Source organism: Teleopsis dalmanni, chromosome 1 (assembly GCF_002237135.1).
Source record: "Teleopsis dalmanni isolate 2A chromosome 1, ASM223713v2, whole genome shotgun sequence".
Classification (NCBI taxonomy): Eukaryota; Metazoa; Arthropoda; class Insecta; order Diptera; family Diopsidae; genus Teleopsis; species Teleopsis dalmanni.
In genome coordinates, this window is record NC_051846.1 from 214,852,301 (window position 1) to 214,924,389 (window position 72,089).

At 30.0% G+C, this 72,089-nt stretch overlaps 3 protein-coding genes across 16 annotated transcripts in view; 2 read left to right on the forward strand and 1 right to left on the reverse strand.

Moving 5' to 3' along the window:
- LOC119671940 overlaps window positions 1-367 on the forward strand; it is a 9,488-nt gene extending 9,121 nt beyond the window's left edge. For all 3 annotated transcript variants that reach the window (XM_038082834.1, XM_038082833.1, XM_038082832.1), the window contains one exon: window positions 227-367. In XM_038082834.1, coding sequence (XP_037938762.1) covers window positions 229-351 — 123 coding nt within the window. In that variant the 5' untranslated portion in view covers window positions 227-228 and the 3' untranslated portion in view covers window positions 352-367. The remainder of the gene's footprint in view (window positions 1-226) is intronic.
- Window positions 368-10,090: 9,723 nt separating this feature from the next.
- On the forward strand, window positions 10,091-27,305 carry LOC119671939 (protein-tyrosine sulfotransferase). Of its 3 annotated transcripts, none has more exons than XM_038082829.1 (7): window positions 10,091-10,679; window positions 12,096-12,226; window positions 21,170-21,410; window positions 21,474-21,653; window positions 23,140-23,276; window positions 25,393-25,591; window positions 26,848-27,305. In XM_038082829.1, the coding sequence occupies exons 1-7, from the start codon at window positions 10,527-10,529 to the stop codon at window positions 27,190-27,192; spliced, it is 1,386 nt and encodes a 461-aa protein (XP_037938757.1). In that variant the 5' UTR covers window positions 10,091-10,526; the 3' UTR covers window positions 27,193-27,305. The 3 variants fall into 3 exon arrangements, with proteins under 3 accessions (XP_037938757.1, XP_037938759.1, XP_037938758.1); XM_038082831.1 differs by having other exon boundaries at window positions 25,393-25,553; window positions 26,848-27,041; XM_038082830.1 differs by lacking the exon at window positions 26,848-27,305 and adding an exon at window positions 25,795-26,103.
- A 35,933-nt stretch (window positions 27,306-63,238) lies between these two features.
- The window catches only part of LOC119671941 (troponin T, skeletal muscle), a 9,558-nt gene continuing 707 nt past the window's right edge, over window positions 63,239-72,089 (reverse strand). The window contains exons 2-10 of one of the 10 annotated variants that reach the window (XM_038082838.1): window positions 69,826-69,872; window positions 69,251-69,298; window positions 67,539-67,562; window positions 65,692-66,061; window positions 65,094-65,312; window positions 64,937-65,029; window positions 64,776-64,856; window positions 63,859-63,937; window positions 63,239-63,689 (exon numbers count right to left, since the gene is read on the reverse strand). In XM_038082838.1, the coding sequence (XP_037938766.1) occupies window positions 63,448-63,689; window positions 63,859-63,937; window positions 64,776-64,856; window positions 64,937-65,029; window positions 65,094-65,312; window positions 65,692-66,061; window positions 67,539-67,562; window positions 69,251-69,298; window positions 69,826-69,848 (1,179 nt within the window). In that variant the 5' untranslated portion in view covers window positions 69,849-69,872 and the 3' untranslated portion in view covers window positions 63,239-63,447. Of the gene's footprint in view, window positions 63,690-63,858; window positions 63,938-64,589; window positions 64,669-64,775; window positions 64,857-64,936; window positions 65,030-65,093; window positions 65,313-65,688; window positions 66,062-67,538; window positions 67,563-69,246; window positions 69,299-69,825; window positions 69,873-72,089 lie in introns of all 10 variants that reach the window. The other 9 variants (XM_038082839.1, XM_038082836.1, XM_038082840.1 and 6 more) reach the window with 9 other exon arrangements.

The following is a 72,089-nucleotide window of genomic DNA, read 5'->3' on the forward strand; positions in this document are numbered from 1 at the left end:
TAAATAAAATAGGTAAACCTATTTACAATTCATAAACAATTTGAAAATAAAATAAAATCTAGCGTTATAACGTTCTAGTAATTGTCATTCTGTGATCAAATAATACGCATTCGAATTCATTAAAGATTTCTACAAAAAGTTAAAATGTTCATATGTTTAAGTTCCAACTATAATGAGATAATACATCCTTTCAGTTTTAAAACCTACTTTTTAATTTTATTTTTAGTGATGACGGATAATATAACAGAAAGTTGGCTCCATTACATGATCGTGATCATAACTTTAATTCCGGTTTATCTGGCATTTCAATTACTGAAATTTTTTGGCTGGGAGCTATTTGTTAACAATTAAAGGCAGAAGAAAACAACTATTTGTAAGTAAAATTTTTTATTACTATATTATAAATTAATCTACATATAAGACACTAAAAAATTGCTTTTAAAATAGAGGAATGGAGAATAATTAATATTTAAAGTATTTAATGAATATGAATATTCGGATTCGAATCAAAAATCTCGAATAGATCGAATTATTTGAATATTTGGTTCGCATCAAGTAAAAAGTTCAAATAGTGAAAAATTATAAATCAGTCGAACTAATTGAATATTTGAAATGATCATATATATCTTTAAAGATTTTTGTTATAAAAGATCATCATTTAAGTGCTACAAAATGTAAATTTTTTTTTTTCATGTTTTATTTCATAACATTCAAAAAAACTCAACAATTTTAATAATTTATCAACTTGTGAAAACTTAAAGGAAGAAAAAGTGGAAAATTACAAACTTTTGCTACAATTAATCAGTTCTGCTTCAACTTTTTTGTTTAAAATTTTAGCTTCTTGTATATTAAAATAGCAGTACATTTGCTGCAAACACCCCTCTCGTCTTCGTACACAATGAAATTGTTTAATTTCTTAATGTAGTGAAGGTTCTGTGCAGAGCGCAGGAATGTTAAATTTCAGACTTCTACTAACTTCACAGACTTCAGTTTTGTAATCACTTTTACGAATTCTGCACTTGCTCCAAAGCTTGTTTCAGTAGGCAAATTTCATATTACACAACACAGAAAAATTCATTTGTTTCCGATCTTTTCGCATATTTGCTCTGAAACACACATCTGTACAGGTAGGTGTTTTGTAATATTTCAAGAAATATGTGATTTATTGCAAGAAGAAGAATTCCAAATGTTCCAAACTTTTTCCAAACTTTGTTATCGAGTTGGTTGCTTCATGCGAAAATGATTGAACGTATGTTCACAGAGTAAAGTTTCCACATACTGCGCTCATTATTATTAGTCTTACAGAATGTAAGGATTTCTCTAGAAAGTGAAATAATTTCTTTTCTTATCCTTTTTTCCTGCATTGCTTAAACTGTATTAAAAGGCATTTAAAATTAACAAAAAAAATTAAATTAGTCAAAAACCACAAAACTGCAACTCAAGTAATTTTTAATCCCATCAAAGTACTTACATACGTACACATATATACATACATACCATACCTACATATGCAGTAATCATAATTTTATGTGGTCTCTGTTGTGGAGCAATTTTCATCGCAAATTTATGTTTAATAACAAAAGTTTGGAAACGTTCTGAAACGGTTCTGTTTGAGTTCGGTTCCGTTTAATGTTGTTTAGGTTTTTCATGAGGTTTCCCACAGCCAACAATACTCAATTCAAATTTATATTTATTACGGTAATTTAATTGTACGCTTAGAAAAGTTTTTTAGTTTATTTTTTTGTTTTAACGACTCGTTTGGATATGTGTCGACAATGTTCTTAGGAATACAGGGAATAGAAAATGTTGTCATAAAATTATATTAGATAAATACAGAAATCAGGAAAAAGACGGTGGTAGCAAAAGTTTCTATAACTTTTATTTATAAAAAAACTTTTAGCATAAATTTGGTGGACTGGTGGCTTGGTATTTTAACTTCGACTAAGATTCCACGTGTTAACGTTCTGAATATTTTAAAATAGTAAATATTATAATTTATTTTAAAAATAAGAGTAATATTAATATAGGATTGCCACACGAGTAGAGATAATAATAGGAGACACGGGAGACATGGTTTAAATACAAGAAAGTCGTCGTTTATGGTGGCCAAGACTCTACACCCAACCGTAGAATGAATTATAACCCGAATATTAAGTTTATTAAAATATAGGTATTTTCGTACACTCAAAATGTCTAAGGATATTTAAAACCGATCAATCATTAAATTCTGCCACAGTTTTGCATTTATTCAAGGATATTCTTTTTAACATATTAGCTAATAATTATGATTATTAGCTTTTGATATTGAAACTTCGATAGCATTGGAATCGAGTTATTTAAATTATTCAAACGAGTGCAAGCTTGTCGTGGAAGTAAATTCGGTGCGTAGAGGTGATATCGGTTCTATGATATCATAGACTAAATGATATCGGTTCGCAATCGATGGATTCGATTACTAGTTATGGTCCACGTAAAGTGTCATAATGTATATAGAAATGAATAAAATAAGCACATTTTTCAATTTAAATATTTAAAGTCTTATTTATTTAACTAGGATACCGTATCAAAAGTTACTAATTATCATACATGGATACATTTGATCACTTTTTAGAGATCACTGATGCGTTAATTTAAGCAACTGAATAATATTACCTTGTATTGGATTTTATAAATTTTTCTTTGAATAATTTATATGAATCTTTTCTCTTTCAATGTATTAATTTCCTGATTGGTTGTAGTAACAGGACAGCGAATAACAATATCATTCCACTTCCCATAATTAATGAATTTTTATCTTTTTACTAGAGAATTCTTCTCAATTCTCTACTCAAACCCTGAAGTGATTAAAACTAAAATTATTCTAATGAACTAAAGTAATTTAACAGATTTTTCGTCCTTGCCGATGAACAGTCCGACAAACTATCAAAAAATCACTTCCTTATAACACCGTTACTTCTGAAATCGAAAGCTGGGGAAACTTAGCAGAAATGCTTGATTGTTTCTATTTTTTCAAAGTTCCAACAACTTCTATTATGAGTATAAAAGGAATAGGCTAGCGGCTAAGGATAGCTTTATAGTGGACCCTGTTAACAACTTCCCAGAATATGGTGTTTCTTTACATCGGCTAGGTTGACCGAGAAGTGTCTTTCACTTGCTAATACAAAATGTAGTAGTGTTTTTTTTAAATTTTACTACGTACGTTTTTAATAGAATCATTATAAAATATGATAAAAATATTTAAGTATTCCTTTTATATATTCTTATATAATTAATTTTTTAGCTTAGGATAGATGAAATGCTATAAATCGATTTAAAACTTAAAAATGTAAAATATTTACAAGTAAATTTGCATTAATTTTAAATAATACTGTATGTTATGGAATATATCGAAAATGTTAGTTATTTTAATTATAATTTCATTCTTGTTTGATAAAGTAGACTGAGCAATGCATAATTCCCAGTGCTTCCAATTCTATTTGATATGCAATCATGCAATCAAGCAATCCACCTGCTTTGAATTTATAACAGAGAAAAGTCGTAATACAAAATTACGTTTAGCATATCGCAAAACATATCCTCGTACATATTTAGGTTCCTTATATGTATCTTTTGCAGCAAGCTTCTACAATTCCGAACGACAAGTTTGCTGCACTTCTGAGTGTTAAGATGCCTCGGCAACTGGTTTATTTTCAGTAAAACGATTGAGTTATATTTTCAATGCGAAATAAAATTGATTGAAACTTATATTTAAATAAAATAAATTTAAACTTTTCTAAAAATTTGCCTCCGATCCCTTGTTCTTTACGTGATAACTTTGAAAAGTAATAAATTCCATTAACACAACAACTGAGTGCGGATATCAGTTATGATGATGTGATGATGTGATGATATGATGATATGATGATGTGGTATTAATTTGAAGTGAAGTTTAAATATTGTATTTTATTTATCATGAAATTTTATTAAATTTAAACGAAAGTAAACACATGGGCAAAAGTCAACAGATAATCAAACTGTTCAAAATGACGACGAAATTTGAGCTTTTTCCCTTGTCAGTCCACGAGTATTTCATTTGGAAATACATATTTTCAACTTTTCAACTTGTCAGCTTATCTGAAATGTTATGCAAAATTTTCCCATAAATTAAACTAACAAAATAAATTTTGCTATTGCATGCTGCAAATATGTTTGAACGGGAATAAATATGTTAATCATCGGTATCTGTTGTTTAAAATGGTCTCAATGGCTTTTAAATCTGCTAAATATCTGTTTTTTTCATTTGCGGATTTCAATAATGGAAGTCATAAACGCCACTTGTGTATTTAATGGCTTTCATTCAGCCGTAACCAGCATTCCTACGATTCATTCATGTTTTTAATATAATTTTAACTGCACATTACGGTTGGTTCATCCAGTGGGTCTCTGCTGCTCGTCGATCCAATACGGCTCGAGCAGTGAAGGGCTTTTATAATTGCATCAATTCTGCCCTAGTCCAAGCTCCTTTCGCTCGTTTTCGTTCCTTTTGCCCTTTTGTACCACAGTCTGTTTGCTTTGCAGCAAATCAAAATATTTGTACGATTTTTGCGCTTCATTGAGTGCTGTAAGTTGGTTGGTTTTTCTTTCTTTTTTTGTCACTTTTGCCTTGCTTCCCACTTATTTCTTTCGTGCCATTACTATTATTATTTTTTTAATAGAGAGATCAAAATGTCAAACCATGTGGAAATGAGTTGTGCTATGACGGCACTACGGCACGACACTATTGACCTCACATTGAACGCCGGCACTGCCCAAATGAGGGCTTTGAATTTCCTCTTTTTTCCATCACCAATTTTGCCACCACATGCCTAGAGAGATCCAAAAATCAATACATTCACCTAAATTTATCAAAATGTGAACGAATTTTCATTATATTTTTTTTTTCTTCAAACGAAAAATAACATTCAACTTTGGGTAAAAGTGGGCAGAAGTCGCACCCAAATTACATTTGCCTCCCTTCTATAGCGACGTTCCGAACAAAAAAGTTTTACATTAAGGAACAGCGATTAATTTGTTTAAAAGATTAAAAACGAGAATGAATTTTTTATGAGTAACCTTTGAAGTGCTAATATTGTTCTTAAAGTTCAATTTACGTTGTGCTTAGCCCATTAATTTGGCCAATTTATTAGCGAACTTGCCAAAGAGCCTTATTGTGCATCAGTTTACTCTGAATTTGTTGGGTTTCCAGAAATTTAGAGCTGAATACGTAATGACTTTGAAATGCTACTCAAATTAGCCGCGCGTTTCGTCTGTCTGTTGCGGATTATGTTTTTGTAACAGATTTTAAACTTGCAGAGAAAAGATATTTCAAATATTTGTTATTTACTAGTATGCAGTAAAAAATACCTAAATAAACAACGTACAATATTCTCAGTTTAGATTTATTCACAGAGATAAATTTCCATTAACAAAATTTTTAGTTTGATATTTCATCAACGTTACCAAGTTACCGAGCAAAATATTAAATATTATATTAAAGGTCAGAACATTCGTAAACGTAAATATGGTTAAAGGTTTAGTAACATCAATATAGTAATATTCATATGTGAAGTGTAGGTGAATATCTAGAGTGTTGCATTCAAAATTTTTACTCCAAATAAATAAGTATATTAACTATAATAAAAGAAGCTGTTATGCATCTCATTAAGTAAAAATAAATTACTTTATATTAATTATACTTATTAGTAATTCAAAAATTAATATATAGATATAGATTCAAGTGTTTATAATTTTTATTAATAGTTATTCTATTTTTTGAGGGTTTTTTGATTTGACTTGCTTTATCTTGCAATTACTAAAATATTTTAAAGGTTGGCTAAATATTTTAAAAGCTAGTGCACTGTGATGTAACTTAAAATCAATTTATTAAGAGAGATTAGTAACTATTGTTAATTGAACAAAAAATAAAAAAATATGTAAAAAACGTATCAACGTTCTACGTTCTATTGAAGTTCATCTTCACTTAACAAATTTTGAAGGATTTATGTTTAAAAGACTGACTCAAAATAACAAACCAATAAAACCAATAAAAATACCTATTCAATTATTCAATTATTGAAGTACGAAAATTAGCTATATGCAAAGGGAAATTATTTGAGCCTTCCTGCTTATTTATAGCTTAATCAAACTTAAAAATTAAAAATGATATACATTTAATTACAATTTTTAATTTAAAATGGATAAGAACATGATTAAAGCAATAACAGTGAAATGAAAATTAGATGAAACAAACTATAATTGTATAGAAAGTATGACCCAATCCTGTGTTTTATTCTATCGATTTGCTTAAATAACTTAATCAATTTGACACAAATATTTTATCCGCTGTCATAATCTTCTTTCTAATATTATGTATATTTAACTTTCCAAAGAGGTTGTCCGTGTTCTTTCTCATAAAACTTCTCTAGGATTTCTGTTTTGACAAAACTTCTAAATGTGGTATTCTCTTAATGACTTCCATTCATATCCAACTATCCGACATCTCATATTATTGACGTAGCTTACGATGCTTCCTGTTTCGACCTCCTAGACAACAGGAGACTGAACTTATAAGTAAATTATGATATGTTATCCATACAATAGATCTTTCAAATCGCAGTGCCTGGTGGCTTTTCATGTTAATTCTCTGAATATTGTAATATTTTTTTAATACTATCAACTAGTTCATTTCAAAAGATTTTAATTAGTCCTGTCATGTTGCATTTAAAAAAATTTGCTTATTTCCATAATGAGAGATTTATATATAGTAGACTTTAATTTAAGCAACATATTAAATATATAATCCTATTTATACCGAAATAATTCATCTGCTGACACATGCGAGCAAAATAAGTTTCAAACACACTCGGTCGTAGATATTTGCTTTTAACTCATCCAAAATATATTTTATTGGCAATAACTTTTGCTCTTATCAACTTTGACTGCTATTTTAATTTTCCGTAATAATTTTTGGAATTATCTGCTTTCATTGCACATGAATCGATCGAACTTTGCATATGAACGGGGCGTAATTTAAAAATATAAATCAAGACCGCCCGTCGCATGCAGATGAGCTCTGGTATCGAAATATACGAGCAGGAAGCACTCCAAGTGGTGACAGGAGAGCAAAATAAATTTTCGTTAAATATGCACATTCTATTTTAACTTTAAGTTCCATTTAAGCATAAAACTTTATAAAAATAATGTCTATATGTTACAATTTTCCACATTCGATGCTTCTAATTTTCATATTTCATGGCAGTACAGCATTAGAAAATTGTTTGATTAAAATTAAAATTTCAAACTAATAAAATTTTTAAAGCTACCAGAAATGGCATTCCATTTATTTGTTCTAATTTTATTGTTTAATAAAGAATTAAGTGCCTAAACGAAAGTTAAACAAACTACCCTCTTTCGCAGTTCCTCAGTTGTTTCATTACTGTTAAATTCCTCATGGCAAAATATCCTGACAAGTATTATATCAGTCGCACTATTCAACTCAGATATAGGTTAGGTTAGTTTAGAGTGACAGTCTTTTGCCAAAAGTCCATTTGTGCTTAAATAAAAAAGATTCCCAAAGGGATCGCTGAAAGGCACGACTCTTCCATTCAACTAAAAGTGAACCAATTTGACAACTCTATAAACTTGATCAAATCCCTTATTTTGCAGGACGACTGCTCTATTAGTTTGGGAAGAAAAGATGCCTCAAAGACATCAAATCTTTTTTTACCCAGTGGTGGACACTGACACAAAGTCATAAGTCCTAGACAAAAGTCATACAGTAAACCCAATTTCATTTCATATTTTACTAGTATGCAGTAATCTGTCAATACCGATATAGTACTGTTGAGTAGGTAACACTTTAGTTGAAGCAACTAATTGTTGAGTTTCTTGTCCAGTTTGGACTAGGTCGATCTAGTAATCTGATTGGAGCTATACTGAAATATTTTTATTTGATTGCCAGTTTGGTCTTTACAAGTAGGATATCAATATGCGATAAATGAATGTCTATGACCAAAGTGCCTGTTTTGGCTAGCTCGTCTGCTCTGCACTTGCCTAAAATATCTCTGTATCTATATACACTTGTAAGCTGATACGTGTACCTGACTAGTTAATAGAAGCCGGCAATCTGGAACTGTTACGGATGTAGCTGTAGCGTTTACCAGAAATTTGATAGCATCTTGGCTGTCTGAGAAGATTACGATATTCAAATCGAGGATATTTTTGCTTCGGTTGTTGTTGCCCAATTTGTTGCATAGTGAATCGCCGTTTCTTTTGCCTGAAAGACACTCGGTAATCAAAAAACCTTATTTAGGGGAAAATATGCCACTGCCGACTCTTTTATATATTTTGGAGCCATAAGTGTAAACTTCTACTGTGTTAACAGAAGCTATTCTATTTAGAGTACAATCATCCCTACTAGATATGAGAAGAACCCTTAATCGAAGTTTGAGTTAGAGCAAATGTAATCAATCGAAATGGGGACTGATACATCCTAATTTGTTGTGATGACGTATCGTATGTCAATTCCAGACCAGCGGAAGAGAGCATTGAGTCTGGCTGTCATTAATCAATCCAATGAAGCTAAGCGAAAGTGCTTTTATGGGAGTGGAACGTAAAATTCTAGCGATTTGCAAAGCGGTCATTCTTCTAATTTTTATTTTATGTACGTCGAGTTTTTAGTGGCACGCCACCAAAAGATAGTCCGGTTAAAAATGATTGATTTAATGATAGCTATTAAGAGTCAGAGCATAATTTAATGTTGAAGATCATAACTGTGGCCTACAGTTCTTCTACAGCAGTAAGTAGCACATGTTGCTTCACTGACTTTTTCAGTTAGGTTAGCCTTCTAACGGGAGATAACCTCAGATACAATATGGAATTTAGTATTCCAAAATTGATGAGTTAACTGTTTGACTATCCAAATATGTGACTGCTACAGTATAACAGAGACTTTAATGTTACGAAAAAATTTAAATATCTCTTTAAAAAATATTTTTATCTGGATGGCTGAAGTTATTTTAACTCCTTGAATCTCATTGACACTTTGTCTACGTCTAAGTTTCGTTTCATCAAAGAACTAAACAAATTTAATTTAATTATATTTCTTTCTATTTGCTAATAAGTTATGAGAAATGACTTAGTTGAGTTTTATTAAATGTAAAAATACATCATTAAAGATTTTCAATAGAGCATAATAATAATTAACCTTAAATTATAAATTATGATTTTTAAATTTTAGAAATAAAAATTTAATTTTTAATTACAACTATTAATTCTATGAAAAAATTTGAAAATGGCAATGAAATAATCTTTTTCCATTTATTGAAATTGTTTCTGTTTTGTGTCATTAACAATTGGAAATTTGTTTTGATCGGAATAAAAACTGTGTTAATATTTTATCTACATATATTCATATTTTTATTATATGATATCAAAAAATTAAGTATAAATTGACTTTAGATTTTGTTTTTCATCAACAGGAAATTATTATGTTCGAAAGATTTTATAAGATTACCAATGATTTCTAAAATGAGCTATACTCGTATATGTTTTGAAATAGAAATAGAAGTTTTGATGTTCTAGTATACCAACAACTGAAACTCCAATATACATCTCATATTCACCTGATCTCATTATTGATTTTCATGTAAAAAAAGAACAAGTAATACAACGCATTACAATCTTTTTTCAAAACGTATATTAATAGCACAAGACAAACAAGAAATTTAAAATAACTAATTAATTCTAATCTTTATCAATATTTTTGTTTCTAATGGCTTTATCACCGCTACTACAAAAAGCTGTTTTCATTTTTTTCTTCAAAGAACTAAACTAAGTGAAGGAAAAGTTCACTCAAAGTTCAATTAGTTATGTAAAATGTATTCATGATAAATTCAAATTTCTATTTCCAGTTGAATAGCCAGACGATACTCAGAGGACGACACCCACAACAACTCAAAAAGTGAATTCTAAACAAAGAACAAAGACAATTAAGGAAAAGGTGTAGAAGCGACAATTGCAAAAAATCAAAGTGATAAAACAAAAGACGACAAAAAGGACATCACAATTACCGCAAAACACAGAGCAGAATTAGTAACAAAGCATACAAAACCACCAAAGAACCCACAAAGCAAAAGCCAACAATTTCCACAAGGGAAACTTCATTATAAATAGGAAAAAATTATGAACATTATCCTTTATCTAAAATGTTAACACAAAACTGTACACAGCGTGCGCAACTTAAAGATACAAGGACGAAAGTGTTCATAATTAAAGCCAGAAAACCAGACTTGAACACAAAGTGTTGAAGCATATAAAGGACCGGACCAGTTGTCAATTGTTTTCACAACAGCAAAAACACGAAAAGACCTAAACCGGAAATAAATTTCAAACACACCTAAACCAAACACACTTAGGAATAGAAACTAAACCACCTGACGACGTAAATTAGTTTTAATAAATTTAATTAGTATTGTTCCGCTGCTGCGTTTATCAAAACCATAATCAAAATGCGTTTGCCTTATCGTAATAAGAAGATTACCCTATGGGTGATGTTGGCCATTGTTGTTGTCACAATGTTCGTGTTCAAGTTCACTGAGCTGCGTCCTACATGCTTCTTCAGGGATGAAACACAGGACAATTCACTCATGGCAAGAGAAGAGGTAAGCAAATAACTTGATAACTAATGAAAAGTAGCAACATATTTGCTTAGTTTCAATGATTTTATTTCTCACATTTAAATGAGTTATGAACACTCAAATTGCCGCTATAATATTTCATTTTAATATTAAACAATTTGTGCAGGATATACAAAACAAAAAAAGAATATAATAGAATAAACGTTATCCGATAATAAGCAAAAACTTCAGTTACAAATCCCACTCAGCAGATGTCAAATTCATTTGACCAAAAAAACATTGCGACTACAGAAAAGACTAAGAAGAAGAAAAGTGAAGACATTCTACCTGCTCGAAGGTAGTTTAAGCTTTTTATGGAGTCAGCATTCAAGAATTTCCTCAGCGGAAAACTTTTACCATGGAGACGCATTTTCTTTTTATGTTGTTTTATGGTTCTATGCACTTTTCTTCAGAACTGAAACGCAACAAGAAGATAAATAATAAAATGAGTACTTCAGAAAATAGTAAAAATATACTCGAAAACATTAATTTTATTTTCTGCTACTGCATTTGTTGCTTTATAAATTGGATATTATTATTTATCCTTGGTCTGTGCTGCCTTAAGCAGCTGACGCACACGTAAATTTACCCCAACGTGAAGGAGCAGCATTTGCTGGCACAACTACATCACTGCACTGGCAGTTCAGTTCTAGTCTAATATTTCAAGTGCACTTGAAGAGCTTAAAGTATCTGTGGTAACATAGGGTAGAAGCGAGATCCTTCTACCTTCTACCTTCTTTATTGCTGAGCAACGACGGGTTTGGGGTTGGGGTTAAACTTTGTAAATCTTAGTCGTGCTTGCAATACACAAAACATACTTTTCATTATAAAAATTATGCACTACTAACGAATAAACAAACTTTATTATTTAAATTAATTCTAATAAAAATACTTTTATTTTCTGGCTATACGCAAGATTTTCTTCTCTATAGCGCTCTTTGCGTTTCGTATGATGTATATCAAAGAACATCAGTGGAAATAAATTTTCTGAGTTCATTAAATGGTTTAGGTGTCATTTAGTATTGGCAACAAACAGCCACTCAACCAATAATAATTTCCATACAGTTTACTACAGTATGCATCCGTATGGCATAATTAAATTTAACAAATTTAAATGATTTGCATACTAGAAAAATCTGTAATACCTAAATGAATGATGTCCACATCAATACATACAATTTAATTTTATATTTTATTTCACTATCTAAAATACATGGAATTTTGAGCGAAAAGTAAAAAATCACACAAAACTCTGGACCGAAGTTTTTGTATTAAGAGGTCATAAATCCGCCAAAAACACTTCGAATCTAAACGATATGAGAAGCTACCATTAGTTAAATTTTTTAAATATAATATTTAGTTATCCTGTTAATACTTTTTAATTTTTCTTTATTTTTGTAGAAATATGTTATTGGCGAAAATCAAAAAATGTATTCATACAACCGAGATATGCCGTTAATATTTATTGGTGGCGTACCAAGGTCAGGAACAACGTTAATGCGTGCCATGTTAGATGCGCATCCGGATGTAAGGTAAGATCATTAATTTATTAATTAATTTGCTTTACAATTTTAAATCTTCCAAAAACGTATTTCTTATATGGATTGAGATAATCTATTGCTGTTAGCTGGTAATGTATTGTCTATACATTGATTGTATGAAATAGCTATTCTGATTACTCCGGACCATATCAGATGTGTAGTTTGACATATATGTTGTTCGGGGCATCTTTTGACCTCATTTTTGAGGTGTTTTGCATAATTCTATTGAATTCTATTGTTGGTATGGATTGTTGGTACTTTATTCCTATACATACTTTGATGTTCTGACAACACCAGTAAAAGACATAAAGGCTGCTTGACTGCTGCTATAATGGAAATATTCGTGCCAACTATTTCATTGTATCGAAAGTATTTAATAGCTAGATATATCCTAGCAACCTGCTGCTGGAAAATCTGCAATAATTACATTGGTGTAGGTTGAGCTCGTCAAAAAAAATATCCGCGCCCACTTTAGTTTCAAGTTTAAAATAATCTGTGTAAATTTTTTTTTTGTTTTGAGGTATTCACTTGGATTGCATTTCTTCTTTCTCCACATTCCACACTTTTTTGTAGTGATGTGGGTATAGAAATTACAATCAAGTGGAAGAAATGTAACACCGCCATCGATATTGGGAAGAATATTTTAACTATAAGTATATGTGGCACTAATAGAATTTAAAGAAACCTTGCGAAAAGTGATATTCCAGTGGGAGTGATTAGCGGCAATAAGTTATCTAGAAACTTATATATTGTGATTAATGAACAAAGTTGAATATAAACAAATATTATATAAAGTTGATTGCAAATATATAAAACGACGCCATATGTAATTAAGAGTTTGCAGATATAGTACTGCCGATAAAGTATTTTCAACAAATGAACCCATAAACAATTGGAATATGTTGAACGCTCTATATTCTTATAAATAGAAACTCAATTTGATAAATCTTTATTAGATATTGTCTGTCTTATTCTAAAATATTTTTTAATTTAAATTTGAATATGTAAATTTGAAAATTATATTATATGTTATAGGAAAAAACTTTTATATGAATTTTATTTAATCTCCTTCTTCCATATGTGGCACCCAATAAGTAAATAGGATTCCATATGTATTTTATTATGCCATGATTATTTTAGCGTTATATATATGTATCTTTCATTTAACATTACGGAATGCTCAAGCCTTAATATATGAGTTCTGTAATTACAAATTACAAATGCAAAATTAAGAATTTGTGGCAACATTCCGCATTGCTATCTTCGTATGATATCAATATTTAAATGATTAGCTGTACCTCATAGTTGTACGCCTTAAGTGCAAATTAATTTTAGTATTACTTATAAATTGACTTCGTCTTTTATACTTACCTGTGGTTTAGATCTAAAAACCAAGTACATTTATTTAGTTCTGATAGTGAGCTATAGTTACTGTATTATTATGTGAATTTTGCATGTGTACCATAAGTACTTCCCATTTTCATTTTTTTTAAATGTGCTTGTTCCAAATTGGATTGTAATTACCTTTCCTTCTAAATGCTTTACTGGATGGTTTTGTTACAAGAGTTAAAGAGGTGATCGCCAAGTCAACTTTATTTGACTTTGAAATGTGTGATGTAAAATATAGTAAACAGCACTGGTCCTAGCCCACGGCCTTAATATGCTCAGCTCTTTTATCTTAGATATTAGAGGTACTATTTGTGCACTTAACATAGTAATTTTTGTCATACATATATATACTTTTACTTGTGTACAAGCATAAAGGTGTATGCATGTATATGTTTTGTTATATAAATCAAGTGCTACATGCTTCGATTCTGAAAGAAGTTTTTTTTGTTCTATATAACAGTCCTGCTTGGTAAACACGCTGCAATATAAAAAAATTATGCAAAATAAATCGAAAAAATTTTATTGCAAATATATAAAAAAAAGTCCAGTATTCTTTCCGCTGCAAAATATACAAAAACTAATTTTATTTCAAATAAATTTTAAATACGGATTTTACCTTTTCCGCGAACCAAAGTCCTTAGCTACCAGTAAATTGTTAAATTTAGTGGCCATGGGTTGTGGGTCGTTGCATATCACATAAAGTCTCGTTTTGCATAAATGTTTTATTTCATTATAAACAAATTCAATTCATAAAAAAATCATAATTTAAAATTGTGAAAAAATAAAATAATAAAAATATTAGTGTTTCGAATGTAAATTTTAAATATTTAGCTTCCTAAAACAATCTAAACGAAAAATTTGTTAGAGATTGGCTTACATACGTTTGAACGCAGAATGCAGAATGTTGAATGCTGTGTAAACAAACTTTATATTTAAAAATATTTTATTTTTATATGCCATGCATCATATATTGTGCAATTTAAAAATGAAAAATTTTTATAATTTTAAAAAACAAATAATTTTAATTGAAAGGTGTACATAATCTCCGTTTTGGAACTGTTTTACAATGTATTTTTTGGGTTGAAAAGTAAATATTATTTTAAGATTGAAAACGTTTTTATCTGTGAATAAATATTTTTTCACTTGATTACAAAATATTTAATAAACAAAATTTAAAAAATTTATAAATTCTGAGATTGTATCTCAAAGAATTCAGAGAAATTGGCAATGGAAACGAATTTTATAAGGCACAAAATTGATATATTTAAGTTAAAATATGTCACAGCTTTTTTACTGCGCCAAGTGTAAAGTGTACACATTTATTTATGTCTTCCAATATAAGCAGTACGACTTTTAATCTAAATTTTGAATATTTGAGACAATATTTCAATATTTGACTACTTTATTTATTTGATAACTTTTACTAAATTCAATTGATTAAATACATTTTCGACAATTTGTCATTTGTTTGAATTGCACAACAATGCATCAGTTTTTCAGTATATTTTGGAGTACGTGGAGTGGTGGCACGTGGTGTGGAGTACATGATGTGGAGTACATGGCGTGGCATAGCGTGGCGTGGCGTGGCGTAGCATGCCAACAAAAGAAAAGTCAATTTATCAAAAATATCTTGAAAGACCAATTGTTGCACACAACTTGCTTGAGTGCTGCACAAATGTGATCCACTTGTGCATTTCGATTCAATGTATCGTTCCTGATAAATATTTATTTAAATGTTCTGAATAATTTATAACGTATTTGATGACAGTTTAAGTTTTTTATTTCAGTCTATAAACAAATATAGAACTTTTTATTTTTGATTAAATTTTTCACAAATATAACAATTGGGTAAATATTTGAGCACGTCTTAATGTACTACTTATAACATTTTTCTTTTTGATCTGTTTCAGATATTTAATTACGTTATTTACACATGATAGGAACACATTTACACTTTTAGACTTTTGGACTTTTGAAATTTATATTCAAACATTATTAAAAATTTATAAATTAGGTCTTTTAATTTGGGATTATTGACATCATTGTGGCTTAAATTGTTATTATATTATATTTATGCTGCTATAAATACTCAACATATTCTACACTGACATATTTTAACTAAATCAATACATGCATGTGTTTTCCTGCAGACTCATTCAATATTAAAACAATGCGTTTCTCATTAATTAAATTCCTTTTAAGCAAAAACCAATTTCAGTTTAAGCCTGACAATGTACATACAAAGCTAGCAGATCCCTGCATTTCGATGCTGATAGAAAATTTATTAAATTTGTTATAAATATTAATGTGTCAACACAAGGCTCAATGTTTATGCTTAACAAATAAATTCCACTTTTAATGAGTTTTTAATTTTATATCCACAAATTGATTATTTATATGAAACGATACGATTTCATTCTATAATATAACGCGATAAATTTAAGTGAACATTTTTTTCTGAAAAATTTCTAATAATATTTTACTTTTTATCAACAAAATGCGAACAAGCTTATCTTCTAAAACGATACAATATATATATTTCGTATACTATCTCTTTGATCTAGAATAAATAAACCAAAACTAAAACATTGACGGCCATGATATTTTTAAGGATGCGTATGTAAAATCCAAAATATTGCTTTGGTTGTATAATCTATGTTACGAAATATACTCGTGACTTGTGGGCGTTCTATATATTAACACAAATTATGTGCTATCTAGTCATTCACAGTCAATTGTATTTTTGAGATAAATTTATATAATATTCATTTTGAGAACAACTTCCACTATAATTCTTTTTAACTGGGATATTTATAATAATTACATATATTCAATCAAGCTAACAGCTTAACGAAGAGATAAGATACCGTGCACAATGAACAATTCAAATGGTTTTACTTATATCTGATCTATTCTATATGTAACAAACTTTATCCATAGTATTTATTTACTTCATCAATTTTTTAATTAATGTAATATGTTAATGGATATTTTTTTGTTCAAGCTGAAATCAATGAGTTTATTGTGTATTTTATTTAACTAATTCAGTTTTGTTTCTGAACATACCTAGTTTTTGTTTACCTCGATAACATGTTTTTGATGAGCTTTATCAATCAATTCAAATAATATGATTTATTAATATGTCTCTTTATTATTTAATAGCCATTCTCTCTCAAATAGTAAACTTCTACATTTCAAATTGTCTTCGTGTTTTTAAAACAGCAAATAACCGATGCGGGTTACATCTATTAAATATGATGGATTTATTATGAAGTTTACTCTAGTTTATTCCACAATAATATACTGATAAACATCTATACCGTCTGTTATAGCGAAGGATTGTTTGTACATGGACGAGTGTTTACATGATTAAATCCGAATTCTTTTATATAACAAATAAGTAAACCATTGATTACTGTACAAATATCTGTCGTAATGCAATTTGTACACTTTAATCATCTACAGCAATAAAATTCCGCGGTGGATGTTACATAAGATTTGACATTAAACAATTAAAAGATACTTTTTGTCGAAAATTATTAGACAATCGTCTCTGGTGCATTTATTACCAACTTATTGAGCTACTTTCATCAGTTTTATAGAAGTTTCCTAGAACTTCAACAAAAATAATATTCTTTACTGTTCCTATGACAATAGACATATTGGATTTCAATATTAAAATCACTTTAAAAGCATTTTACTTTTCACTTATGAACTTTACTTATAATTTGAAAATATACGTTGGTGTTTTTATTTTCAAAAGAAATGCTTTAATTACTGCTTTATTGTTTTTTTAAAGACGACATTAAGAGCACTATCCCACTTCATTAACATGTATTAAGCAATACATATGAATAATAGTGAAAATATTTATTGTGATAGACAATCTTCGAATAAAATAATCCAACTATATTACCAGTACTAAGACCAGAAGTGTCCGTAAGCTGAGAATCTTTACCACCATACTGTAATAACCATTATTAATAATGTTCAAATGCAATATTAAAACTAATATTTATAATTATTTCTAGAAATATTTCCATGTCTGTCAATAATTGTATAAGAACAATTTAGTTATATCAAGTTAACAGTTTTTCTTCCAAACAGTATGCAGTGTCCACCCGTTGTTCTGGGTTTCCTGTTTAAATAAATTCCTGAAAAGTAATCTAGATTTAAATGCCATTGGGGTTGACTTGCATATTCCTTGAGCTGCCGCAATGCGCTGAGAATAATAATTTTTAATATTTTATCCCAAAAGTAACTCGTATTTACTTGGTCGGCTCAAAGCAGTCATTTGTGTTGCTTGATTAATTCAAAGTGTTACGTTGCACATTTTTTTGTAAATGTTTGCATTTAGAAATAAACTTCAGGCGCAGTGCTTTGCTTCTTCTAAGTTAAGAGCAAGTATAGAATTTCTCAATGTTTCGCCTGCTTAAAGCAGCTAAGCAAAAGTAACATAAGCCATGCGGCTGGGCTACACAGAAAACAGATTCCGAATTTCAGTATATTTATTACTCAAATAGCAAAAGGAAAAGGACACATGCCGGAACATGCACACAACACAGTCGAAATTATATGTTGTATTAAAGTTGTAGATCAAACAAGTCATGTTCAAAGAGCTAACATACTAACATACCAACAGCAACACCAACAACTCACCTACCATATTTCCAGTTCATCCTTAAGGGAATAGGAGCAGATGGAAGCTAAATACAAAACATAAAACAAGAAAATTTTCTAACGGAAGCAAAAAATGCAAACAACAACAAGAAGCTATAATAGAACCAACAATAGCGCCAAATAAAGACCATGAAGGACATACATTACTACAGATAACTAGAGTCTTATGCATAGGCATTCTTGCTGTCGCTCCCATTGGTTCTGCATTGCTCTACTACTTTGCTTTTTCAGTTAGGCTAAGCACAAAATGAAGGGAAATGGCTTACTTCCGCTTGGTGCGCACAGTGTGCACCAAACTATGTCAATTCCACTGGGTGATATGTTTATTATATTTGTGCTTTCAATTTTTCCTATTTTATAAAAGTTTTTAAGGATTTATTAAATTTTTGTAGCTAAGAATTTTAGAGAATTTATTATACTTTGCTCAAAATACGTCTAACGGGCTTAAGAGGTTTAAAGCTTTTTAGACGCATAAGCCCATAAATATGAAATCCTAAAACCACTCAAATTGTATTAAAAAGGTTAATTTGACCCACTGTGCTGTTGAGCGTTTTTAAAATACCAACCAATGATTCAGCTCCAGCAATGTTTTTTGCCTTGTATCGTTTATGCATTGTGCTCGATGTAATGCAAAATCCTGGAAGTGCTCGTACAGATGAATCCGTGTAAAAGGTCTGTTTTTGTGAATTCCACAATGAATGCTTGTTTATGGTTCATTGTTCGCTTGCTAGTTGGGTTTGGTATATCCTTGTTTTGTAGTTGTGATTTTCTCTATTCTGTATTTGCCAATAACTTGGCTGATACTTCTGCAATCCTGTGTCGTTAAGAAAGCTTTTGCTTCTTCTTTTTCTATACTATTTTTCAGACTTTTCAACGACGATTTTTGTCAATTGAATTGTGGCTTTGGAATCTTTCAACAATTTATTGCATGAAATTATGTGAGATTTTGCAATTGTTTTGTATGTGCTGTGTGTGCAGCACATATAGAGAATCTTCTTCTAGTCTTTACCCAGAAAATCCTTAATATCGATTTCGTTTTTACTGCTAGTAACATAAGGATTAACAATATTTTGCACAGTTGAACGATTTTTATGCCCATTTGCAGGCGATGTTTCTTTTGATCAACTTCTTAATTGGCAAATTTTGTTTTACTTTAACGTTTTCCCAATGCTCAAAATATTGGCTTTAATAAAAACAAAAATAGAAAGAAATATTAGTCTAAGAAGAATTCAACAGAAATGAAATAAAACCATCAAATATATAAAAGGGAGCAACAAAAAAATTCATAATTTCTAATATATATATAAAATTGCATTTATTTCAAAGAGTTTTGGTGGAACTGGAACCTTATTTATTATTAATTTACTATGTGGTACATATAATCAAAAATACTTTTTAACATTATTTAAGAAAACTTTCCAGGCTTGTGATCAAGTCTGTCTTTCATTGAGTCAAAATAATAAAACTTCCCTTATCGATTAATTCAGAAATTTTACAATTCAAATTGTTAAGTAGTACTCGTTCAGATTCAGCAATCTTTAAGAAGAATTGAGATATAAAGGTTTTTGAACTGATAATCTACATTGCCAAAATAAATTCGAATAAATTCAAAAATAGCTCACTATCATTAAATCTTAAATTACGATACTTAGGCATTTTATTTTGGCTTGAATAATTGCATCCTAATTAACGACCGGTATTCAATCTGAAATCAGACTAACAAAAGCTATGTCAAATTTTGGAACTTCTATCAACGGCGCATGATAAAATAAAAAGCACACTTTTGATTCGCTCTTCACTGCTCAATTTACGCCAAAAATATTGATAATCATGTTGCTTTACCGATCAAAATAGATAGTTCGTATTACTCCTACGTCAATTTAGAACACAGGGTTGGTTCAAAACACATCCTGTAGAAATGCCATACCATATAGTAACTTTTTGGGACGTAAGGGTCTTTAATAGTTATTTGTGGATTTCTAAATAACTATGTACTTCATAGATATGAAGTACATACTCGTAGAATAAATCGGTTAAAATTGAAAGTATATTTTGATTGGTATCTGTTTAAACTTGATTATTTGAAGAACTATCAAAGTTTGAGTTAGAATAAATAAACTATTATAATCATTGAAGTTATAAATATTAATAAACTTATAATTAATTGCTTTAAAACTTTTCCGTTCTCAGAAATTTAGTATTTTCTAGTTTTTACACAGCGGATATTACCTTTTCAAAATATGCAACAACAAAAAGTGCAATTTTATCTAATGCACATTGTGCAGTGGCACTGAAATCGCAACGTTTTCGCGTTCATCTTGCTTACCAGGTTTTTCATTAAACTCGTTGTTTCGGCTTCAGTTTGAAAAATATTAATAAGCAAAAATAAACTACAAATTCTTTTTAGATTCTTGGATTCAATACCAAAATTTAGTAAAATGAAATTCAGTAAAATTCGCCAAATTTAATTTAATTTGAAAATTTCAACAAAAACTTATTTCGGAAACCATTAAGTCGACAAATTGACGGCATCAATGTGCTCAGGCCACAACGAAAGTGGCTGCAATGATCGCCTCCTATTATGTTTACTCCCTGGCGATTATTGGAACAGAGTACGGTAAAGTTTGTTTTTGTGATGATTTCGTAAATCATTTAAGCGTGCGAAGCAGGCAGCATATTTAGGAAACTTTGATTGAAAAAGTTATGGGAAAGCCTGAGGAGCTGTAAAAATGAAAGATGAAGTAGGAAAATTTAAATATCATTGAACAGATAGATTGTCGGTTTGCTCTTGCGTTATGAATCCATTTAATAAAATTTTTATTAAAGTATATAAAAGTTTTAAATATGTTTGTTTCTTAATTCCAGATGCGGTCAGGAGACGCGTGTAATACCGCGTATACTACAGTTGCGTTCGCACTGGATGAAATCTGAAAAAGAATCACTGCGCTTACAAGAGGCAGGCATAACAAAGGAAGTACTTAACAGTGCGATAGCACAGTTTTCACTGGAAATCATTGCAAAACACGGTGAACCGGCGGCACGCCTTTGCAACAAAGATCCGCTGACGCTCAAAATGGGCTCCTATGTGATAGAATTGTTTCCAAATGTAATTGAATTACAATACATAAATGTTTTTCATTTAAGTTACCTCTTCACTTTCGTTTTTTAGGCGAAATTTCTTTTTATGGTTCGCGATGGACGTGCCACCGTACATTCAATCATTTCGCGTAAAGTAACAATAACAGGTTTTGATCTTACAAGTTATCGCCAGTGCATGCAAAAATGGAATCATGCTATTGAAGTTATGTACGACCAATGCCAGGATATTGGTAAAGAGCGCTGCATGATGGTAAGTTTATTCAAGTGTACTTTAATTTGAAAGGAGCAATTTTTGTACATAATTTTATGTTTCCGACATTTCAAGTTGGCTCATCCATAATTGTTCTTAATTAAATAAATTTTATATGGCACGAAATTTGATTGTTTTTACTAGTTCACACTGCGTTACACATGAATATTGTAATTAATCATACGACGCGTTGTACCAGGTCATGCGTATGACAGCTACACCTCCTGCGGCGTCATAATTGATTTTATTGTATATCACTCATTACATGTGCCGGATTTTATTATACATTATTTATAGCTCGTGTTAATTTTAATTTTATTCGTTAGTGCCTGATTGTAAATATCGCACCGAAAAACGAAATTATTCTATTTTTTTGCTTACAGCCAACCAAATTGCTTGCACCAAAGAATTGATTCAATTTACAGCAAAGTTAATTTAAAACGGCTCCATTGAACTGTATTGTATGCATACTGAATGCCTTTGACAAGTGGACCGAAAGGTTTGAGGTTTTGTAGATAGGATCATTTATCATTTTAATGCCTATGGGCTAAATGCTTCAAGCCTGTACTTGATACAATTCTGTATAATAATTCTTTTATTTCTCTTTTTAGCACCTCACATAAAACTGTAGTGCTATGAGTTACAAACCATAAATATTTCGAAATGATAAAATACAGACAAAATAGAAATATAAAAACAATTTACATTCCACAAAAATATGTTGAATTCTTGATTGATGTTCAACAACATTTTTTTGCAACATTTGAAACAGGCATCGACTTTAATATTTTGGGTCATATTTCAAATTAAAACAATACAAATATGTCTAAACTAATAAATTGTAATATATCTGTTGAGTTTTGAAACAATAAAAAGTGACGAACTTACCTAGATATTATAACAAGTTAACAATAACAATACTTTTTATTTTAAATTTTTAACTTAAGTGCCTGAATCTTAATTTCACTTTATTTTTAATTTGGTGTCAATTAGCAGACGGGGATCTCCGTCACACTCATGGATTTATATCCATCTTATCTCTACAAACCCATGCCCTCACACGTTTATCCGGGTGTATCAAACTCCAAATTAGCAGGTATTCCATCCCTTCGTGCTACATGTGCATTAATGAACGCATCAATAAAATATTGAAAAATTTTTTTAATATCTAAATCCATATCGACAGATTTATTATATATTATTAATAAGTAGTTGCGATTTTGAAATATATTTTTAATCCTAACTAAAGCTGGCTTAATTAGTTAATCAGAGAATGAATAAAGATGAAGGTTCTCTCATTCTTATATGCTCAAACGATTTAAAAAAGTTTGTGTATTTGTTAGGTTATCTCAATATAGCAAATATACATACAATAAGCACCATAAACACATATGGTACGGTTCTGACATTTATTCAAACATTAACACCATCCTCTTATTAAATATTAAAATATCTAGAGTTATCATTTTGTCAAATATACTTTCAGGTCTACTATGAACAACTTGTATTACATCCAGAAGAATGGATGAGAAAAATATTAAAATTTTTAGATGTGCCATGGAATGATTCTGTACTTCATCATGAAGAATTCATAAATAAACCAAATGGAGTGCCATTGTCCAAGTAAGTGAAAAAACTATAACAGAATTTCTTCTACTCTAATAAAAAAAAAATTATAAAATAATTTGTGCAAAAAATCCAAATAAATTAAATAGTTAACAAAAAGAAAAGTATAAGCAAAAAAAGAAAAGAATATTTAAAGTTTGTTAAAAGGTTTGTAAGCCGGTAACGATCGAAATTGGTTAATTATATCGTTTAGTAGTGCTGATAAAAAATAAATAGTGCTCAAATAAAATAATAATGATTAATTGAATTGGGACAAAAATTTGCCATAAATCTATCTATAGAGATAGATTTGCGGCTCTAGTATTAAAGTTCTGGCAAAACCAAAACTGACCGTTGAGCCTTAAATCATTTTGTATATAGATTCAATAGCTAAATATTCAATATAATATAATCAAAGATGCTATCCTTACATTCTAGCCTTAGTAAGTAACTAATCAATGTTGGTAATAACGCTGGGTGAGTTGAAGAATAGGGCAACCAAAAGCTTTAACCTGTTACAATGGATAAACCTAGACGTAAACACTAACACTAACCTGGCTATATATCGTCCTGTATTACTTCCAACTTGTCGCTACGGATTTGGTCACAGATTCTATATTTGGAAAACGTAGGCCATATCGCTTTTGACCTGGTTGCTGAAGTAATATTAATCCTATTTCTGCCAGTCTGTCCCAAAAAATTATCATATACCAATTTTCGTCTGTAAGTAATCAATTAAAGTATTCGTTCTTAATTCTCGTTCTAATACAAATCAGGATACTCATTCCTCTAAGTACTTTCTCAACTCTGGTTAACATAGTTAACCACTATGTTAACTAAGTTGTATAGAACTGTTTCTGCGAATTCCTCTTTAAGATATTTATGTTGAACGCCCGACTATTATATACTGTTATATATATCAAGGACTATAACAAGTTTTTTAAATCTAGCTGGAGTTAAAATTAAAATTCGCATTTAATACTTTTAATACTTGCACTACGTATTTTTTTTTTGTTTCGTTATTGCTGTTAATTGAAACTATTGACTATTCTAACCAACTTACTTTCACGATGTAATAAAATTTACACATGAAGTAATTCTTAAATGTTGCACTTGAACTGTTTGACTAGAGTTGGTCCTTGTTAACTTTTTATTAAAAACGGAGCCTTCCATTTATGTGTTTTAAGCTTAAATACCAGTGTAAATATTTTATTTTCCAAATTTTACTGTTTGTAATTTAAAACTCAATACTTTTTAGTGCAAGTTTTATTATTACTGAGAGCATTTTTAATATAAATATTTGCATGTACATTAATATGGAAACGTAAGCCATTTTTACAATCCTTAAAAAGCCACCTACACGAACTTCCACACTTGCAGGAAGAGGAATAAAAAAACTCATAGAACAACACCCAAATTAATCGCATAAATTTAAGTGTTATGTTTCCCGACAATTAAGGATGGCCATCCATGTGTGCTCACATGTGTTCCAACAGCCCATTGCCTAGTCTGTATGTGCTAGCTTTGCATGTGGCTCAAATTCATTTGTGTTGTATTCATAACGCAAACAAAGATTAACTAATCGTTTTAATAACTTGGGCCACTTGTGCCCACTAAAGTGTGGAAATGTTATGAAAACACAAATAGGATCGCTACTAGTGAACTATGTACTATGTACACTGAAAAAAGCGTTGCTGTGCTGTTATCTATTGCGATGCACCGTACAAAACATTGTACAATAACCGGATTACCAAGATAGATTTTCGCTATTATCCACTAATACAGGTCTTGTGTAAAAACGGGCTACTGCTGCTAATATCTACTTCAGTAAAAATTTATTTGCAGACTTTTGCATGGTCGAGTACAAAACTTTTGCGTTTTTCTACAATGAATTTTCCACAAATCCTGAAAATCTTAAAGCAACTTCAAAGTAATTTGCAAATTAAAATTATTTGTGTGTAAAGCAAAGTTAGTAGTAATGAAAGAACCGTGTGGTTTGGTTGGGACACTGAACAAAAACTATATTGTTTGGTTAGTTAGTTATTCTCAGTGTTAAAATTGAGCAACGAAAAAAAAAAGTTTTTTTAATTTATATTTATAGAATTAAAAATATTGTTTCTTTTACAATATGCAGAGTTGAGCGCTCATCAGATCAAGTGATTAAGCCTGTAAACCTTGAAGCTCTTACAAAGTGGGTAGGACAGATACCAGATGATGTGGTTCGTGATATGCCAGATTTAGCGCCTATGTTATCGAAGTTGAACTACGATCCTTACTCCAATCCACCAGAATATGGTAAGCCAGATGCTTGGGTTGAGGATAATACGTCAAAGGTATGTGCAGCTAGTGAATGAAGCCTGATTTCTGTTCGTGTTTTTGTTACTGTTGCTGTTGTTATACATAGTAGTGATATTTATTTGTAATATGTGTTTTTTAAAATGAAATACCTTGTTATATTTATAACTTTATTGTTGTTATCACTTATTATTATAATTTGCACTTCAATTGTTTGCATTTATATTTTATATATTTTTAGGGGTGAGCTCAATTGTTAAAGAAATATGAGTACGCGGTATAAAAAGTAATCTGTTGATTGTAATACATTATACATATATTAATCGATTTAGATTCATTAGTACTTGACTTCAAATACATACATATATTGTAATTAATATCTGGAATACCCTTAAAATGGTTGAACATAAATCACACTTTTTAGCTGCACATCTACATTACATTACTTTTAACGTTGGTTATGATTTGACTTCTTTGGTAGACTACTAATCAAATTAAACAGAAAGATTTCTGCAAAAATAAGTAAATAGGTGGCAAAAAATAATTTTCAAAATCTCTTGTCAAAATAGTACAAATGTATAATTGATTTCACCACAACTTACCAACACTTTTATAATTAACTTAATGTGACATTGAATAAATGATTCATCTTTTCACTATTGTTAAACTAAAATTAGCTAACGGTTTTAACAATTATACTCTTAAATATTCTTTATCTTAAATAGTTAGTTTTTTAATAAAACGCTTGTAATATCAAAATAGAATATTTCGAAAACAATATCTGAGTTTTATCTGAATTACAACGGGCTACCAAGTTGAGGTAGATCCCCATAATCAAAGTTTGACTCTATCCTAACCTTAGAAAACAATTTATTAATAAAACTCTTAAGTTAACGATTATGTCAACATGTTAAAAATTTATAAATGTTGTGATCTGTACCAATATATATATATATACAAACATCCATCCTATAACTAAAATTTAATTTTTGTTTGTGATAATTTTTTGCTGCCAATTCTAAGACTTAATGTTATATTTCTGAAAACGCTTTATACTTGATTGTTTTGAGTTAATATTCTTTGAATAATGTGATCGTTATTAAAAGGCTTTTAAATAACGAAGTTATGAAAAATTCATAACGCATGATTTAATTTTTTTTTTTTTGTGTTTAATTTGTGGATTTCTACCATTGAACTTTAAAACGCCATTGTTTATTTTTAATATTTATAATATATTTATTTTTCAATTTATTTTTAAAATTTATTGCACTTATTTCTCTTCAACGGAAAAAAGGTAAAAGCCAACAAAAAGCTTTGGGAGAATAAAGCAAAAGAAGTGTTACGAATACTACCTCACGACATTAAAGAAACTAAGTCGGACGAGGATAATGTCAATGATCCATTTGCGCTTGCTCCTGACAACAACAATAACAATGACCTGCAACAACAAGTCGATTATGACGATAGCAATAATGTTAACAATAACAGAAAAATATCGAAGAAAAAGCAAAAGGATATAGTCAATATAAAACAGCTCAACAAAATCAACAACTACAACAATGAAAGCTACAATCACCACCCACACAATCATAATAATGCCAACAATGACAATGCCAATTCAATAAGAGAACGAACATGATACACGCAACAACAATACCAACAACAACAACAACGCAAACATCAACAAGGACTGCACCATAACCACAAACAGCATCAGCAGCAACAACAACAGCAACAGAACGTACCAATACCAATACGTTTGCCACACCGTAACCACTGAAGTGCGATTATAACGGAAGTGTAGCTGCGGAAACGGAAATGCGCTGTACTTTTTAAACATAAAAATAAAAAAATATAAAAAAAATATAAAAAAGAAAATAACAATAAGCAAACCAACTGAAATCAGAAAGCTTACATTGTTTATGCTTTGAAAGAAACAAATAGCAAAATGTGAAATAAAACAACTAAATACAGAAACAGAATCAGAATCAGAATTGGAATCAGAGAAAACAGTAACCAAAAACAAAAACAAAAAATAATTGTTGTGAATTGATTAGTTGTTCTCTTTTATGGATTTTAAACGACTCCCGACTTCGACGCTTACGCCGACGCCGACGACGACAACAGCGACGTCCACGCCTACTACTCGACTTTGAATGCATTGTTTTAAATTTTTATATGAAATGTTTTAAAAATTTATAGTTAAAATTTTATGCATAAAGTATTTATAATAGCAATGCCAGCGAGCATGTATATTTAATATGTTTTGTTTTTAATATGTATCTTTGCCTTATTAAAATTTTATATTTTTTTATATTTACAATTTATCTGTTTTTTTTTTTGTTTTTTTTTTTGGGTTACAAGCAAGTTTTGTAAATATTTTTATAAAAAAGCTGGAAAACAAACAAAAAATATTCTTGCTAAAAACTGTTCGGCATTGTTTCCTATTTTTATACATGTTTTTATCTTTATAATTTTGCATGTACATATTTATAAATATACGTATATTTATATACAATAATTAATTTAATTATTACAGAAAAAAAAACAAACAAAAAATCAATCTTTAAGAGCTTTTAAAATAATGAATAGAACATATATTGATAATAAAACTTATTTATAGAAAAACTAAATAATAATAATTATATATATATAAAAAATTGACTTTTGTTAACTATATATAGTTTTAGTTTAATTAAAATTAATTTTAATGCTTGTTATACACCAAAAATTTTTCATAATAAGTTTAATTTTAAATTTTTATTATAAGTATTTTTACACATTTTCGTAAATACATTTTAACAATTGTTTAGTATGTATATGTCATAGGTAAGAAAAAAAAGTATTTGCAATTTGATCAACATGAAAATTGTTTTTTAGTACTGTTTATCCAATTATTGTCAACTAAAATTTGTAAAAATTGTATAACAAAATCAACCAAAATGAATTGAAAGCCTCTGCTTCTAATTAAGACAGTAAATTTAAAACTTTATCCATTACTTTACATACAAATAAAGACTTATATTTTTCAAGTTTTATATGTAAAACATTTTCCTTAAAGCAGGTATAAAATTAATTAATAATTTAAAATTACATGACAGATTATGTGATTTATGCGACGGATTATAATTTATTCTCTGTTGTTGTAGCCTGGCTAATTTTTCAGAACCTGAGGAATGTTTTTAAGTTGCATTTTTTGCTAAGCGTAAAACTCCAACAGAATGTATGAGTGACATTTAATCAACGATGTCGAATGGCGTTTTCCACACTACGAATCATATCGTCTTTTCATCATTATGACCTATGTTTATTGTATTGCTTGGGCGATCAAAATGAACTTGCATTCCAACAAAGAGTAACAGAAGTTGATTTAAGTTTGCTGTAGTAAGTTGTATAGAAAGAAATATACTGTAACTCAAATCAATTAAATTTTGAAAGTGATTAAAAATATTTATTTAAAGGTTTTTTTCACTTTAATTTGTATTATGTTAAAATATTATTTATAATAAATAAATTTTACATTATCGAATCATATTTTAGTATTTCAAGCACGCGTATACGTGTTATTACATATATGTAATAATCTAATCATATATATAATAATAATAATATCTATCTTATGGTCTTTACTATTTAAATAAAGTAAGCTTTATTCACTTTTTGTTTAATCGTATTGTTTGCCGATTACTATGAATTAAAACTTCAAATATTTTTTACTCCATTCCGTCGATTGAAAATTGAATTAGTTTTTATGGAACAATGTACTTAATAACCTAGAGGCCTTTTAAGTCCAATATTGCTTTTTCGATTATCTAAAATTCTTCTAACAAAATATTTAATTAATCACATATTTTTTAATCTTTTTTTACTATGACATAAATGCGCTGCACAAAACTTAACTATAATTTTATATAATTTTTATCAAATATTATTTTTAAATATGCAATGATCTTTTTAATTATTAATTTTAAATACAACATATTTATATTTAATGTTTATTTTTAAAATTTAGCTTGCAATTTTTTGTACTAAAATGCCTGACAATAAAGTTGCACATAGTAAATTCTAATAACAATAATTATTTTAAAAATAATGACACTAACACAGTTACACATACACACGCAAATATACATATGTATATGTATATATATACAATATATATCCTAATGTACACCGAGCAGCTTAAGCAGACCAATTATATCTGTAAAGTATAAAATTTAATTATTTAAGTGTTAATTTCCAATTCAACAAATTGTATTTAAAATGCTTGAACGCTACTTAAATCAATAAATTTAAAATTGTAAAGAATATAGAATTTAATAATTTTTAACATTAAAAAAAGTAAAATAAATCAAAATATTTTATATTTGCATGTATATACAGACATACATACAAAACACAGCCGTAAATATTAGCAAATTTGATGTCATTTAAAGTGCATTGTAATATTAAAATTAATTTAGTTATTGTAAATTAATATTTATTATAAATAATTAATTGAATTATCAATAATCGAATAAAAGACTTTTTATGATTGAACGAAACAATTGTTTATTTAATTTTAGTGCCAGGACTTTGGGATTCAAGCTTTCCAATTTGTTTTTTATATTTTGTTAGCAATGGAATAATTACTATATATTCTCACTCATGGGTCTATATTGAGCTTATCTTGCTTATCCTGATCCTGACTACAAAAATATATAACTATGTTAACCAAAAATAGAAGAAGATGATAGAAGAAGTGTAGTACCAGTTTCAATAAATCTATAATCGCTATATTATTAGGCAGAGAGGATAAATAAATTTTGTATTATATGTTATTTTTGCATTATAAATATGCAGAGATTAAAGAATTAGAAAAGAATATACCTAATTTGAAAAAAAAAATAACAATCAAAAAACATGAGATGATCGATTCAGGGATGTTATTGTTGTTGTGATAACGAGTAGTTGTTATCTATGTGACATATAACATGTAAGGAATTACAAATATGGGTTAGGATATTGGTGGGTTAAGCAAGTGTGAAGAGGGAGGATTTCAATTGAAGCTGAAAATTTATGTAGTGTACTAAAGTCATGCAGTTTAATTAGTGAAATCAATTTCTAAGTAGTACTAGTAATATAACGATCTTCGCTGTAATTGCCATAACGAATTCTAAATAGGTTTGATTGGTACTTCGTAGTATCAAAATTTGTATGGCACTTAGCATTTAACATTCGTTGTGTTGGCTATAATAAAAAATATTTATTAAAATTGTACAAGTCATATAAATTCACGATTTTTTACATTTTAAATGATGGTTACATGCCCACGATGATGTACGTCAGCAATTTTCAGAAGCAAAAAACTGCTCTCAAATCCCTATGTGGTCGTATGTCAAAAGGACGTTTTTGTCCTTTTTATAGTTGTCAGGTTGAAAAGCATAGTTCAGAGTAATCTATGTAAATTTGCTGTCAAAAAATATGACAAGGATTTAAAAGCAAAAGTTAAATACAATTTTGTGAATAGAAATACTTATGCATAGGCAGTAGGCAGTTTAAATTGAACTTTAGGTAGACCAAAATAACAAACAAATGTCTCAAGTGAATAATTTTTGTGGCATGCGTCTTCCTTCACTGTAATTAAGAATGTGATATAAAAAGGATCTACTAAAGTTTTAATTTAAACAATTAATACCCTTTATCTTAGTTATTTTTAGTTTAATACTTTTTTATTTTAATTTTTGAATTCATGATTATATAGTATACAGAGTATATATTCTATAGTATAGAGTTTTTCTAAATGAAATAAAACAAAGCATGAACGAAGCATTTCGAGAAACAAATTGTTGACACACGATGCATATCTGGATAAAATGGAACCTAAAAAAGCACGCATGTCTCAAAAATCGAAAAGTCTTATTAATAAATATTATATTCAGTGATTGCTACAGAAGCAGTGGCAATTGGAAGAAAGAAAAAACTTTCATATTCTCTGTTAAAATTCAACAAATCACAATTCAAGAATGGTTATGATTTGGTTGTGATACCTACATTACTTGAATGATATAACATTTATATCTAACGTGGCTCTGACAAAGTTCTTAGAATATAATATAATTTCTGAAATCAACAAGAAGGGCTGAGGGATGGCTCAACAACGGTTTTAGTGGGATTAATGGTATCACATTGGATTCACATAGTCTAACTATATTAGTTTCTAAATAACATAAGCCGGTAACTTTACGTACTAACCTCTCTATGAATTTATGGCATAGCAAAATAATGTCAGACATTAAATTACTATTTAAATCCTGATGAAATAGTTGTGAAGTGTCCACACTTTCAGAATACTTCGAAAATTAGAATATTTATATTTGCATATTTTATATATTTATTATTAAATTTCATTACCATTGTTTTTTTAATATAAATAAAATTGATTGAGGTTTATACAAATAGTTAAAATTAGTATATAAACATTTTTATGAAATTGTTGTAATTATTATTTTAATTGGCACAATATTATATACTACAATATCAAGGAATGTTATGGTAAATAATTCCACCATTGTTTATTTTATTGATTGATTGCTTAATCCTATTAAGTAAGCAATTAATTAAAAATTATTTGTACTTTCTCCTAAACTTCGTTTAAACCAATTTTCTTACTCCACAAAAGCTACTATTAAGCAATTTACAGCGAAGGAACTTTCAAGTGACATTTTCATGCAATGAATCAGTCGTTAGGAGACGTAGACTGAATATTTTTCCCCTTTTTTTCAACGCTGTTATTATGTGAAAATTAAACAATGTGCAAAAAGGTAAATAAGAAGCAAAGCAATTGCAACGAAAAACTGTGGCTGGGATTCAAGTTAGCAGAAACGTACTCTGGAGCGGGATGAAGTGTGTTGCATATATATATTCTTTTAACAATAAAAGCCGCTAAGATGTCTTTGATGTTAGAAAAGTTGCCACGAAGCTATTAAGTCAACGTCAGTTAAAATAAAAGTACTGCTTACAAAATGCTCGAGACCTCCAACATGAAATGTTTTTTAACTACAGTGCAACTAAATACAGCGGAACTTGGGCACAAAAGCATGTACTGTGAAATACATATTATATAACAGATAGTTGGTGCATATAAACTTGCACTCTACACTGTACTGACGCAAAATATAATTTATTTAAAAACACTTTCACAGACAAGTACAACCGCCAAAACGGGATGCCGTCAAAGGAAATGGGATTCTATATACAAAAGCAACTGCACGGACCAAGTAACCAAGCAGCGGCATTGGCGAGCTCGCTTCCAACAAATTACGTATGCTGCACTATTGTAGTTGGACGGATGGCTTCATTCCTTGTGCTGCCTAACAAGAAGTTTGTCAAAAAGTTGGTCGTTTTCGTTTTTGCGAATACTCGTAGTCATACTCGTACTCGTACTTAGTAAAAAAGTCCAATAAAAAGTACAATATATAAACCTCAGAGAAGCAGAAAATTGTTATATTGATTGTAGTTGAAAAAAACATAATGGAAAGCGAACAGCTAGGAAAAGGCAATGGAAGCTGCCACTTAGAACGTAAGCAATTCTATTGTCGAATGCGTATTTTTTATTTTAAATTTTCTTCAATTTTTTTGTTTGCATACAAAAGATCTACTCAAACGTCTATTTTCGAACGAAAACAAATTGTAAACAAACTCGCACTTTTAGAATGAAAACGAAAAACTCTTTCACTGTTTTTTAATCGAAGAAGTAGCGGTGTGCAATGCAGTCAGACGATGCAAAAACGTTAAGTGCCTGAAAAAAAATTGCTGCCAAAGTGGTAAACTTTAGTCAAACCATCAACTGCAATAATAACAAAAACAATTACAACAACAATAAAAGAAGCACAAGAACGTTTCAATGTGGCACTGCGGTACTCGTATTGCGGCACTGCAGAGTAAAGGGAAACGAATTGAATTGTGTGAATCCCATAAAAACCGCGCTGGTTTTATAACTATTGAGTGGAAATGCACTTAGGTCTCAATTAATTGTAACTATAGATTTGAAAAAGTCCAAAGTAATAATGAAAATCGAACTTCGTTCAAAAAAAGTACATAAAAAACCCTCCCACAAATGTTGTTTCAACCTGCATGAAGGGAGAACGAATCAAAATAAAAAATTTAAAATTATAAAAAACAGCTCATCCACTTCGTAGCCGCAAGTGTTCAGATTCATTTCCGCACTTGGCATTTCGCTACACTGTATTGGTTGCACTTCAAATTAAGATTGACGGGTTAATTGAAAGAAGCACCGAGCGCACATATTTAGTCCTAATTGGGACTTGATGAACCCTGAGCCATTTTGGCTAAACGTGCCCAAAAATCAGTTCAGTACATTACAATAATATCGCTCACTGGATTTAAAGTGCAACTACGCATCCATCTCAAAGTTTGAACTCGTAAGTATCGTTAGTATTAAGTGCAAAAGAAATGTATTTGAAAAGTATTTTGGAAACAGTTGCTAACATTTTAAAAGATTTGTTCGATTGAGATTGCTTTAAGTTCGCACATTGCAAACATTTCGAATGTACATAGATAGATAGAATCGAAAGAAATTCGATTGCAATATTATGGCAAATTGATGAAACGATACCGAAAACGATTCAAGTGATTGAAGTTAAATTAGGAATTGAAAGAAATATAAAATGAAACCGAGAATTTTAAAATGCCAACTAAATATATTTCACTTCACTTCCAAGTTGGAAGTTACAACTAAATTTACTGACAAAATGCTTAAAAACCATTTCGCAAGTATTTTTGAAACACTCTTTCACATACACAATGACAAGAGTACTTAAATAAAAATTAATAGATTTCAAAACAATTTAAGTTTAGTAAGAGAAAAATTTATAATTCACTACAATTTCATCTGTTCCAGATCTGTTGTTGATGCAACAAAGTTTATTTAGGCAAAAACAAAAAAATTAAATAATGTTAAATTAAATAATTAAATTACAAACTAAGTAATTTTTTTGCTTCCATGAAAAATGTTTGCATCAGGTTTGTATACCTAAATAAATACTTTGCCAGCAAAACTAAACATGTCTATTTACTTTCATGATCACAACATTTTTAGAAAACCTGAGTACTTGAAATGCCTAACGCCACTAGAAATTGGTACTTCGAAAAGTCTTCGGTCCTGTGACAGTGCCATTTTATCCTTAAAATAGGGCCGCTCTTCAGATATCTATCCTCTGCTGCTGGCAAATTTATGGAATATTTTAACCTGCATTACCGTTTTTACATGATGGATCTATATAAAAGCACAAAATTTGGTCTCTTGCAGTAAGAAGATTGAGTATTAGTCATACAACACGAAAGAAACTGAAATTCATTTAAAAGATTGATTCATTTATGTGTAATTAGAGTCAGTCGTTTAGACAAAAGATCATCTATAGTCGCAGTACTCCATTTCACAGACTAACAAAACTAAAGTATCGTATAAGCTTTGCCATCGATTTTAGCGTGACTTGATACCACTCATCCCGTTTGCTTTCACGGGGCCAAAAATTTTTCTGAGTATTTTACTTTCAAACACTGCTATCTTGCTTGCTTCAGTTTTAGTTAATCTTAATGTCTCGCATGGATATATCGCAAAAGATTCAACCACGAGCTAGAACTGCTAGCTGAAGATGATAAAAAATCAGCAATATTATAAAAAAGCAGCGATGACGATGGGTTGGACATGTGATAGAAATACCGGATATGAGAGTACCGCTTAAGATCTATGAGAACGAAGTAGAAACCAGCAGAAGAAAAGGGCGACCAAGAAAACGATGAAAAAAACAAAAGCTAAAAACGGAGAAGAATGGAAATTGTATAGTCACGGATGATAATGATGATTCAAGTTGCTATCCAGGTTTAGTGTCAGTAGCTACAGCATGTCGTAGCAATACACTAGGAGTCTCAAAATATACTGTACAGGCTTTTTCATTTTAAAACAAACAGAAACAGTAGAAAAATTTTAAAACTTTGATTAAAACATGTAATTTGATTAATGTAAAAAATGTTCGATTAAATGCTTGGTCTTCACCGATGCATCACTTTCACCGATTGCAATCAGTATTGGTTGCATTTACACACCATTGTGCCACAATGCAGGATTTAACAGTGTTTAAGTAGACTAAAGACTATATGGCTTCAATAAAAGTGACGCTCCAATGTTCAATAATTAATTTTTTATTTTTTAATTTGCAAGTTTTAAATATTTATTTGTTGTTCGAGTATAAACCTTCCAGTTGTCTCGATTTTAAGGCAGGAACATGCATCGCATTTCATCCTTGCAAAAAAGATTTGGCATAAATTTACATCTTAAATAAATAAAATAAACAAAGTAGAAAAATGACAAAATATCGAAATGACGAAATGCGAAAGAGAAGAATAAAGTAAAATTAAATAAAAATGAAAAATGAAAAATGAAAAATGAAAAATGTTTTCAAACAATATTATGAAAATATATTAAAATTAAACATGAAAAATTTATATAAAATACAAGGACATAAAAAATGTGTGTGCACAGAACACATTTAATATTCAAAGGCAACTTGAAGTGACTTTTTCTATAAAATTTATTGTTTTTATTATTGATAAAAGTTTATTGTTGTTTAAAATTTGTAAGGGAATATTTAATGTGCAATCAGAGCAAAGCTCAAGAATGTATACATCTTAGATGGAAGTGCACTCACTACACATACTGGGACGACTGCAAGCAAAATTATATACATATTTAATTAACTATTGCAAATATTTTGGAAAGCAGAAACATAAATATTTCGACTGCAATGAAATGCATCCAAAAATTTGCAGTCACGTTTAAATTTTTTACGGCAAAGTTCCAAAGAAAAAAAATCAAAACATTTTCAATTTGTTGAGGCCTTGCCTCAACAAGGCAACTAACTACTATGGTGGCTGCGGTCTGCATACCGTAATGGGGGCGTTAAAAGTTAACACTTTAGCAAACCATTCGTGACCAAAGGCGCTTATTAGCCCAGACTTAACCACACATACAACATGCAGAAATCGTGTTTGAAAGTTAAATTGACGGAAGACGCTTCCAAATGTGAACACTCTCATTGCCATGACAAACAGACAGGAGAGTAATGAAAGAGTCAGATACGGAATGACCACAACTATGACTGGCTTATCTCGTCCTACTTGCACTGCTACCCCGCATGACTGAACATAGTCATTGCGTTTCTGTGGTTATCTATGTTGGATTTAGTACGCTGATGCGTAGTGGCAGTTACGTGGAAATCATTGTAATCCCACAGCACTTTCTCGACACTTACATAGATTTCCATTTAATATGATTAACAGCAACTACATCCGCGCTATAGTCTTCTTTCTATCGGTTTAACGCCGTCACTGTCAATCTAGTCACACTTACATACTTATGCGCTCTTAGATAACAGCCGTTTACTTACAACTACGATGCATGAGCAGAAAAATGATTTTTAAGGCTTCTCTGAACTTTTTGTGCGTTGCTTTTAAAGAAAATTAAACATTTTCATCACATTAAATTCTCCTTTGAACACTTCGGACATTAGAAGGGCAGTGGTGTATGCTTGCATTGAAGTAGTGAAACAAATTACAATACTTTTGTTTTTCCAATTGATTCAAAAGCGTGTTTACATTTTTCTGTTATCAGTAACCCTCGTGAAACTATTTTTTTTTTTAAATGTATAATGTACTCAAAAGTTCAATTATCAATCGATATTATATACACATAAATTGAAATATATGAAAAGACGTAATTCTTGAGTAAACTGCTTAAATACAGCGGACTATTAAAACCCTACTAATCAGTCCCGTAACGAAAGCTAACAGAATCATTTCTTATATCACAATTTTTCTATATCTGTAAAATATATACAGCAAAGATTGTCTGAAACATAAAGTGAAATATTTTTCAAAATTGTTAAAATCTTTTGTCTCGCCCTGCGTTGCTTCATTCATCAAAATCACTTTGCAAAATGTGCTAAAAATGCTGACATTGTGCCTTTTTTATTTTAATATTATTAAATTTTCTGACGTCAAATTTATGAAACCACAGGCAAATGTATCTCATAGATACATCGAGCATGGCATACATTCTCTTGTACCACAAAAATAGAAAAGTTGCAATTTTTTACATCACTTTACTGCTGCACTTAAAAGTTCACATATCTAGTCGCATGTGTACATGTGTGAAGGTGTGTACTCGCATGTTACAGTAAGTTAGTATGTGACTAAGTATCTTAAAAGTTTTTTTGTACTAGTGTAATAAATGCAAATTTGCACAACTTTTGGCATAATTTTTTAGCAGCCAAAGGATTTGTGTCAGTGATTGAGCAAAGGGTAACGTGTATGGATATAAGGACAAAGTGCATTTATCGAATGAAAGTTTAAGTGGATTAAAGTTTCAAATAAAACAATTAACTAGTTCTTAATTCTTGGAGAAATTTAACCTATATTATATGACAGATGAAAAACTGTAAGCTAACATATATGCAGACATCTATAAGCAAGTTGTTCGTCTCTTAAGTAGAAAAAATTCTAGTAATCTTATTGAGATGCCCCGAGTCGCAGTTAGAAAACCAGAAACGAAACAAAACGAAACGAGAACCGGAGCTTTAACATAAAGACTAACTTTCTAATAACTAAGACTTAGTCAACTTCAAAACTTCCCCATATAAAAGATCTTTATTTTATATGACAGTATACTTTGCTATAATTTGTATTCTGCACAATAAGCTCATGTTTAATAGTAACATGATGTTAATCACTTAATATACAGTTAATCACTCAATATACTCAGTATCCACAAAAAAATATTATTTCTTCTTGTGTCTAATCAATACCTTGAAATGTCACTTTAAAAAATTTGTCAAAAATTGTATTATATTTAACTCTTAAAATCGGTTATTAGCTCTTTTTTATTTGCATTCCAAATAAGAGAGAATTAATTTGTTTTCCAAATAAAAGATAATTATATGTTAATAACACATAATGAAAGTATATATATATTCGAGTATATCTTGTACATCAGATTAGAAAATGTTTATTCCTCTCACTGACTGCATATTTACGCATATCGACATTCGTTTCAATTTACGTGCAATGCAGCGGAAGTTAAAAGGCAAGTCTATTCAAATGCACAATATCCCATAAACACCAACAGTACATCAATATATATTCCATAACAAATACAATAAAACAAAATAGAATCGAAAAAGCAGCAAACAAATGATTTGAAAATGTTTTTCCATTTTCCATTTCCCACATGACAGAGAAAAACAGAAATTTTTTCAAGCGAATTTTAGTTTTTAGTGCTGCCATCAACAATGGCATCAGCGATTTAAGTATCATAGTAAACCTGAAGACCACTTGAGTATGCCTAGCGACCCAATTTTCTTCTCTTTTTCCATTTCATATGTCAACTCGCACACAATCGTTTTGAAATGTCCTCCATTCTGAATCGAACTGCATTGAATTGCCATTAATGTGCTTGTTCGATACTTTTACAATTCAATCCTGATATGATTGATGAACGCATAGGGACAGAAAGTTATAGCATACGTCCATAAGCCATGATCAATACACTCTCATATATTCGAATATATGGTAAATATTTGTACAATATATGCAAGAATATCTTTCTCTGTTGCAATCCAATGTAATAAAAAATATTGTTGCAATGCCATCCATACGTATTCACACATTTATTTGTTTTAAATCGAATTTTTATACAAATAATTGCTCGAGTGCTGCTATCATTGTGAATAAATGTTAACAAAAAATATTATCTCTTTAATTAGTTATAAATATAGTTTTCATTTTTTTTCAATATTAATTTTAGCATAAATACCGATGCAAAATGAAAACCCCGCAAATAGGAAAGCAGATGATGCTAGAAATTGTGAATTTGGTTTTTTGCATTGTATAGATATTTCATACTTCATTTTAAGATTAAGTGATGATAACTATAAATTTCTGGTGTAACTTTTTTTTCGTTTAAATGAAAAAGTTAAATAGCTTAAACTGATATACATATATAGTATAGCACTAAACAATATATTCATACTATACATCATATACTAATAGATAATTCAACAATGTTTAAAATGGACATAATGACTATGTGAGTAGTTCCTGTAAATATATACAATATGAAGGAATACTTATCCGACTTTAAGCTAAAGTCAAAATACTTCATCACATCAATTTAAAATATGTTTAATATTATATATATATTGCTCTCTCGTATAATATAATAAATTAGTATTTTATTTAGGAGATTTTCACTTCAATTTTTTTTATTGCTTTGTTGCTTTGATATAGCTCAGGTCAATTTAAAAAAATGTATTATTATGTTGAAACTATTTGAGCCAATGCACTTAAGCACTTTTACTCTCTCTTAACTCGAGGTATTTTTAAAACCCCTCTTTACGCCTTGACTGGAATATTGTTTATCACTTCATCAGACTAAGCAATAAATGACCTCAGATCTGTATTGAAATATATTTATATTAAAAACATATATATTTTATATGTTTTTAAAAATTCCATCTTTTTAGCTTTATATCTTATATACACAATGAATTGCCTCAAACCAGATCAAGTCAGCATAAGCAGAAGCAGGGCTATCCCATCGTTTTTTTTTTCATACAGATTTTCTTAGTGCAATTTACGTATTATTAATTGAGGCTTTTGAAATACAACTTAATCGCTTAAACTATTTCTTCAAGATATCTATGGTCTTTCAACGCCATCGATTATAACAAAACCAGGTATTGGTCTGCTTGCGTTATTTCAGGACTTCCAACAATTCCTTTCAATTTTCTTTAAAGTCCAGCTTTCACATCCATAGATATCCTATTAGTTATCCTATATATGCTTCATATGTTTAACAAATAAATGCGAATATCTTCTATCTTATAATAATACAAACTTCTTTCTTGCAGTAGCTTCTCCTTATGTATTTATTAATTATCTTTTTTTTTTCATATTTTTGATAATTTAATAACAAATTAAATGAATTTATTAAAATATTTAAAAAATCTAGAAATAAAATTCAATTAAAGCGTTAACCACTTAAATGGCTGCATTATCCTCATTTTAATTAAAAAGCAATTAAAAAGTTAATTACCGCGATATCAGTATTTATTTACTCGCGTTTTAAGAGATGTACAAGTACATATTAATTAAATATTATTACAATACATATTGAATGCCATAGGCGTGGGTTCGTATCCTTTTGTTGGTGTTGGAACTTTTTGAAAAATAACTTTACATTGCCCTTCACGATGTGTAATGCATAATGTGAAATACGAAATGTGCAATGTGTAATGTGCAATGTGCAGTGAGTAATGAGTAACGAAAATTCGGAACTTAATACTTTCAAAAGCAAATTCCGTTCAAAATATGCCACTGTGTGGTCCTTTACGATTCCTTTCACGCTGTGAGTGCATATGTAGTTTTGCATGAATTTCTATCTGTCCGTTCGTCTATCTGCCAGTGTGTCCCTGTGTCTGTCTATTTGCATCGCTTGCATTCAACTTAATCGCTTTAATTATGCACAAAATGTTGCCAACCGCTAAGTAGCTTTGAAAATTGTTGGCGGCATTATTTTCCTATTTCCCGAGTAGCACAATTGAAATGTGTACGCGTACATTTTGGAAATGCAATTTATGCACTTAGGCTAGGCACCGGAGGAGGGCATATTGAACACAAGGACAAATGTTAGCTGGGTGTTGCGGGTGTGAAGCCCTGTCTCATTTGCTAATAAAGCGAAATTTTGGTAACCAAACCGAAAACGTTAACGTATTTTACTCTATTTGTGCGCTTATTTACGCATTTCATGTGTACTTGCGTGTATGCGCCTCCCCTGGCTTTTGGTCGGAACATTGCATTAGACAAACTTGAATTTTAATATAATTCCAAACTCAATTCATTCAAACCTTTAAACCCCTTACCGCCAACACACTGATAAACTGAAAGCGCGGTTACAATAATGATGCAACCGAAAACTCTTTCAAATTTTATTTCCGTTTTATCTGGACTATGTTACAACTAAATTTAATCAGAGTTGAAAAAGGATATACAATAAAGCGAAACTGCACGCAAACCATTTTTGCTTTAAAAGGATCACATTCTCGAAAATTTATAAAAAAATTTAAGTTAAACTGAAATAGTAAAATTCGTTGATTGAATAATAAAGAACTTTGATCTAAAGACGCACAACTTAAAACCAGGAAATTTCATTTCATTTCTCGTTTCATTTAATATGAAATATTTTTAAAATAAATTTCTTTGAACCAATCAAATTAAATTCGTTTTGTAAGCAGAAATGATTTATAGTGGAGTTAGCAAGTTAAATATTTGAACTAGAGATAAAGTTCTGCTTCAGTCAAAAAGCCTACGAATCTGCAAAGTGTTTTTACTATTATTTAAGAACATTATAGTATTGCAAGGTTACTAATATAAAACTCATCAATTCAAATAAACTAATGAAATGAATTAGATATGGAATTCACATTCAATCATTAAATCGAATAAAAAGTGCAGAGAGCAAACAAAAAATATAAACTGCTTCTGTAAAGAGTGGGTAAAGAGTAAAAAGCCTATTAATGTCATGACCTGCTGACTTATTGTATTGATGAGTTAGGGGTTTAAGCCAGGATTACATATATAAGGATAAATAAGATAAGATAAATAAGAAAAGATAATAAGATAAATAAGATAAATTAATAAGATAAATAAGATACATTTACACAGCGATACATTTAAACCCTTGATTTCTTATGAGACAGTAGTTTAAAAGCCACAAAGAGATATCAAGACACTTAATAAGATACACCTAGCGTATGTAAGTATTACTAAAGTTTTTGAGAATATTGACAAAATTAATCTGAGAAAAATATTTTAAAATCATGAAAACATACATAACAAAATAGTTCATAAATAAATAGATTTCTTAATTTGTATAACACGAGTATGTTATTTGTAAGAAGGATTCTGTATCTTGGAGCAGAATTAAAGCAATTTACTATTGTTTGTTTTTAATATAGTTTTAATAACCACAAATGTGTTTCTATCTGGTCAATAATGGCCCAGGTTAAGCTCTCTTTAACTATCTCACTGAGAGATTTAGTGGTTGTGGTTCTAGGAGGATCAAATTTGGGGCGCTTGGGCGCGCTTAACGGCACTGATTTGCCGGCTTGCTCAATCGACGTTTGTCGTTTTTGAGCAGTGGCCGTAGATTGACATTTTCCTTTGCCCATTTCAGTGATGCCTTTTTGCTTTCAGAAAGCGAGAAAGGATTCGCGACATTAAGGCTAGAAGAAATGCGATATGCTAACCTCCGCGCTCTATACGCACTCGTCGAGGGATTAGGATGGGATCGCGCACCTGAATTGGAGTTGGTGCTGGTTGCTGATGGAGCGGTTGGCATTTTAGCTTTGACCGCTGCATCGGCAGAAGAGCAAGAGGCACCATCACCACCTGACACAGTTGCCAAGGCGCTCGAAAACGGAGCAATACTTGTTCGATCCGTCTGAGGATGAGCTCTAGACGGCTGGTTATTTGTAGGCGCTTGCCTTATGAGGCTTGAACGCCTCCCTAAAGGATTAGATTATTATTTGTATTGAATTTTGATTTTCCATGCTAAAAGGGTCCCCACTTAAAGTCGCTATCTGACACTCAAAAACAAAAAGGAAATCTAAAAAAAACGTGATCCAAGGACGAAACGGTCGTTACCAGAGGATGGTGGAGCTTCTGAAGAGGACAGCATCCAGAAAGGGGGATAGATCATTTGGCATTACCCAGGGTGCACCATGTAGAGGCGATCTAAAGCTGCACCCTAAACAACAGTTCCCCAAAATTAAAAAGTGTGTAATACTTAATTTAATATTTATTTAATATTTAAAAGTCATAAAATTATAGCAGGGTTATATGTTTCAATAATCCGCTTAAATGAACGCCACTGTGCAGATTATTCTAATCGAATAAAAGTTGTATCAGTAGAAAATGTTTACTTAAAAATTTTTAGAATAATTTAAGATATTTCAAATTGTCTAATCTTTCAAGTTTTTATGTTTCAACAATTTTTAATCAATTTAACTATTTATGAAGAAGATAAAAAATTTTGAGAAAATATAAATTTGCTCTGGTGGCAAATTACATTAATGAAGAGCAAACGCAAACTGACATTATCATTGCTTGTTCGCTGCTTTCGAGTATTCTTGTTTGCCTTTCTCTGTGCCTGGAACTATGCTACATTTTTGTGCGCTCTGGTGTTTTCCGGCCACATTTTTCGCTAATCCGTTGTTAGTCGGGCTGCCAATGGTCGCGCTGATGGTTATTTTGTTGCAAGTCTTCGTTATCATGGTTATTGTTGTAATTTTTTGTGATTTCTGTAACTTTTGTAATTTTTGTTGTTATCAGTGCCGTAGCCAAAAAATGTTGCTGCTCTTAAGGGAGATATTAACAGATTTTGTCATTTTTAGGCTGTTTGCCAATGTGGCAACCAAAAAATGTGTACTTTTTTTTTTATAAAGGAAAAATAATTGTTTTCCTGCTAAAGCAATGCTCAAGCTTCATGTTTTTGCTGCTGTTTCTACCGCTTCTACCGCTACGACGGCTACTACTGCTGTTATTGGTACTATTGCTGCCAGATTTATACCACAAAATAAAATGAAATAAAATTTAATGTTTGTAAACGTTGAGCTGCACATAAAGAAGGAAACGAATAACGCCAAAGGACGCATATCATCATCTGTTGACAGGGCAAATTTCATTCTGGATTTTGTATGCATAACTGAAATTTTTAAGCGTGCAAAATTGTATTTTTTGTGTATCAAAATTTGCGAAACTTGACAAAAGGGAAAACTATATTCTATGTATTTTTATATTTTTCCAAACATTTTGTTATTTGTTGTCGAAAAACTGCTTTTGTAAATAATGTATGAAAGTAATGGATACGTCGTACCATCTACACGTCCAAAATGATTTATGCGATAACTGGATTACTAATGGAATAACGTAGATATTAGTTTAATTATACACTGGCGACTATTCGACTATTGGACGATACAACAGCAGTAAATATATAAATGTAGAAAATAGATATGCAACATTATTAAATTTTCACAAAACGAATATACAGATTAGTTTTAATATTTATTTTATAAAAAAATTGAGACAATTGTTATTGTTATACTAGTAGAAGCGATTTTTTTTAAACATTATAACAAAAAGATGAAATAGTTAAAATTTTGAGGCTTTGATCCTATAAAAAATATAAATTTATATCTAAATTTGAATTATAAATGACGATCGAAACAAATTTTGTTATGAAAAAGTTTATTACATTAATTTAAAAATTATTAAAATTAATTTAATTATAATTAGTTAATTACTTTATATTTGAAAATAAATTCTGGATTAAATTATTTGTAAATAATTCTTTAGCCTGCAAGTAACAAATATTGAACTTATATCTCGTCAAATTTGAAGCTCGTTATTATTGTTCAAATGACCCAAAGGGCTTATTGACTTAAGTAGCTCTAACTTGCATTTGAATGATATGTTCACCAACTAAATCACTTGATGTATAATATTAGAACAAAAGTATAAACTTATAATTAAATTAACTAATAATAGTTCTTGTTGTTAGATTTCAGAATTATACTTTTGTAGAGACATTATTTAGGTTTATTTTCATTTCAATTCAAGCTTATTAAGGGAATGATATTTTATATATTATTATAAATTACTCGCTTTATACTAACTTATATTAAATAATCAAAGAAGTTACATAAACTATTAGCTTTCCAACCATTTTATACACAATTAACTTTTTGTAATGATAGATAGGGTATACTAAAATTGGTTATTACTTACATGATATTTGAACAACACATGATAGATGTATAAATAATAATACATAATAAATACAATGAAAGCTTTAAAATAAGTCTCAAAGTTTTTCTGACATTGAAGTATATACTTAAGACCACCGAAATCTAAATAAGTGCACTGCGAACAAAATCTAATTCATAACTGATCATATCGTATGAAAAATAAGTTATGCAATATAGGATATGTGCACTGCGAACAAAGTCCAATTCATAACTAATCATATTGTGTGAAAAATAAGTTATTCACTATAGGATATATGAAACTTTAGCTCGTGCAGATCTACAACTTATGCTACTAAGCCTTCGACACCTAAGATAATATTATATATATGCATGTATGTATTTTGTATACATCAAGTTCTAAATGCCGTTACTTAATTAAAATTTTATATAAGTACACACAAATTTACAATAATAAAAAGCATTGACATAGCAAAAATTATTACATTTTTTATGATTTCAAATTAAGTCCTTAGTATTTAGATTTTATTTCTATGTTTTGAGGCAAATTATAATTCCATTTTTTTCAGCAATTTCAGATTTGCTTTTGGAAAAAATTGAATATACAATGAATTTCAGCAAAAGTCAAAATTATTGTGTTAATCATAATTACGTAATAATAACAAAATTTAAATAATTCAACATTTTCTCACTGAAATCACGTTATCTCGTGGTATTGTCTGAAGCTGCTTACATTGTTAAACGCCATTATCCGCAAAATGTGCAAAAATGTAATAAAATTCTATCTAAGCCTTTACAAACCATTGATTTCCTTTATGTTAATGCCTTTTATTATTAGTAGAATAAATCTTCGAAATCGTCGACGCTTCGAAGCAAGCATTGTTAGCCACATTAAACATAAAAATGTCGCACCGGAAGAGAAAATCAATTTAAATGACAGCACAATAAACTCACTTCCTGTCATGCCCATTGCCGTTCTGAATAACAAGAAATCAACATAAAACACTTATAATATTGTTAACAAACACTTTCGTAACACTCAATCGCACAGGCATAGGCATAGGCACAGGCACAGATACTGGAACAGGGGAGACGAGTGTGCTGTGTCCTAATCAAAATTAAATACATACAAATAAAACAAACAATTTCAATTTCAATTACTTACTAATAATAGTCCCGGCAAGTTCTCCACATTGAGATACAATAATGAACAGAGATGCTTAACAAGTGACGACTTACAATAACAGAGGTCAGGTGCCGACAGGATGAACAACAGAAACGACAAGAACGACAGGAAGGACAACCTTTGTTACCATTTATAACTAATGGAAGTGACACTTTACTTATTCAAAAGGAAATAAATGTCCAACAACAAAGAGATACACGCATACACGCTTACACACCTATACAAATATCTGAAATATCTGGCATATCTGGCAGATATGCAAGGCAGTGAAGGCATTGTTATGTGTTACAAAGTGTATTTTCATTTCAACTATACTATTTATTATTTATAAAATTAGTTTAACATTTGTCTTTTGTGTTTCGTGTAAAGCTTTATTCTCACAGACAAAACAATTTCAGTTTTAATTCTGTTGCCAATTCAATTTTATTTTTGTGAAGCAGTTAATGTATTTGTTGACACATTTTGAACAAACTTTCTCAATATTCGTAGCATTCGTAGTATTTTTGCAACTTTTGTGAATTTTAATTTGTATTTGTTATCAAGTTAGTCAGTGAAATGCTTTCGTTATCACAGTCAACACTATTGTTACTGTCACTGTCCCTGTAACTGCAACCATTTCCTTCGAGTAAGAAGGATACATAACACGTAAGGAATTTTAATTTAAATTTTTACAGTGATAACAAACTTGACCTTATTCTTCTATTTTTCTAAGAAAATTGAATTTAAGACTTGCAAAACAATGCCAGCAGCCACAATCAAGAAAGTAAAACTACAAACTCACTAACATAACATTTTAACAAAGCTCACTAAATGTCCTTAACTGACTTTGTCATGGTAATAGAAGGAAAAAAATGGGATTCGTAAGAAGGAAGCCAAAAATTGCTACTGCCTGAGAACTTGTAATAAGAAATTGGAATTTGGAATTTTATTGTTGTTGGAGTTTTCTATTATTAAAAACCGGAGCAATGGTTTTTGTTTCACCAATGATGGACACAAATTCACATACCAAAATTGCTAAGGGATCTAATTGTGTCCATTGACTGAGATAATCACTGACTGAGAAATTAATAGCTCTGTAATAATTGCTACAATATATGTATTAAGGTTAAAAATTAAATTAAATTTTGCTGTAAATCTGCATAAACACCAACATAAACATGGGAAAAGAATATAAAAAAGAAAACAAAACAAACGATTACAATTACGGATATATATATATATATATATAAATATATATATATAAATACATATATGTGTGCATATGTGCCAATGCGGCGGTTTGTGTGTGTAATTCGATATTTTTAATGTTTACCGCACTAAAATATGCAATAATTACAGTAATCACCAAAAAACAATTTCGCAGTTAATGGCGCTAATAAAATTCACCATTTTGTTTAATTATATTATGTACAATAGCTCATGTATGCGGTGTATGTGCATATGTGTGCGGAGTACATTTGCAATTACACAGGCTATGCGATATTTGCTACTGATAATTTCAGTTGCCGCAGGTGTTTGTATGTATTATGCTTGAACACACACGTACATGCGTGTGCATTTAAGTGCCAACGAAAGCATATGAATATTGCCTTGTCTGTCTCTTCACTCTTCGTTTGTCTGTTTGTGTGACCGTCTGGCTGCGGACATGTGTAATAAAATTATCTACAATAACATCTACTTTCATATTAATTTTACTATAATTTGCTTTTATTGCGTCATCTGGAAAAGTACACAAAAATTAATTTTATTTAGTGGCAGCGGTGTACGCCGGTCTTGCATTATTAATTAAGCAATTTGTAGGCAAACTTTTCAACTTGAAATAAAGGATCTCAGTTATTTGGGCTGTTGGATACTGTTTCCATGAGTGCAGATTTATTGCAGTTAAATTAATTTAAATAGGTATTTAAGCAGAAAAAGTAACTAATAATGCTAAAATATTTTTATATATGCTGTACTGAAAACTCATACAAATACACACGAGTTTAATATGAGGTTCCTAAGTGAATGAATTCGAACTGTAGCAATATATATATACATATACATATATTTATTATTTTATTATTTATTATTACTTTGTTGGTTAAATTATGATATGAAGTCAGACAATATCGAAATTTTTTATATAAGGTAAACAGAAATACTTGAAACTGAAGACATGATTTCACAAATAAATATAAATGGCTGTATAGTAAATTACTATTATTATTAGTAATTAATGTTAGGTATATACAATAAAAAATCGTTCTCCTAAAAAAATGTATGCCATAACTTAGAAGAGTTTTTTTAGGCTTACTACTTTAAGGTAGTCACAAACTATAACTTATCCATAATTCACATTAAAAAAATTGGAAGGATTTAACAATATATACCATATATTATTCATATACACAATGCAAAATTATAGTTCCTTATATATAAAAAAGTATTTTAATCAAACAAAATTGCATTAAACTTAATTAAATTTAATTTCAATATCCTTTCAAAATTATATACTGGAAAATAATAAAGTGAACTTAATTTAGTGATATTTACAACCGAGTATATTCTGAAGTTTACCATTAACTTACCAGAAATTGGCACGCATTCATGAGCAAAAGCGGCAAGCATGAAATTGGCTAAATTCCTTTACCCAGGCTTAAGGCACGAACACCTACATGCATTTTAAAATATCCTTGTTTTGGCATTATACATATAAAGGATTAAATTTGTTACGAAATTGTAGTTAAAAGTATAAAAAAGAAAAAGTATAAAAACTTTGTAAACCATTTAATTATACAATAGAATTTCAGTATTATAGATAATATTGAGTGCAAATTTCACAAATTAACTATGATCTATATATACAATAATTTCATACATTTGAATGATAGTAATGAATGATATAAATAATTAATAGTTTTAGATATGGGATTGCCACAATTGCTATTTAGATGCTTTGCATTTCTTATTGTCTGACACATGACTGCTAGAAATATGATAAATTCAATACAAAGAAGGTACTTTACACTAATGTCTTGAATTGTAATATTTATATAATTACAAGTCATGGATTTCTAAACACAAACTTCTCAACAATTTCTGTCCAAATGTCAAGTTATTTTACATATATTTTTTAATGCACTCGGCACAATTCTGCAATAAGTTAATAAATAAAAAAATTTTACAATAACAAGTTACAAAAGAATATTAATTAAAACTCTAAATAAAACAAAATAAAACGAATATTTGAGAAAAAACCTCCAAATACCTTAATTTACATACTGAACAGACAATGCAGACAATGAAATGATGTTTGCAAGGTTGAATTGCGAAAATCTTTTCACTTCCTTTAATTTGCTTACTTGAAGGCTTTTAATGCGAAACAATTAATTTTTTGCTTCATTAATGACGATTAATTGCGCGATTAATTACAAGTGCTCTGATTTATTACTCAATCGTAAAGCGAGGAATAAATTCAATGCTAAATACTTCCTGTTTGAATTTAACATAAAAGTTCATATATTTATTTATACTACTTTCGTATGAGATGGATTTGTAGTTAGGCAGAAATCTTTTTATATAAACTCATTTTAGATACTTAATCGAATACTTTTAATTTTAAGTAAGAAAAATAATATGATATTAGTATTTTTATGTGGATAAATAATTTTTATGACTATAAACGATTATCTAACCATATCACGTTTCACTAACCCACAAATGGTTCCCACTCATCTCAAGTCAATATGTGTTCATTTAGGGTAAATACAAACAAAACATGCTGTTTGTACCAACATTTCCTTCAAATATACAAAAATACGCCGTTAGTAGATGCACACATATGTAATCTTATAAAGTGTGTCTACTCCCAACATCATTTAGGTTTGCAAAAATATGTATCTTGCCAGGATAACAACAGGACGCAATTCCCACAAGGTCGTTTGTGTAAAAGTACTGTTCGAAACGTGCTTCGATTTCCAAACTATTCCGCACTTCGCCATCGTATGCGAAAACAGCAAATAAAATAAACCAATACAGTAAATTTATAGTATTTTAAGGGATCCCTAAATTTATGGGTTTGTTCCTTTCAACTTGTTTGCAAATTTAAGCGCATGGAAATAAAATCAGAAATACAATAAAAACGATATTGTATAATAGAACTGAAAAAATCTATTTCAGTTATTTTGTACGATTTGTTTTCTATTTTAAACGATTTCATTGATTGTTCACAACAGCGTCCTTACGCCCATTTTGTTTCATCCTTTGTGGTTGTGAACAACCACATTTGGACATAAATCATTGCCCAGAAATGGTTACTTAAGGTAATTTTGAAAACAATAGAGACAACTTAATGCATCACGTATAACACTGCGTATGAGTAACAGCATCGGTCAAGCCTTTTGTGTACAAATTGAAAAGGGCGCAACGTTAGCACATAATTTATGGATGCGATTGTGTTTTGTGCGCATAATGTATGAAAACAATTTAAAGTAAATTATAGACCATTTGACTAAATATTTGTGTGCACTCGTAAATTTGTAAACTGTTGCGTTACTCCCTTTCCAGTTAATTCATGCAAATTTCAATCACTTTAACTTTAAAGGTTACTAATGTCGCACCGAACTTAATCCTTTTCATTTTCTTAATGAAAATTGAATTGACGCACATGTAAAGCAATCTAATCACGTCTCTTGTGCTTATCGGTAATTTAATAAACTACACTGACTGCGCACAACTGTAATGCCCTCGAGAATATTTAATCAAGAACTCATGGATTACCAAACTTTGTGTTAAACAAAAACAAATATTAACAAAACAAAAAGTTTCATAATAAAATAAAGTGAACTTCTTACGCTTTATTATCGCTTTAAAGATATATCCACCGAAATATCGAAACTTTGTATTAAAGAAGCACTGCAATTTATTTAAAGAATAATAAAAAAATAAAAAAACTCCCCAAATGTCATAAAAATGACTTTAGTGTCAACTAAAAGCTAAGTAAGCATCACAGGTACAAGAAACGAATTTCAAGAATTTGTTCCAAACTGCACGTGCTAAGTGTAGCAACAGGCGACTGAAGAAGGAGTACGAAATTGAAATTCAATTGCAAGAGTTGGAAAACTTCACGTAGAGATACGCGTTTCTGCAGCGTCAAATACTCAACCGCAAACTACAAAAGCATCCGCTGAACCGCCGAATTGCAAGAAGTAAGCAAACACACGCTTGCACCAACGCGTTATCGTGCACGTACGAGAAACTTCAGAACTTTTATTTATTCTTTTAATTTATAGTTTCGCAGCACAGCGCCGCACTAAGTGTTGCATATTAAGCGGCGACGTATGCCACACCGTCAAATCATTTACACCACTAAATTTGTTAGTTGGGCAAATTAAATTTCAGCTTCTCAAGGGAACGGGAACAGAAATTGGAAAAAACACCAACATATCAATACAAAATTGCTAGGTATATGTTAACAACTGATGGACTAAATAAAAATAATCTATATTAATTTTTAAACATTAGATACTGTAATGCATTTGGTCTTCGTCTTTTTAGTGAACTTATTGGACAGTGAAGAAAGAGGAAGTATTATCAGTTGTGCTGTTTTTTAATAGTTGGAGGAACATATCATACATTTAGTTTAATGCCTTATATGATGTTGGATCCTTAAGGTACAATATTTTGACTTCAGCTAAATAGATGCCCACATCTATTAAAATTAATATAATGAAAGTTGTATGCAACTTCGTTACAGTCCCCTATAGTTACTAGAAATATTCCTTTAACTCGGTTTCTGAGACAAACTTAGATGTTGTGAAGATATATTTGGACCAAAGGATGAGGAATGCAACAATCGTTAAGTTTTGAATGTTAGGTATTTATTTTCTTTCCGTCTCCATAAACGCAAAACCATTCCCTTAAATAATTCAATTATTGTATAATACTCAATAACTATCAATGTCAAAATGAGTGAAATATTCTTTCTCTTTCTTTCCAATAATAAACAACTACTTCTCCTTATTATTTATATTTAAATTTTTGATATAAATTGAAAAAAATCACTGTCATCTAATATTAAACATAAAATTGAACTTTATTAGTTGGAACTTTTGTAATTTTCCGCTTATTTGGAAATTAATGCTATATTAAAAGTCTTGCAAAAAACTGTCAAATCGACAGCAAAAGGAAATTAAATGAACGAACTTATAAAAAGCAAATTAAACAAATAAATAAATTCTTTCAGGATTTGATTGGCAACAATAACAAATATTGCCTTCTCAAGACGACTGCATCAGAAGTTGCATAGAGGAAAACAATGTCGAGAAGAGAAGATGCCGCCTCATCCGTTCATAATTTTTAGCGTGAATACACATTTTCAACTGTTTTTTTTCTCATGTCTTGCTTAAGCACAATAGTTCTTCGTTACTGTTGTTGTTATTTTAATTTAAGCATACCAACTTGACTTGATGCAGAGCAGAGCAGTGCAGAGCAGAGGCGCTCAAGTTAAGCACACACCCAACAAACAAAAATTAACTTTATAAAACAAACGTCTTAAAATAAATTGCTTTGTATCGTGCAACAGCAGATGCAACATGCTGTTGCTGTTGGTGTTGGTGTTGGTGTTGATGTTGTTCTACTGCTAGTGCTGTTAGAGCTGTCATTGCGTTGCTTCCAGTACTTACAAGTAGCATCCTGCCGCACCCGTACTCGCACTCGCACAATGTCAAGCATTAAAGGAAGAAATGAAAATTTATACGAGCACAATAAAAATATAAAATAGTGGAAGTTTTTCAACAGCCAGTAGCGTAGATAAAGAAGTAACCGCCCTGTTCTTCAATGCTCAAGCATTATTCGTTTGTGATTCTTACTACGCCTTTGTTCTCCATGCATCTTAAATTATATAGTGTCGTTATGACGGAAACATCAGCAGCACCGCAACGCTGCCTTAACAAGGATGAAAGCATAAAAATCTTAGGTTGCCCTTTCACTGCTGATACGCATTGTGTGTTTGCTGCTAAGTATTTGGATGCATGCAACGTATATTATAACTTTGCAACTCTACGCTTATCCGCGGCTGCCTTTAACTATAGTATGCTTTGCAGAAACAAGAATGGCAATGGTTAATTGCTACTAATTTTAAAACTAAAAGTTTCAAGAAAATTTCATTGTTCAAAAATCAACTCTTCCAAATTTTGTCTATTTCACTATGACATTAGGGTTTATTTTCTTTTACTACTAATGAAACATTAATTTCAATTATTGGGATGATAGCTTACTATTAAGTAAAACTAAATGCATTATTAGCATTTCTACTTTTAACTAAAAATAATAATTAACCATTTTTTCAAGACAAAATACAACTACTCACGTCAACGCTTTTATTACAAAAAAAAAACTAAAGTTAAGTTACATATAATTCAAAAAGTTTCGTTTCTTATTAATTGGCTTTCACTAGAGTTTTCAACTTGATTCATAATTTTACTTAATTTTTCTTTAAACAGTCGAAAATCCAAGACAGTCTGTAGACGTGCATCAACCAGTATCGAATTCTTCTCAATATCCTTCGTTAGAAGTGATATTGCCAATGAGGATTACTTGCAGCTTAATTGGGATTCAAATTAGGCCGATAATCTCCGGTTTTTTTATCTTTAAAAGCCTTTTCTGTGGATCATACTCTTTTAAGAGCTTTACTTGAAGAAATTAGTTGTAGGTTTTATGCAGGGACAGTAGATTTGTTTTATAGTTGTTACGATGGCCCTTAATTATCTGTGGTAGTCGCGGTGTTCTTCTTGGACTTTGCTTCAAACTCAGTTTGACGCTGCCCTTTGAATAAAAGAGTTATAGCGTTAACTTTTTAAAACTATTTTACAGCTTTTTTATAATTCGTAATAAAATCCTTTTACCTTTCATTAGAATAGCAAAGACTAATAAATACATTCAAACTAGATCGCGACTAACATGCAAAGCATGCGCTAATATGTAAAACAAACGCAGACAAGTAAATCTTTGTTTGATCCGTTTGGAGAAAAGATTGAAAAATGATATCGGAGCAATAAAGAAAGGAATACTAAGATCAGGATATGTTTAACAATATCTTCAAAATATTTGTGGTCCTAAATAAATGTAAATATGAGTTTTGAAAACTTGACAGGGAAATAAACAAATAAACAGACTCTTTATTTTTTTCGCATACTGACTGTGAGGCATTTGTTTACATGAGATGTCTTCTGTTGTGTGGCATGTTTATTCAATTAAAACGGCATCAGGACAATTCAACTTTTCGTTAAGTTTCTTGCCTTCAAATGTTTTTTGATTAAGTATTTGTGTTTACTCTGTTTTCATAAGTTAAATGGGGTATTTCAAAACTGAGGATAATTGAGACGATGGAGACTCACAGAAAGAAACGTTTGAGTAGATAACTAATCTCAGGTTGTTCATGCAAAAGAAAAATTCAAGAAAAATCTGTTTTGTGCGCGTATTAAATAAATCATGAAAAATAAACAGCAATTTTTAAAGAAGCGTTACATCTCATTAAGTTTAAATTTCATTTTTAAGAGAAGCTCTCTCACTCCTTATTACCAGGAACAATAAGTCATTCAAGATTTAGATCTTAATTGCAAAATAATATAAGTTTTTATTAACAACATACTATGGAAAACATGGACGAACACTTAAATATTTATATGAATATATTAAGTTATAAGTTTTAGTTTTAAATTTTATTACATATTAGTAATAAAAATGTTAGAAATGTTGAAATGTTTATTGATATGGACACATATTCTTAAAACAGCTGCCAAATCAGGTATCCAACACTATCAGAAGCAAAATTTTTAAATGAAGCTCATCAATTTCCTTCACAAGTCGGTGTATTCAGATGAAACAACTCATTCGTTCAGTCATTCTCGATGAGGGTTAACTTCCCGAGGTGAATTTTGAACGAATGCACATTGATGTACTTGCATCCATATGCAGATTTACATAAACATGCATACAATACGTTCTACACATATACGCCTCTGCATATAAATAGTACGGGTAGTGATGTAGTCGCATATGTATTTGCATCCACACTTGTGATTCAGAATAATTGATGCGAAACGCGAAAGCAGCTGCAAAGCCAATCTCACTTATTCGTTCACATCCCGCGGCGACTTAATTTGCCGTGAAAATTGCTTGCAATTTATCCTACTGTGTGCTTTTTTCACCATTTGCTCTACTGGCAGTGTCGCAGACGCTCAACACTATGTACTCTGCAACCGTTCGCTGGGTGGTATTTGTTTAAGCTCACAATGGGCTTAGCACCTTGCATATTCTCACCCAGTTTTTCGGTATTGTTTTTGTGAAATTCGCGTTCATTTTTTTCTTGGTTTCTTGGTTTCTTGGTTTTCAGCTACCCGTACACACGTAATATATGAAAACACTTATTCTTCATTTTTTATACGTCCAAAATGACAAATTGAGTTTTACGGTGACAACAGCAGAAAGGACATCGTATCCACATATTTTTACATTTAAGTACCTTTAATACGCGAACAAACATGCATGACACGCCCGCCTCTGCTGCTGCTGCTGCTGCCGATGCCGATGCCGATGCAATAGCTCACGCTGACCGCGACTTTCGCCAATTTGCATGAAATTTGACAAACTTTATTAACCTTTGAATGTTGAAAATTGAATTATGTGAAATTTTTCTGTGCGAAACATGTTTTCACTTTTAATTTAATTATTTTTATTGTAAATTTTCTTTACTGCAGTGTGAGACCCGGCATATGGCACCTTACATACAGATATGCTATCACACCATTTATAGGCAGTAGGGAAAATGTGTCCTTACTTACTTTGTAATGATTTTCAGATTGTATCATTCAACAGAAAAGCAGTACATATACCACTTGAGGTGATTCAATCTAAGGGTGTCCATTTGCAAATAAGAGCACATATATTTGTAAGTGAATAAATAAGTAAATAGGTCTTCCTCTCAGAGTTAAATTTACCCAATTTTCAGTGTTTCAGTTGCTAAAAGCTTTTTAACATTTAATAGTGTGAAATTCTTTGTTTTCTTTTATTAAAAGTTGTTACATGGATGTAATGAACTTGCTGTTTTCTGTGACATTAGTCTTTTTACATAAGTGATCAATAGCAAACGTAGGAGTTTGTGTATGTCCAGACAGTCTTGGTCAGCAATTGAAAATGCATCACTGATTTTAAAGTTATGGTCTTTTCTTCAATAATGAAATAATTCGTATAGATATATATATAATAGATATTGCATATAAAATAGATATCTTCACTGATTATTTCATTGATGTAACATTATTTTTTTCTTTCTCGCTTTTCATTTTTTACAACGAAAAATCTAGAAATTTGATTACTCAAGAGTTGTTAAAATAATTTCCATAAATTATCAATTGCAAAATACTGTGATATTTTGTCGACTCACGTCAGAAGATTAACAAGCTTTTAAGCAATTCGATCGCTTTCAGACATCAGTTTAACAATCGTATTTGCACCATATCAAATGACATGTCAGCAAGTCAAGCTAACAAGAACAGATATTAATTTTTATCTTAATCTTCATAGCTTCCCATATTGTCACATTTATAAACTCCAATTGTTCATCATCGGTTATATTTATTTAAATCTACATATTAAGTTCAACATATTTATTGAAAGCAATTATATTATGTGCTCTAAATTGCATATCGGTTAAAGTCGTAGTCAACCTTTTCCACTGAAAATCTAACACAGATATTAAATTTTATTTATTGTAAATACGTTGAATAAGATTTCCGTATAAACTTTTTGTATGCTTCTATTATATTTTGTACATCTTTTGCAGGATTATTGTTATACTTCAATATACAATTAGCTATAATCTCGATAAGCGACTGTGGCAGCTCCATTTTATAGTATAATATTTTTTATACAAAGCTAATTATGATCATTTAAGCCTACTTAATTCAATTTCAATTTTTTTATACTTATGAAGATAATTTTGTGGTTCCAATTTACTTTGGTGTACTTTTTAAACCAATCCAAATGCCACCACAGCTCATAAATCCATCACTGCGTGGCATTACATCAGCTTGTAAGTTCCCTTAAACTATAAAGTTTCAAGTTTTTTTTTCTGTACTAGAATCTGCGCTAAAACATTCCCGCTTTGCGCCGTTCGACAGTCAACAATGTCGGAAACTTCATTGCTATAAATTCATTGCAGTTTTACACTTTGACAATGTAACTTTGCCGTTTGTGGCCTGTCTTTGCCGCCACCCACAACGCTGGGAGTTAGCTTTGCTGTGTTTATTGTTTTATTTACTTTTGCAATCGTGGGAATAGCTTATAAATTGTCACATTTTCAACACTTTAATCCTTTGATCATGTTGAAAATTCACAATTAGATAAAGTAAAGTTAGATAAAGCGCAACCTGTTCGCAGTGACAGCAGGATGGGGGCGTAAAATCATTTTAGTTACTTTAAACGTGTTGTGTCAATTAAATTTAAAACTTTGCAAAATTATTTTGCTTTTTTCTCACCTTCACCATTACCCTCACCTGTGTGACAAATATTTTGGGATGTACATAGTGGCTTACACTTTGACTGATAGCTTCATCAAAGGCACCACTTATATGAAATAGAGTTCCATAAATTTGATATATTTTGGCATATTATTCAAAAGCAGCAATATTTTATTTCGGCATTACTTCTCTGTGCTGTAGGATATTCTTATTTATTTATAATTTTATCAAGTCTGTCTTCTCTGTCAAAATCCATTTCGCAATATTCCCAGAGCCGCAATATGTTTTCTTTGCTATCTGTCATTCCATTCGTTTATGATAAAATTGAATTTTATGCAATTATGTTAATGCAACTGAAAGGTTTTGCTCTTTGCATATTAAAGATGACGGACGATGACAGCATCCTTCATGCTCATCGGAAGCATATTTAGTTCTATCTACATAAGGCATTATTTCCTTCAGCAGTTGTCAGCACTACCGTCAATGAAGCTCAGCTATTACCGTACCAATAGATGTTTTTGTTGTTTGTACTATAATCTGTTGTTGTAGCTGTGGTATTGAGCTTTTGTTGATGGCGTTTTCTTTTTGAGCTCCTTATACGGTCATATTCCTGTTTGCTAGACGCTCGTTGTTACTGAGTGGAATTATTAATCTGAAATATGTGCACGTCAACGTTGATGTCTGATAATTTTTAGCATAAATAATTTTGCTCCGGGGCGGAACCTTTGTTACCGCAATGTAATCAGCAATGAGTTATCATATTCTGCTTATTTACTTTTTTACTTATTCTTTTTTGAATATGTTTTTTGCTGATGATACAAGAGTACAGTAGCTTTTACTTTCCAATAGGAAAATGTGTCATCGGAACTGGCAAATAAATGAAATGATATCCTTTATCCTATTGAACTTCATGTGCACCTCGAATTTCGTGATAACAAATAAACAGAAACTGCAATTTAAATTAATATTTATGTAAATTAATTAATAATAATAATAATCAATATAAATCACTGAAGAGTATATTCTTTCTTTATTTGGAATCAATTTTGCTATAGCAGGGTGGTAGCAAGCAAAAGTAGTTCAAATCCCTTTCAATCACCTAGAAAGCGTTGTTGATAATATATTTTTCGTGATTTTGAGAAGAGGATGGAGTGATTTACAAGAAGCCAGACGCTTGATAAACTAAAGCATTTGTCTGATTTTTATATTGTAGATTAGGTGAAGTGAGTTGATGGCAGAAACAACCAAATAATTACACCTGATACTGACTAAGCCTGGATAAAACGGATGGTCCGATTTTTCTTTCTCCAGAACTGGCAAACAAAAGTTTTAATACAGGAGTTTTGACAGTGTCTTGCAAAAACCGATTTTATTTACGATACTTTTATCTTGTTTTTATGGTTTAAGTAAAAAGTTTTAGATTTGAATTCACAGCATATAGGTCGCTTCAAACTTGGCTATTTAGCTCAGATTATAATAAAGAACAGTAACAATAGATAAGAGACTCAAATAAACTTTAAACTGTTAAACTTTTGGTAGCAGATATTAAAAATAATTTTTTAACATTCATAATATTTTTTCCAAGGTTTCCTACATTTTCGTGTTCATTTCCGTGAAGCTTAACATACTAGCAGTTTTTTGACATTTTTATACTATAATTTGGCAAGTTTTAGATATATATATATATATAACATATTTGAACCAAGTTAACCACCGGTTGAATAAATCAGTGGAGAGTAGAGATTTATTATGTAGTTGAACATTTTTTTTCAAATTCAATAAATACTGAATTATTACTACGAGATAAATAAAATCAACTTTAATTTCAAAAATTACAATGTATTTTGTTATATATATATAAAAATTTTATTTAAATTTATTTTATTTATTTCATTTTATATAAATTTAAAATTTATTTTATTTAAATTGTTTTATTAGAAATTTCTTAAATTTATTATATATTATACATTTCAGTATATCCATGTAGATAAATAAAACTCAATTATATTAAAATATATAATGATCCTTTATCATCATCATTATCTGTGACTATACAGTCCATGTAGAACCTAAACCTGTGTAACAACAGTCTTCCATTCTTCTCTGTTTTTTGCTTATTTTTCCAATTTCTTAAGTTTATTTCTTTTAAGTCCTGCTGCACACTGTGTTTTCATCGTTTTCTTTGTCGCCCTCTTTTTCTGCTGTTTCCTATTTCGTTCTCATAAATCTTAAGCGGTACACAATGATCCATTAATAAATACTAGAGAACCGTTTAAGAACTTTTATATTTTCAAACATGAAAAGTTAATATTTTGCTTGAGGATGAATATAATACATCAATTAGCTATATTACTTCAATATAATATAATAATCACATAATTTTTAACTCAATGAAAATGTTCAAAAGAAATTCTTTTTGTTTTAATTTTATTAAAAAAAAAAGATTACAATTTTATACTTTCAACATGTTAAATTTTTTCATACGGCAAAAAGTTAGTAACTCGAATTTCTGGGAAAGCATATCAAGCATTGCATTCGCATTGTTAAACACAGAGTTTCTCTCCACATTTTTTCTGGATGGAATCTTATCTCCAAAGCACTTGGAACTGAAGGACAAAAAACGTTTAGAGCGTGGCATTGTTTGTATGCGCATAATTTTCCTTTTTTGTGAGAAATTCAAAACTTTTCGTTTGTTTAACAAAATATTTTTCACTTCTTTTCATTCACATTCCTCCTATACATATTAGGTATGTCATTTAAAAAGCCTTCTAGCACACAAATAAAAAACAAAACTTAGCTAAGTGAAATAAAAATCACAGCATCCAGAAAAGATGCTAATAAATAAAAATTAAAACTTTTTTTCAAGTCTATTGATTTCACATTGAAAATAAGTTAAAAAATTGACCGAAAAGTTAGAGCTGAAAACAAAAGTTTTTCAGTTCAATAAACACTCCAAATTTAAGATTCACTCGACTTGATTTATATGAAAAAAAATGTTTTTGTGCAAATAAGTTAAGCGGGAAGGCGCCATAAGTATTCATTATCTTGTTATAAACATCTTTCCTTTTGCCACTCATCATATTTTAATAGACTACGACAGGCAGACACACAAACAAGCCAGTACACAATATCAGTCAGTTGTGGTGCAAATGAGGTCAAGTCACTTTCTATTTTTGCGCTATGCTCTCTGTTTTGCGCTTGTGTTCCATCTAATATCGAAGATATACACATTGTTCAGTATAGCACAACTGTATTTGTATATGTTTCCATTATTGGAAAATTTAAATATGCACAACAATCATCTAACATGTAACATCAGCTAACAACCAACAACCAACATCCAATATCAAACTACAAACAACCAAAAGCCAACAACGTTCAAGCAACATGCATGAATGCAAGAGCGAGTGAATCAAGCAAGTATGGAAAACAGAAAACGTCATTAAAATTGTCCCCATGCGATAAATTTAAATATTGGTTTGGAGTAAATGGGTTCAAAATATTTACAGCTGCACATCCACTTACCAGTTACCACTTACTACTACTACTTGCCACCTACACAACACAAGATACTTATGAGCACATGAGCATTGTTACAAATAAGATGAGAACGATTAGACGCTACTGACGCAACAATGCCACCGCCAGCAACAGAATTAGTGGCAATAGCAACAGCAATAGCAATAGCAACAGCAACAGCAATAGCAGTGTCATTTGAGTTTACTTAACAAGATGCTTAGCCATAAATAAACTTCAACAAGTCATGAGTGGCACAGGTCTGGCAGAAGCAGACCGCATCCTTATATATGTACTGTGTGAGTGTGAACACTGAATTAAAGAAAATACTTAAATAGACTAAACTGTGATACTTTTAATTGAAACAAATGCATTTTTCCAAACGCGTGTTGTTACTGCTGGATGTTAGTAGAAACTGAAAGAACAAGTGCGTAAAAACACTGAGCTTGCGAATTTACTGCGGAATCATATAATCCATTCACCCACAGCTACATATATGAGCAGTGTTGCTCCTGAATCTATATAAATATTTCTTCGATTTCATCCTCATTGACCTACAAGATATTTCAGAAATTCGTTCAAGTGCTAGAAACGGATACTGCAGAAAAGTCGTTAAGATTTTAATTTAAGATATGCACACAAATCTAAAGACAACCAAAATGATAACGACGTTAAAAGGAAGTCGCTATTTCTGAAATTTATACTCACTTTCCTAATTAATACTTTTTGCAGTTTTGAACGTCCTTCTGGTAACCATTATAAGTTTATGCAGAGCTTAAAATTACTATATACATAGTAATTTACAAAGGAAATATTTAAAAATCTATGTATTTAAGATAAAATTACTTCGATTATAAAAATGTGAGTAATATGAAATGGAACCCAAGACATAAAATGCTAGTTACAGTAAAAACAATCAATGGCTAACTAATAACAAAAAAAAAATGAAAAATAAATTATTATTTCTAGATTATTTCGTAGTTCCTGCATAATATGAAAATCGTGGTACTTATAAAAGTATTTATGTAGTCGAGATTTTACACATAAAAAGCTATGAAAATAACATAGTTAAGTAACATTTTCAGACCCTCAAATAGGTTAAACACAAAAACACAATGTATTTTGAGTATATATTGTAAATAAATAATCAAATGTAACTCATACGCACTGTCACACCATATCTAATGTGAATTTACTACGCACATGAATTCTTTTTAAAGAATATCAGTCGAAAACTAAATCCATCCAAATCGGATAGATTTGATCAGTATTACTGTCTAATTAAATTTTATATAACTATTTATTCCAACTCAAATATATTGTAGATTAACTTAGGCAGAATTGAATAAGGTTGCACAAGGACTTGTTTTATTTTAGTTTTAATTTTATTTGTTTTATATCAATAAGAAAATAGCTTAAATGAAAAAAAGGAATATCGAGAGAGAGTTTATTTGTTTGATGTTTCAAACTTTAAATAATCATTATTTTTTAAGTTGTATATTTTATTACAAATAATTTTAACAATAGTTTTTTTAATTTTTCACTCTTTGATTAAAGTTGTTTAGTTATTTTTCTAATACGAACAAGACAGAGAGAGAGAGATAGAGAGAGTTGTGTACGTGTATATTTATGTGCTGGTGAGAGAAAAGTTTCATTTACAATATTTAGTGGAAAAATGATTTTCCCATTTAACTTATTTATTGGAGAAATATGAAATTATTTTCTTAGTTAAAAAAAATATAAGTCGAATAAGCTAATAATAACCATATAGTTTTTAATAAATTTTTTATTAAAAGTAGTTAAAAATTAATTTATTCTTCTTCCTCTTCCTCCTCTTCTTCTTCTTCTTCCTCTTCTTCCTCTTCCTCCTCCTCTTCTTCTTCTTCCTCTTCTTCTTCCTCCTCTTCTTCTTCTTCTTCTTCTACAACCTCCTCTTCAACTTCTTCATCTTCGACGACGTCTTCATCAGCCTTGGCATCCTCTTCACCTTCTGGTGTTTCGGGTTCACCAGACTTTTTGCCTGGTCGTTCGCCGAACCATTTTGGCAATTTGGCTATAATAATAATATCAAATTAGGATTACATAAATAACTTCTATATATATATATACATATGTATATATTTTTAGTTTTTATAATTGAAACTTGCAATTTACAACAGTTGATAAAAAGGTAAGCATTCGATTAGCATAATTCAGAGAAATAATTAGCTTTTAATACATACATTTTTGGCGGCCAACATATTGCTCCTTCTTTTCGTTCCAGATCTTTTCATTTATGTCCTTGCTGATTTCATCCCAGCCCTAATGAGCAATGTTTTAAGTTTGAAGTTCACCAATTAAATGAAACAACAACAGCAATTTTCGAAAATAAAAGAGACAGAAATATGGATAGAAACAAAAAGTTAGTTTGTGGGTTATGTATATTATTGTATATATATATATATATGTACTCGTGTATATATTGTATATAATAACTGCTATTTTCGTTTTAATCCGGATCATTTTTACTTTTTCTATGTATTTAAATCCTCTAATTTCTATAGTTAATAAACAGCACTTAAGACTACGATTTAGATAAAATTATGTTTTTGCAGTCAGTAGTTAAAGATTAGTTGAGAAATAATTCAATAATTCCTCTCAGTCTAATTCTAGTGAATCATAGTATTTAATATTCTGTGTATTTGTTATGATTTTGTTAGAGAATTAATCATCGCATATCAGAAAGTTAAAAGAATCTGTGTTCAGCAGTTTCAGAGAACATTGTGAATGCGACGTATGGAATTTGGCACAAAAACAATTAAACAAATAACTTTTCCTATCCTTGGGGCGTAGAAAACTTGAAACATAAATCGAAAACATTCAACATAAAAATAGACAGAGAAGTTGTGGAAGGCAAACATAAACTTGCAAGTTTCACTTTTCTTACGAGTCAAACAAAATGGAGGAAGCTTACATTTTGTTCGTTGCATAAATCTTTCTTGTCTCTCTTGCCATACTTTTTCAACGCTTTCAGCGTAAATTGTGTTGTAACCCTTTGATATTAAAAGAAATATTTTTATATTTTCTCAGAATAGTGCACATTACTTAACAGGTCTTTTCTTGAAATGTCTGTCAATTTATATATTCGTTAAATACTTACACCTTCGAAGAGTTTCTTCTTGTCATCGTATGAGCGGGTATCAACACGGCGTTCATATTTGGAGGCTACTTGGATTTTGGGCTGCAATGATAGCAAATAAAGCAAATGAAGAAAATTATTGATGGAGCATGTAGAGACAATTTCAAAAAATCACAACTTACCGGGTATTTGCCAGTCAAAGCCTCAGGGTCAAGACCCTTCTTCAAGGCTTTATGCCTGAGTTGTTGTTTCTGTCTTTCCTTCAACTCTTTCAACTATTGCAATTAAATTTAGTGTAAAATTGATAATAATAGAAATGTGATAAACCTATAAACTCACATCGTAATCCTGACGTTTTTGCCTTTCTTCCAAGTCATATTTCTCAGTTTCCAATTTGACAATGAGTTCCCATAATTCTTGAGCCTTCTCGCGCAATTTGCTTTCGCTGAAACCTTCAATTGCGAGGGGTTTAATACGGAACGACAGTGAGATTTTCTTTTCTTCCTCCAATTGTTCCTTAGTCTTGTTACGTTCCATGGCGGCGGATGAAAGCCCCAACTATTTGTACATAAACGCATACACACGAATAAACCGAGAAGAATGCAAGCAATAATGTGTTGAAAGTAAGAAAAAAGGAAAAGAAACAGTGTATTTAATGCATGTTTTGTGTTTTGTGTTTGTTTTCGCATTTTGAAAGCATTTCAAAGGATTTGAAAACATTTGAAAGCATTGAGGTAATTTATGCAGTGTAATTTGTGTCAAAAGGAAAATGTAAATGTCAATGTAAAACATAATAGAGAAAGCATGAACGGTGAAATAAGAAAACAGAAGAGAATGTTAGCAAGTAATATGTGTACGTTTTGGACAAAAAGGAGGAAAGAAAATAAAAAGCAACACGTAATTATTTAGCATTAAAAATATTCTTAATCTTTACCACGCCTGCCTCCTTCTTGGCAATAGTGAAGTTGGGTCCCTTCTTGTCCTTGTCCTTCATGGCTTGAAGCATAGCTTGACGTTTTTTCTCAGCCTCCTCGAGACGTTGACGTTTCTCTTCAATTTCGCGTTGTTTCTTCTCTTCAACTTCGCGCACACGACGCTCTTCTTCTTCCTTCTTGCGTTGTGCCATCTTTTGTTCTTCTTCGGCGCGAGTGACCTTGCGCTTAGCCTGTTTCTCTTTGAGTTTTTTCAGCTCATCTTCTTCCTTGGCTCTCTGTTTGCGCCATTCTTGAATGTATTCCTTCAGCTGTTCATCGAGATCGGAACGCTTTTGATCCTGACGTTTGATGAACTCTGGATCACCCTCACCTCTGTTATGTTAAAAAAATAATCACGGATAAAAAAGGTCAATTAGTCTCTTTAAATATCTTATGAAAATACTACATATATGTAAGAAATGTATTAAGAAGTATTAAGTTATAGTAGAAAGTGTTTTTTTGTAAGAAAATACATTTTAAGTTATTGTACTAGAAACCATATATTAGAGCTTAATACTATATTTATACATACTTTAGTAAAGGTGACTTTTATTACAATTATAATATTTAATGGATAATTACGAGGTTAGCATACAAAATAAAATATTTTTTAAAATTTTTTCCAACTACACATATTTTGGTCAGAAAAAATTATTCTATTAGAAATTTATATGCTAAAGGGAAAACGATTTCAACAATATCAACAATATCAAACATTAAACTCAACAACAAATACAACCAAAGCATAACAACGTCAACACTGTGAAATACTTAAATGAATGAATTCGGTTATTCTGAGCCTTGACAGGAATTTACGAGTGCAAATATAAGAACAAAATTTCGCTTACAGATTCAATAGATGGAATTTTTGAAAATAGATACCACGACCATTTATCGACTCTATTTGTTCGTAAATATGCACTTGTAAGCTTAAAAAGGCAGGTGATAGGTCGCTTGATTGGATAATTATATTTACAAAAGGCTTTGTTGGACAAATGAAAGCAATAATTTTAAAATCCCGTATGCTTCCGGTACCGGAAATGTCACACAGCAGAGCGCAGCTAACTGTGCAACGATTTTATTTACGAGCTGGTGTCTACGGCACGAGGATGTATGCATGTTTTTGTATGTAAATATGTACATAAATGCTTATACTCACAAGTGTGTTAAGAAAAACAAAATCAAATCAAAAATATAACTAAGGATGTTTTGCATGAGGACATACAACAACTGAGAAGTTGCTCCAAACAAAATTGATTTCTGAGTAGTAACAATATTAAGCAGATACAAATTACTATTTTATGAAATGAAGCTTTACGCATTTCTTTCCATTCAGTTAAAGTCCGAAAAGGAAATTATTTTGTTTATATTTAAATTTTTATTTCAAATTTTTCGTTTCGAAATTGGACAAATAATTAATTGATATACAAAAGCTTCATTTTTTGCGTGATTAATATTTTTAATTGGTTTTTGGGGTTATTTTGAAAATGATGACATTTCATATAAAAATATTCAAATATTCAAATATTCAAATATACATATATCATCATTTGCAGAAGCAACCCACTGCGAGGCTTTAAATTTCGTTTCGGTTTGTTACATTGACTTTACTTTAGCTTTTAGCTTATCTTTTAATTCTGCTGAGGCTTTTACTCGCAACCATTTACAACATAATTACTTTCACATAATTATATTAATTTTAATTTTAAGTTTAAGTTTAAGTTTAATTTAAATTGTTTAATTTCTCTCGTTTTAGTTTAAATTTATTTTTTATATGTATTTTTATATTTCTATTTCATGAATCACTTACTCGGCTGGTGTTTGAGGTGGTTTTCTATTCGTAAGGCATTGCAAACATGGAGGGTTTGTGTTTCAAAAAATTCATAATTCCACAGCAATGTCAACACAAAAACATGTTCATATTCGTTATTTTATTTGGTTTTATACATTTTCAACAAAAATATTTATTTTTTGTTTTTAGCAAAAAAATCATCGAAAAGAAAGAGAAAATCATTGTTTAAAAAAATGTGACAAATGCTTAAAAAAGGCTTAAACTAATTTAATTTCTATGCAAAACTATAAGCTTTTTACAATTATTAAACTATTTAATGTGTATGTAGTATATATGTAAGTCTAGTACTAGCATTATATCTCGTATATACACGACCGCGTATGTCACCATACACAAGTGCATATACAAAATCTATATTTATCGATGCGTTGGTGTAACTAAAACAGTTCATGGCATTTTATACAAATGAGCTTCAAATAACTCTCAAAACAATTAAATTTAAAGTAAAGTTAAATTTAAATATAATATAATATTCTAATAAATAATGTATCATGTTCATGTAATTTATTTTTGTATTTATGTGAATGTGTTTTTATTTTACATATATTGATTCATCACTTTTCGCTTACGATCGCTGAACACGGATTACAGCAGCGAACTTACGATTAAATATAACCAGAGTTCAAAATTAAAATATTTGTTTTTAAAAATGTCTCTGACTTTAGTGCTTCATAAATATTAACTAACTATATATCTATAGTTTATAAATTAATAAAACTTTTGTATTGTAAAATTGACTCCTTGACTTCAACTCTTCTTAAATATCTTTCAAATATGTGTCTATAGTCTTCGAACTACGTGGATTTTTATATACATATTTCTAGCCCAGACACTAAGTTAATTCAATATATAAATAACTCATATATAAACAACTCATTGTTAAATCTGTTAAGAAGTGTTTCTGATTAAGTAGTAACTATAGTATGGCCAATGCAATTATTGACGTATTATGCAAATCACACAAATGACTTAGTCTATATTTTCATAGGTAGAATTGTTAGTGTTAAAAAATAAATTCACCACGCAATAAAATTATAATTTTACATTATATGTCTTCAGTGCTCGCATGAACATTAACTACATCAATAAAAAATCCTTATCTAACAAAAAATGTATTTATAGTTGAAAAATATTTAACTAAATTGAAGCTTCGTTTATTGTTTTATAATGCAGGAGTGCTTTTATAATTTGAATTAATCGAAAATTCGCTGCTGTACTTAATAGAGATTGTCCTTCTTCAAATTTAATTTAAATTCTCGCCAATTTAAATTACAAATGAAAATTTGCTTATTGGCTATTTACGAGTGTATTTATTGCTCATGAAAACAAATCAAGTTTTGCTAATAATGGCAAAGTGTGTTTAACTTACTTCCTGTAATTAAAAAGAAAAATAAAACAAAATGTATTACATACAAGTAGTTTCAAGAAATTGACAAAAGGAGTTTCTAGTGCCAGGAAGGAAAGTTCTCATATTAATTGTGACTTGCCGATTGGGTTTTATTACTTGACTTTGTTACATTTTTGGATTTTTGGATTTTAGTAAATTTTGTTTCAATTTGTTTATATATTTTTGTTAAAATTTTTTTTGTTACCCTGCATGTTAATCGGTATAAAGCGGATTCTAAGTATTAAGAATTATTGTATTAGAAATGAAATTTAGTAATACTTACGTCTCCTCTCTGGTCTCCTCGACGACCTCCTCCTCCTCCTCTTCAGAACTGTGTGAGTGCATTTAAACATAGAACATTGTTTGATGTCAATGAAAACAGATGTGAATGGGGTACGAAAAGGGTTCAAACAAAGGACAGGACACGTGTGTATATATATATTTATTATCGAGTACAAATATATGAAAAGAAAAACATTATGTATATTAAAAGAGATTGGTTTTAATATTAAAATCAAAGTCATATTATTAAGAGATTTTTAGATGAATTGCTTAAAATTTGAATTATATATTAATTTTCAGTAGAAAAACACAGTGTCTGCACTGTGAACTCATACCATAATTAACCACAAACACTTTTATTAAAAAACAAAAATTATGAAACTGTAAAAAATACAAATAATTTAAATTATTAAATTTAATAAAGAGTAAACTAAACAGTAACTTTTTTGTTTTAAAACATTCCAGAAAAAAATGTTTGTTTTTTCTGTTTTAATTTGTGTATGTGGCAGAGATTATGTGAATTTATTTTTTTTAAGTATTTATTTTGTTTTTATTAAAATTTAGTAAATAACTTACGTGTATTCCTCTTCATCGGACATGGTTATGGTTTGGGATTAAAAAACCTGAAAATACAAACATTAACTTAATTATTATTTGTTAAATATTTAGTTATTTTCTGAATGTGTGAAGTTTTTTCACATTTTATTGTAATATTAAAAGGTATTAGGTATAGGTTTTGTTTTCATATGTATAAATCTCATTAAAAATCTCAATCTGAGGTATATTAAAAAATAGTATAAAAATTTAAATGCGTTTTAAAAGCGTTATGGTACATTGGGAACAGCGATATACACCGCGATCTAAAATTCTCCACAATCGCTGAAGAAATGAAAAAGAAAGCAACATATCACAAACTGAGATTGCAGCAACATGTAAGCACAGAAGCTGTTAACATCATAAACTCGTATGGACAACCAAGACGACTAAAACGGCGAAATGCTACTCGTTGTTTATAATGTAAATAGTTGTAATAATATGTCAACAAAAAAAAATCTGTGGATAGCCATTACAACCAAGTCTAATGTATAGCAAATATATAATGCAATATTTTAAAATTCTTTTTTGATAGGTTACCGTTTGCTAGACTGCTAAATTTTATGTCTAAATTGAGTTTCTAAAAATTAATCAGTGAATCTTGACAGTCAATAGAAAATGTTATCAAAATGTTGTTATAAAAGTATTGTATACAAATTTTTTTTGTTTTCAAAAAAACAGTTTTCAATAAATTTTATTAAAACTTAAGGCGAAGATGTTATAAAATTTTAAAATAATTTCTTTGAAAATATTGTATATTTTTATGAACAAACTACTAATAAAGACATTTTCCGTCTGTAAACATTTTTATCTAAAAATAAACGTTTTGTTTAGAATAAATTTGTCTCAAGTCTCTAGTGTCTTTCAAAATATATTTATAACATAAATATTTAAATGTGGCCCCAATAAGTTTTCTTACATTTTCATATAATTAAAATATTTTCCACTAAAGAAACTAAAAACAGAACGTCAGAATAGTTCGCGAATATGTAAGAAAAATTAAAACAAAAGCAAAAAGAAAATATTTATTTATGATAACATTCCATATTAAAATTATAGCTTAAGCAGCCAAAAAGGGATATGATGCCAGAAGAGAACATGTATAAATATGTATATATATATATGTATATGTGTGTGTGTGTGTGTGTTCATAATTAAAAATAGATCGTATTAAATTTCCTTGAGAGAGCGCCGCATATTACGCTCAACAAAGAGCTTTTTACCTTGGCATACTAATACAAATACAAATATGAAAATGAGTGAGAATGTGTCAGTAAGGCGTGTTCCGGTGATGATAAACTAACTCAAACTAGTGTGGGTGAAGTGCAAGTATTGTGTTATGAGAACACAACGAGTACCAACGTCATTTGTGCAAATAGGTTTTTTTATCAAAAAAATAAAATTTTTAATAACAGTTTCTTAGTAGATACATTCACGGTTGCTTACTTCTTTGGTATAAATTGTATGCACCAGCCTACCTAAATCGTATAAATCGTATGTATAAGCCTTAATCTGTCAAAATCTGTTATTCATAACAACAGTACACCTACAACCCGCACCTCCTTAACAATGTAACCTTCAAAGCATTAAGTTTGCTGAATATACTTTTGTTTTTGTTCTCATTTTCCTCTTTAGTTTTCATTATTCTTTACTTTTCATATATTTTTGTTTTGTTATTTTACTGTGCAGTATCAAATTAGTACCAACACAGTTACACATTCGAAAATGTCAGTAAATGTGTTAGCAGCGAAAAAAGGATTTTTATTGTATTATTAATATTTTTCTTTTAGTATAAAACAGTTTCAAATGCCAACAATTGAGTGCGTTGGCGCTTGTGTTTGTGTTTGTGTTGGTGTTGGTGTTGGTGGTGCATAAAAGCTGCTTTGGTGTCGTGCGTAACACCTGTATTTTTAATATTAAGTGTGGGAGTCTAAAAAGCTGTATAGATATGTAAAGTGTGTATGTGTGTTCGCTTGTGAATTTATCATAATTTTTATCGTAACATATTTATCCAAACACAAAAGGAGCTGCGCCACAATTGTAGTTGCGGTTCATTTTAGACTACTGTTGCAAAAAAGCTTTCTGCTATATCCAATTGCAGCTTTTTGATTTTAATTCTTTAGCATAGTTTCACTATAATATTTTTTCCTTATTGTAGTCATCTTTAGACAATTTATGGTTAAATCCGGAAAATAATCGTACATATATTGTCACGCTTAGTGTAAAATGTTCACCAGTTACACAAG

Coding starts and splice junctions, on each gene's coding strand:
- LOC119671939 (XM_038082829.1), top strand. CDS start 10,527: ATGCGTTTGCCTTATCGTAATAAGAAGATTACCCTATGGGTGATGTTG. Junction 21,411..21,473: donor TGATAGAATTGTTTCCAAAT/GTAATTGAATTA, acceptor TTCGTTTTTTAG/GCGAAATTTCTTTTTATGGT. Junction 25,592..26,847: donor TTGAGGATAATACGTCAAAG/GTATGTGCAGCT, acceptor AACGGAAAAAAG/GTAAAAGCCAACAAAAAGCT.